This window comes from Athene noctua, chromosome 23 (genome assembly GCF_965140245.1).
Source record: "Athene noctua chromosome 23, bAthNoc1.hap1.1, whole genome shotgun sequence".
In the NCBI taxonomy this organism is placed as follows: Eukaryota; Metazoa; Chordata; class Aves; order Strigiformes; family Strigidae; genus Athene; species Athene noctua.
Genome location: NC_134059.1, coordinates 1,126,778 through 1,198,314, shown reverse-complemented (window position 1 = coordinate 1,198,314; position 71,537 = coordinate 1,126,778). Strand labels below are relative to the sequence as shown.

The 71,537-nt window shown below is 48.2% G+C and overlaps 1 protein-coding gene across 1 annotated transcript; it reads right to left on the bottom strand.

Annotated features, from left to right (window-relative positions):
- Positions 1-21,835: 21,835 nt before the first annotated feature.
- On the bottom strand, positions 21,836-45,095 carry LOC141969725 (glutamate-rich protein 3-like). The gene is made up of 12 exons (XM_074925803.1): positions 44,963-45,095; positions 42,748-42,868; positions 39,344-39,385; positions 33,376-33,469; positions 32,499-32,624; positions 31,800-31,931; positions 30,461-30,613; positions 28,966-29,163; positions 28,177-28,336; positions 25,607-25,813; positions 23,002-23,142; positions 21,836-21,993 (listed from the first exon to the last, which is right to left on the bottom strand). Exons 6-12 carry the CDS (start codon positions 31,890-31,892, stop codon positions 21,836-21,838), a joined length of 1,110 nt encoding a protein of 369 aa, XP_074781904.1. The 5' UTR covers positions 31,893-31,931; positions 32,499-32,624; positions 33,376-33,469; positions 39,344-39,385; positions 42,748-42,868; positions 44,963-45,095.
- Positions 45,096-71,537: the final 26,442 nt, after the last annotated feature.

Genomic DNA, 71,537 nt, shown 5'->3' with positions numbered 1-71,537 from the left:
CATGCAAGGAAAAGGAGATCATGGACTAAAGGTGCCAGGAGAAGGGAAGGATGTTTTCTATGCGGTAAGCCTGGTCATTTTAAGCAACAATGTCCTCAAGCAAAGAAAACTACCGCAATTACAGCGCCATTTGCTGGTACCCGTAACCGATGTGATGGATTTGGACATAGGGCCTACGAGTGCCGATCAAGATTGAAGAAAGATGGGTCTCCTTTGCTGGGAAACTCCTCACAGAGCGCCTTATCGGGGGGCGCCAAGATGCTCAAATACCCCAAGTGGCGGCTGTCTTGACGAGCTCTCAGCAGCCGCTTGAGCAAGTGCAGGCCTCGATTTGGCCGTGTGAATCGACATCACAATAGTAGACGATTCAGTGCGTGTAGTTCCCTCTGCAGTTACAGGACCATTGGGACACGGACTTAGCACATTGTTAATAGGACGATCGTCGACTTCAAAACAAGGAATTATCATTATTCCTGGATTAATTGGCTCTGATTATACTGGACAGATTGGGATAATGGTGAGAATTCTGAACCCTCCAGCCACACGGCGTAGAGGAGACCGTATTGCTCAATTAATTCCTTTGCGAGCGCATGTTATTAAGAGTCAAGATCCTGAAAGGGGCAATCGAGGATTTGGGTCTACTGGACCAGTGTCTGTTGCCTTTTCACAAATAATCACCGACAATAAGCCTATGCAAACAGTCACATTGCTCGGGAATGATGGAGTTACGATCCGCTCTGTAAATGTTACGCTAGATACTGGAGCTGATGTTACTATTATCCCATATGCTGCATGGCCATCTTCGTGGCCTTTGGTCATGACGACTAACTCTGTTACAGGAATTGGAGGAGCATCCCCTACGCATCAAAGTGCACATTTTGTCACTAGCATAGATGACAAGGAAGGTCTCAGAGCACAAGTAAAACCATACATACTGCATACGACACTTTGGCTGTTAGGACGAGATGTCCTGTCTCCGTGGGGATGTGTGTTGCAGACGCCTTTTTAAGGGCAGCCATTGTAGCAAGCGACCCCCGTCACGTTTTGAAATTAAGCTGGTTAACCGATAAGCCTGTGTGGGTGGAGCAATGGGCGCTATCAACAGAGAAGCTCGCTCATCTAAAGGATCTCATGCAAGAGCAATTGAATGCTGGACACCTTCTCCTGCCCACCAGTCCTTGGAATACACCTCCCGTGTTTGCCATCACAAAGAAATCTGGAAAATGGAGACCTGCGAGCAGTTAATGCAGTGATGCAAGATACGAGAGCACTTCAACTGGGATTACCCAGTCCATCCATGCTCCCTCAAGGCTGGGACATTGTGATCATTGATTTGAAAGATTGTTTTTTCACCATACCTTTACATCCAGAAGATTAAGAAAAATTGGCCTTTTCTGTTCCTTACACAAAGAGAGCAAAACCTTCTGAAAGATATCATTGGGTAGTGTTACCACAAGGAATGAAGAATTCTCCCACAATGTGCCAATGGTATGTGGACTTAGCTCTACGACCTGTTGGAGAACATCACACCGACTGTATTTTGTATCACTATATGGATGATTTATTGCTTTGTCAACAAACACCCATTTCTGAAGAATTGATTCAGGAGCTGGCTGAGGCTTTAAATATAATGGGACTTGTTGTGGCCCCTGAAAAGGCGCAACGGACTGAACCATGGAAGTAACTAGGGATGACTTCAACTGACTCTGCTGTTAGGCCACAGAAGTTGTCGATAGTACAGAAAGTTGAGACATTAAATGATGTACAGAAATTGGTAGGAGATATCCAGTGGATTCTCAATATTTGCGGCATTATCAACACAGATGTACAGCTTTATTTGAGTTGCTGCAAGGAGATTGTAGTCCTCAAGAACCCAGGACTTTAACAGTGTCAGCTAAACACGCCCTGGATAACATTCTTCTGAAACTGAGCGCTAATTCTGCAGCCCGTCTTGACCCTGTTCAAGCATTGCAATTGTTTGTGTATAAGACAGCATCAGAGGTATCAGAATCGATACATATGCAAAGAAACAAGCATGATTATTCTTTTCAAAAAATTCAAGTGCAATTGTGTTGCCCTCAATCTGGGCTATGGGAGAGACCTATGCAACTCTTAACTTGGGGAAGGGGTTATGCTTGTGTCTCCATGCGGGAGAGCTGAGCACGCACACGACCAATGTGACCAAGCAATGCCCGTTTATTACAACTAAGAAAGCCCTTTTACAATGTTCTCCCGCACACGTGAGTAACATGCAGTACAAGTCCTCAAGATCGGACAGTTAATTTAGCCCGCGCTTTAAACCTTCTTACGATTGGATAAAAAGTGCCACATCAGCCTTGCCAGGCTCCCTGCCTTGTGGAACTTCTTCTTCTGTCCCAACCCCTGCCGGGGGTTGTTTGTCTCGTCGAGTTTCTCCCCCCTCATTCAGGGTTACGTCCTTATCGCATTCTTGCTCGGGCTGAGGCTCTTATCAGTCTTGTTCTCACGCAGGATTGCTCACATGGCCATTCTCTCGCAGAAAGCCCTCTAGAATCCCAACATCTCCACAGGTAATGATTCACCCAAGTGAGTTCCCGCGAAGTGGGTGAAACCGTGGATCACAAAGAAGGATAACACCAACCCCGTGTCCCGAGGCACTTCAGAGGCATCAACATCGACTGAACTTAGCCCTGACACCGTTGCTAACGGCACTACATCCAGCAAACAGTGAAGCTCTTTGTCTTCTACCGAATCTGCAGTCATTTTATATGGCTGTTCAAACACGGCCGCTCACCCCGAAACAGCTTGACCAACATCACAAGGCTTGTGTAGAACATGGTCTGAATTGTCGACCCTGGGTTTTTATACATTGCGCATGGTGTGATAGGGGAACTTGGAGAGTTATGCGTGCACAGGATCGGGAAAGTGTGTATAAATGTCACTTGTGTGCTGACCGGATTATCTTTTATACTAGAGCAGATTGGTTGTCTGATTTTATAGGTAGGTTCATATATCGGCCACTAGCTGTGGGTACAGGAGGACAGATTAGAATTCTTAGAGAGCAACAGCAGTTTTTTAGGGCCCTAGACCTAATTGAAGGTCTTGGGCAAAGGGTTTTAGAGAAATTAGCTTTGAACTTCGTAAACGCTTAGCTTTGCAGTGAATTAGGCAGAATAACAAGAGAGTAGACAGAAGTTGTGGCACTGGAATAAACATTCCTCGAAGCTGACAGGTGAACAAGGACGACTGGCAAAAAGAGGCCAAACCGTGGCGATACATCAAACGTGGGAAATGGGGGCGATGTCTATCTTATTTTGTTTTGTAACAGTTTGTGAAGGAATTTTTGACATTATGCCTAGAACAAATGTTTGGGTAACATGGGCAAATACATCTGGGATAAGGATTTTTGTTTGAGTCTGCTGATCAGGGATACCAATTAAACTCAGACACCAGAGTGAAAAGAGCAGGCATATTTTACTAGAAATAACTAAATAATATTACAAAAGAATACAGAAAACATACAGTGAGAAAAGACACAATAGTGCACTTAAATAGGAAAATACAGGGTAATGCATCAAATCATTACTACCTGAGAGAGAGAGAATAGTGATTAAGAAAGAGACATGACCACTCACATACTTTACCATCACCCAGCCCTGCAGGCGCTGGGCAGCCCCGGTTACAGCGAGGGTTTGGAGAACATTTCCCTCCAAGTGGGAAATCCTACGCGGTGCCTGCACCCGTAGCTGAGGCTTCCAGAGTCGCTGTGAGCGGGTCCAGCCTTATAGACCCCAAAATCAGCAAGCCAGAATAGCTGGCACCTTTGTTTTAAACGGAAATACCTGGCTTCAATCTCACATTAGGTTCCCCCCAGAGCCTGGCCAGGGCTCAAGGAAGAAGCTCAGGGAGTTTCTCTGTTTATCTGATGGGATTATGCACAAGATCTCACATCAGGTCTCGGGGACAGACACCTGCCTCCGTGACTCGGTTGTTCTATTCCCATACAAAGGAAGGGAAAGGTACATTCAAGGTAGCTACATCCTCCATGCATATTTCATTAAGGATTACGTTCCGAGTTAGCAGTTTCAGTTCAGGGCCTGTTGCTCAGGCTTCAACACTTCCACCTTTTACATCAGGATAGGTGGTTTATTATAACTTAGTATAATACCTGTTAGCACAATGGTTATCAGTTATAAAATATACAGGATTCATCTATAGGTCAACTCTGGCTTGGGCCTATTGTCCAAGCCTTAGCACTTCAATGATCCTTTTCGAACCTGTTTAATTGGCACTCCGTTGCGGGAAAATGAAACTCATTTTGGTGGATATTGGAAACAACAGAGTGTGAATCTGACGAGCAATCAAAGCGATGACGGTTGTTTCATCACAAATATCATCTATGATTGGCCGTCTGTGCCTAACACAGCTTGGCAAAAGACAGTCATTGAGAATTTAAATCAAACCATTTCTTTCCCTTTGCAAGAATTGGATTTGTTGGCCAGTGTTGCACCTGTTGAGTATGTTAATGTTACTAGGCTGCAGTACTGTGATAACGTGGTTCCTCAAATCCAAACAGTGACTGGCACAGGAGTGGTTTGGTTTGGTGACCTGTGGCGTATTAGGTTAGCACAGGATGGACGCAAAAATTTATTTGTTGGTGTGATGGTTTGACTTTGGCTAAAGGCCAGGTACCCACCAAGTCGCTCTATCACTTTCCCCCCCCTTTTCCTCTTGTTTTTTAAACAGGGCAAAGAAGGGAAAGAAAATAAGACAGACCAACCCTTGTGGGTGAAACAAAAGCAGTTTTAACATAAGCAAAGCGCAGCAAAGGTCCGCACGCGGAGGCAAAAGCAAACAGATTTATTCTCTACTTCCCATGGACAGGCGCTGTGGGGCCTTCTCAGGATCGGGGCTCCCATATGCGGGGTGGTTGCCTCGGAGGACCAAGGGTGACCCCACCCCCTTCCTCCTTTCTCCCAGATTTATACTGAGCAGACGTCACAGGGTCTGGAATGTCCCTTGGGTCAGCTGGGGTCAGCTGTCCTGGCTGTGTCCCCTCCAGAGATCTTGCCCACCCCGTCCCACTGGGGAAATGTCGGAAGGAGCCTTGGTGCTGTGTAAGCACTGCTCAGCAGCAGCCACCACACCAGGGTGCTGCCAACACCCTGCAGCTCCCAGCATAACCCACAGCACCGTGGGGCTGCTGTAGGGGAAAACCCATTCCAGCTCAGCCAGACCCAGTACAGTCTCCACCCCTTATTTCATACCATTTACGTTATGCCCAGGTCCCACGTAATATTCATTTATCCATTCCATAAGCTTTCTTCACTCCTTCAGATGTTCAGTGACTTGGCTCCCATCTGTCAAGACAGATGCTCAGGACAGAAGTATGCTTGATGTTGGACTCCAGCACCGGCTAGGTTTGGGTCGTCATTGCACGTATCTGGTTCACTCTTCGTCGTTCCTACTTCCTCCATCACGTCCTGCAACATACAACTCATTCCACAGATTACTTTCCCCCCAAGGTTAAATGTCCTTGAGGCACACACTGAGTAGCCCCACCCTCCCGCATTACCCACCAAGTACATCCAGGTCCCTGAGCAAAGACAATCCCACGAGTGGGCTTGCCTTTTCCCAAGGGAGGAGCAATCCGCACTGCCTTCCCCAGCCATTTCCCTGTGTGTGCTACAGGGACCTTATCTCCTCCCACAGGATGAAGGGGGTTTGTTTGGGCAGGACCAGGACGGTTAACAGATCCTCTGGTGTTAATTAGCCAAGTGGCTTCTGCTAAATTGATAACCCCGTGCTTCCAACATGCTCTCATCATAGTCTTCAACAGTCCATTACATCTTTCAATCTTTCCAGACGCTTGTGGGTAATAAGGGATGTGACACACCCACTCAATGCCGTGTTTCTTTGCCCAGGAGTTTATAAGATTATTTCGAAAATGGGTCCTGTTCTCTGATTTGATTCTTTCAGGAGTACCATGCCGACATAAAATTTGCCTTTCAAGACCCAAGATGGTATTTCGGGCAGTGGCATGATTTACAGGGTACGTTTCAATCCAACCTGTAGTTGCTTCTACCATGGTGAGTATGTAGCGCTTGCCTTGGCGTGTTCGTGGCAGTGGTCCAATAGAGTCAATCTGCCAGGCCTCACCGTATTGAAAACTCAGCCATCGCCCTCTGTTCCAGGGAGACTTTACTCGTGTGGCTCGCTTGATTGCAGCACATGTTTCACATTCGTGAGTGACCTGTGAGATGGCCTCCATGGTCAGGTCCACCCCTCCATCACGAGCCCATCTGTACGTTGCATCTCTCCCGAGATGCCCTGATGTTTCATGGGCCCATCGAGCTACAAACAGCTCACCCTTACGCTCCCAGTCCAGGTCCAGCCGAGCTACTTCAATTTTGGCAGCTTTGTCTGCTTGCTCATTGTTTTGCTGTTCTTTGGTGGCACGCCTTTTGGGCACATGAGCATCTACATGACGTACCTTTAGAGCCACGTTTTCCACTCGGGCAGCGATGTCCTGCCACAATGCAGCAGCCCAGATGGGTTTACCTCTGCGCTGCCAATTGCTCTTCTTCCACTCCTGTAGCCACCCCCACAGGGCGTTAGCCACCATCCAGAAGTCCGTGTAGAGATATAGTACTGGCCACTTCTCCCGTTCAGCGATCTTTAGGGCTAGCTGGATCGCTTTTACTTCTGCAAACTGACTTGACTCTCCTTCTCCTTCAGTGGCCTCAACGACTTGTCTTGTGGGACTCCACACAGCAGCTTTCCACTTCCGATGGCTTCCTACCACACGACAGGATCCATCAGTAAAGAGAGCATAACGCCTCTCATCTTCTGGTAAATCGTTATATGGCGGTGCCTCTTGGGCACGAGCCACCTCCTCAGGCAATGCTCCAAAATCTCTACCTTCTGGCCAGTCCATGATCTCTTCCAGGATCCCTGGATGGTTGGGTTTCCCCAGTCGAGCCCGTTGCGTGATTAATGCTACCCATTTACTCCAGGTAGCACTGGTTGCATGGTGTGTGGAAGGGATGTTTCCTTTGAACATCCAATGTAATACAGGCAGCCGTGGCGCCAAGAGGAGCTGTGCTTCTGTACCAACAACTTCTGAAGCAGCTCGAATCCCCTCATGTGCTGCCAGTATCTCCTTTTCAGTTGGAGTGTAGTGGGCTTCTGATCCTCGATATCCCCGGCTCCAAAATCCTAATGGTCGACCTCGAGTTTCACCTGGTATCTTCTGCCAGAGGATCCATGTGAGTCCGTGCTCCCCAGTTGATGTGTGAAGTATATTTTGCACAGCTGGTCCTGTCTGAACAGGCCCAAGAGCTACCGCTCGAGCTATCTCGTTTGATGTGCTCAAAGGCTTGTTGCTGCTCAGGACCCCACTCAAAATTGTTCTTTTTTCGGGTCAGTTGATAGAGAGGGCTCACAAGCTGACTGTAACCTGGAATATGCATCCTCCAAAATCCCACAAGTCCTAGGAAAGCTCGTGTTTCCTTCTTGTTGGTCGGTGGAGACATAGTTGCTATCTTGTTGAAAACATCCAACGGCACATGACGGCGTCCATCTTGCCATTTTATTCCCAAGAACTGAATTTCTCATGCTGGTCCCTTGACCTTGCTTTTCTTTATGGCAAACCCAGCTCTCAGAAGAATCTCAATTACTCTTTGTCCTTTCTTGAACACTTCTTCTGCCTCATTGCCCCACACAATGATGTCATCAATGTATTGTAGATGTTCAGGGGCATCACCCTTTTCCAGTGCAGTTTGAATTAGTCCGTGACAAATAGTGGGGCTGTGCTTCCACCCCTGGGGCAGTCGATTCCAGGTATACTGGACACCCCTCCGCGTGAAAGCAAACTGTGGCCTGCACTCTTCTGCCAAAGGAATTGAAAAGAATGCATTGGCAATGTCGATTGTGGCGTACCACTTGGCTGCCTTTGACTCCAGTTCATACTGGAGCTCTAACATATCTGGTACAGCAGCACTCAGTGGTGGCGTCACTTCATTCAGGCCACGATAGTTTACTGTTAACCTCCACCCTCCGTCAGACTTTCTCACTGGCCATGTTGGGCTATTAAAAGGCGAACGTGTCTTACTGATGACACCTTGGTTCTCCAGTTGACGAATCAATTCTTGGATGGGAGCCAGAGAGTCTCGGATTGTACGATACTGCCGTCGGTGCACGGTCCTCATAGCAATTGGCACCTGTTGTTCTTCAACTTGCAACAGTCCCACAACAAAAGGATCTTCTGAGAGGCCAGGCAGATTAGATAACTGTTTTACCTTCTCTGTGTTCACACTGGCCACACCAAAAGCCCATCGGTATCCTTTTGGGTCTTTGAAGTATCCCCTCTTGAGATAGTCAATGCTCAAGATGCAAGGGGCTTCTGGGCCAGTTACAATGGGATGTTTTTCCCACTTGTCCCCAGTCAAGCTAACCTCGGCCTCCAGTACTGATAGTTCTTGACAGCCCCCTGTCACTCCTGAGATCCAGATAGGTTCTGCCCCTCTATAACTTGACGGCATTAGTGTACATTGTGTCTCGGTGTCAATTAAAGCCTGGTACTTCTGTGGATTTGATGTGCCAGGGCATCGAATCCACACTGTCCAATACACCCGATCATCCCTTTCCTCCTCCTGGCTGGAGGCAGGGGCCCTCTATTCCCGGTCTTGGTCACAGTCTTCACTGTCTGACTCTTGCCGTGCCAGGCCGGAGGTTCCTTCTTCAGGATCAAGGGAGGTGATCTCAGTCTTTCTGTATCTGGGAGATCGCTGGTTACTTCCTTGTGGTTTTACACCAGCTACATTAACAACCTGCTTGGATGTCTTCTTGTTGGCAGGGGTCTTTCCTCGCAATTCATGTACACGTGCTTCCAACTTAAAGGTGGGTGACCATCCCACCTCCTCACGTCCTCCCCCTGGTCGCGCAAGAAGAACCAGAGTTCGCCACGTGTCATGCGCCTTGGCTTTCCTTTCCCCCTGACTGGGACAGAAGAGAAATGATTTCTTGGGGAGCTGCTAACATCCAGGGCACTCGCCCGTAGAGATGAGGAGGTACCAAGACTCTCTTCAAAGTTCTGAAGCCAGGAAGAGATTGCCTCCACAGTTGGCGTACATCTTAGTCCTTCTCCTGCATCCATTTCGGGGTAGTGCATCGCGGCCAAGCCGGCAGAATACGAGGATGGCGCACCTTTAATCACCTTCCTCCACATGGCCCGTGTGCATGGGACATCCTCTGGATTTTTAGGGGCTCCATCGTTATCTGGATCACCACAGATGACTTCCATCACTGCTAATTCTCTCAGGTACTGGACACCTTCATCTGCAGTAGCCCACTTCCCTGGGGTGTGGTCCATAAGATCTTCCTTGAAAGGATACCTTGCTTTAACACTTGAAAGGAGCCGTCTCCACAGACTGCAAATTGTTGTCTCCTTTCCAATTCCCCTTTCAATTCCTCGATTTCTAGCAAGGGAACCCAGCTGTTGGGCTTCCTTACCTTCCAGCTGTTGAGCATCTGCCCCATTATCCCAGCATCGCAGCAGCCAGGCAGCGATCCGCTCACCCGGCTGGCGGCAGTAGTCTTGCCGCAGATCTCGCAGTTCTGATGACGTCAGGGACCGGGTAGTTTCTGCCTCCTGTTTAGTTCTGTTATTCCCTCTTCTGATTCCTTTGCTGAAGGACCAGCTTCTTCCTCTTCTTTCTCCTCCCTTATTAATCGAGGGTATGGGCCTGTTGTTCTCCTTGTCCATTGTTTCTTTTTTACTACTGGGGCAATCTCTGCTGTTGTTGTTATTGTTTGAGTTCCCCTGTCAACCACAGTCCTTTGGGAGTGCTGAACTGCAGCTCGGTAAGCACAGGTACAGCGCTAGAAGTTGGTGATACTCATTGGGATAGGCAAGGCACCCCTCTATCAGGTGATGGGTCAATTTTGTGGGGTTGCTTGCCTGTTCAGGGGTGAGATCCCAGGCTACAGGAGGTGATAACCGTCCTAGGAATCTGCCCAACTCCTTCCACTCCCCCTGCCACCCAGGAACAGGCCGCCTCAGAGCACATTTTGGCACCGATTCACTCAAAATTTGCCTTCTCTTACACCAAAAGCATACCGAGCTCCACACAACCCACAACAGGCGAACATCATTAATAAAGAGTATCCATGAGCTAACATAAGGATGACTAAGTACCTCGGGAGCCTGTGAAATAAAACCACTCATGATGTTCCCGATTCCTTGCAGCATGTTCCCGAGCTTAACAAAATAAAGATAAGCAGCGCAAAAAACAAGCCCGTGACCAGCACAAGAGCTTGTTGCTTAATAACTACTATAGCTACAGCACATTTAATATAAAACTGCCGTTGTTTTGCCCCACGTTGGGCGCCAGAATAGACTGTGATGGTTTGACTCTGGCTAAATGCCAGGTATCCACCAAGTCGCTCTATCACTTCCCCCCCCTTCCCTTTGTTTTCTCAACAGGGTAAAGAGGGGAAAGAAGATAAACGAACCCTTGTGGGTGAAACAAAAGCAGTTTTAATATAAGCAAAGCAAAGCAAAAGTCCGCGCACGGAAGCGAAAGCAAAGAGATTTATTCTCTACTTCCCATGGACAGGCGCTGTGGGGCCTTCTCAGGAAGCGGGGCTCCAATACGCGTAGTAGTTGCCTCGGAGGACCAAGGGTGACCCCACCCCCTTCCTCCTTTCTCCCAGCTTTATACTGAGCAGACGTCATATGGTATGGAATATCCCTTTGGTCGGTTTGGGTCAGCTGTCCTGGCTGTGTCCCCTCCCAAGATCTTGCCCACCCCGTCCCACTGGGGAAAATATCAGAAAGAACCTTGGTGCTGTGTGAGCACTGCTCAGCAGCAGCCACCACACCAGGGTGCTGCCAACACCCTGCAGCTCCCAGCATAAACCACAGCACCGTGAGGGCTGCTATAGGGGAAAACCGATTCCAGTTCAGCCAGACCCAATACAGGGGCGCAGCTCAGGGGCTCCCCAGTGCTGCCCTTCGGAGCTGCTCCACGGCCAGGAGTGGTGTCGGGGGGCTGGGGGGCTGCGCTGGGGAACCCTCGCTGACCTTCATGCCCTGAGGTGAACTTCGGCCCAGAATGGGTGAATTCCTGGGTTTGCTGCTGGTCAGAGGCGGACAAGTGCGCTCCTGGTCTGTGTTTAACCTTATCAATTTATTCTAAAGGAACAGTTGGCCCCTGGGGCTCTGTGGTAAGCGGGACAGTTTTCCAGCAGCTGCTGGTGTCTGTCCCAGCTCTTGGGGGTGCCGAGGTGGACGGTCCGGCTCTCCAGGGCCGAGGGACGGCGGCTGCTGCCAGGCTGGGATCTCGAAGCTTCGTCGAGGCGCCTGCAGAGAGAGGAGAGTGATGAGGTTTTCAAACCCTTGCTCTGCACTAAGAGCGGTGGGCTGTGCTGCTGACAGGGTGTGCCGTAGCGGGCACTGGGGGCAGAGCCTGCAGACAGGATTTTTTGGATGTGTGACACTGGGTGACCCAAGGACAGCAATTACCTGGCACGCCCAGTGGTTGAACCGCCCCTGTTCTTTCAGCAGAGGCTGGCACCGCCTGGCGGCCTCCTTCCCCAAACACCTCCTTCTCCACAGAACCACGGCCATTCCCTTTAGGAAGAAAGAAAGGAGGTCAGATTAAGCAGAAGTAACCGTTCCTCATCAGGACCATGGTGCCTTCCGAGGGCAGTCCTTCTCAAAAGACATTCACAGTGCCAAGAAACAAGGCCTGGACGTTTGGGGGTGCACCTGGTCACCAAAAAAGGTGTCATTCATGGAGAAAACTTTCAGCGCTAGACCCTTTCCAGCTGACCAGTAGACAGCAAATCCTGACCTGCCCGGAGACTAGGAGACTGCACGTGGTCTTGTTCACACGCCACTTAGTGCATTTTTGGCAACCTGCAAGGTGATGGCAGGTTACGTCCTTCAGAGAGGACAGGAAGATGCTGTCGCCCGTCGCGCTGGGGAAAGAGCTTTTCTGAGCAGCACTTCCCACCGTCCCCCAAAACTAGAGGAAAACCACCAGCCAGTTTTCCAAAGCACAGCTAGAAGCAGAGAGATAAAGGCCCCGAGACGGAATTCACAGCCCTTCCTTTTCGCTGTCTTCAGGTCAGGTGTCCGGCCTGAGGCTGGGTGTCCAGCTTTCACCCGTCCCTGACACCGAGGCGTCACCGAGAGGCCTCAGACATCAAGGAGAACGACGGGGCTGGACTCTGAAGCTGGGGCTGCTCCCATCCTGGCCAGGGCAGGCCTGCAGCCCCGGCACTGTCTGCTGCTCTCAGCCAGCCCCAGCTGCCGGCGCATCCTCTGCGCTCTCCCCGCCGGCCACTGGCAGGGTGCTGCCCCCTCAGCACTGAGCAGCCACCAGCTCCTCAGCAAGTCCCTCCCGCACTCAAGGCGTGAGCACCACCAGCTCCGGCCAGCTGGACACCACCGTCTGCCCAGAACAGCTCTGGCCCCAGTAAGGCTGTAACTGGGGCAGCAGCGGTTCCTGGGGCTCGGCTGGAACCCCAACTGCCAGCAGAGACTCGACCCTCTCTGCAGCTTGACAGCGCCCGCAAGGCCCGAAACTGAGCATGGCCGCAGGGAGGCTCTGGGCGGCCCCTTCCTACTGTGCAGGCTACGCCTTGTCCCTCCACGCGTCTAAAACCTCAGCTTGCCAAGGCTTCTGCTTAACAGGGACAGACACCCACCCTGGGCTGGCACGGCCCGTTCCAGCTCCTTCAGGATTTCCTGGAGGACTTCTGAGTACCGCTGCGAGGGTTGTCCCACTTCAGCATTATCCTTTGCTCTTTGAGGACCTGAACAGAAAGTCCAGAGTTAAATTTCTCACCAATACAATCCTGGAAACGAGTGCTACGTCTACCAAGTCAGTCAAGGCTGACTACTCACGCCTGCGACGCCAGCGAAGCTCCAGCGCAGGATCTGCACGACGAGCTGGCAGAGCCCTCCCTGTACCCACATCTGCAACCAAACACCCACAAGAATTCCCATCAGGCACCGTCATGACCGAGCAGCAGAACATAAAAGTGGATCACGCACGGACACTGCACACACAGTGCAGGCCCACGTTCTCACAGCCACCAGAGACGCCTCGCTCACATCGGGGCTTTGAGCCGGCGGCTCTCCAAGGACGTTCAAAGCCGTGACGTACCCGTGCGATTTCCCTGAGCTTCTGCCCTGGATCGCAGCTGGGAAGCTGCAGAGCCATCGCCTCCAGACACCTCTGTGAACAGACAGAACAGAGAAGCTCCCAGGACCTATTTCTATACACCTCTGCAGGGCTGAACGGCCGCGAAGGCAGTTCCCACACGGGAGTGCTCCGTGGCACTCGTCTCCCCCCTCCATCAGGAGCGCTGTGCAGACAGGTACTGGGTGCCTGGAGCAGGCGGATGGAAAACCAAACATGCACAGAGGCGTTGGGAGCAAGGACCCCCTGGAGTGCACACCAGCTCTGAGCTCCTTGGCAAGGCAGAGTGCTCACAGCATCCAGTCCCTCTCTGCTCCTCTTCCGCACGGCTGAGCGTGGGCCGAGAGAGTGTTAAGTGAAATTTCACACAAACGGAGTATTAAAACCCGAGTGCTCACTCATTCAAGGGACGTACCTGTGGGATGGCCCTGATCCTCCCTGACTAGAGCCGGCTGAGCCGTCGAGTGGCCACTGGCTCCGGGCACAGCTGTAAGCAAGCACGTTCCCATTAGAGGTTGTGAGCTCCTTTCCCAGTGACCTGCAGCGACTGCAGGGGGTCAGGTAATGCCCTGGGGCCCAGACATGGGGGGAGATTTCCAGAGGTGCAGAGGGGCCGGGGTGACCTGGGAGCTGCACCCGGAGGCTTTCAAAATACGGTTTCCAGGCCCTGTGCAAGAGCCCTCAAGCACCGGACGGACAAACGTACGGCCCCTGGGGATTTCTCCCTGGCACGTGGTTTCTGGGCGGAAAAGGCGCCCCCGTGAAAACGTTATTGTTCCCGTGTCTGGTGGAGAAGAGCCCAGAGGCTGCCCCAGTGCTGCCCCGTCTGTGCCCCGGGCTGTGGGCTGGGGCTGTGTGTCCCATGGCGACCTGGGCTCTGCCTCCCGCTGCACGTGGAGCTGGACACAGCTGGCCCGGCCCAGCCCGGCCCCGCGGCTCTCCCGGCTCTGCCCCGCCACCACCCCAGCCCCGCTGTCAGCCCGAGGTGCAGTGGGTGCTGCCCCACGCTGCCAGGGCTGGGCGCTGGCCCTCACCTGCCCACCTACCTAATGCCCGCGCTCGCCACGGAGCGGCCCCGGCCCCCTGGGCTCGCAGGGCCACCAGAAGCAGGAGGAGGATGAGCGTGGGAGTCATGGTCCCCTTCACCTGCACCTGCACCCGCACCACGTCACTGCCGCTGCTACCGCTGCTGCCGCTGCTGGCACGTCTGATGTGGTGCCCGGGCACAGCACTGCACACCCCGGCGTGGCACCGCAGGGCTCTGTGACGTCACAGTGCGGCCTCTCCCCCGCAGCCACGGCCCTGGGGCAGGGGCACGTTGGAGAGGAGACGCTCTGGCAAGAGCATCTTTTTTTCCCAGCTGAGGGCAACAGGCGGCAAGCGTGATGGAGGGCTGCTGCACCGCGGCTGTCAGCTCTGAGCTGTGCAGCTTGTTCCCCACAAAACTGCTGCGCAACTTACTCAGAGCAAGTTATAGTATTACTCAGAGTGTTTTTAAATATTGCTGAGAAACCTGCTTGCCCAGACTCTGCTGTGGCATTTCACCAAGGACTACTGTGTCCATCAAAACAAAGCAGTTCACTGTGAAAATCGGGTCAGTCACACTCCATTTTTACCACCGAGCCCACAAAACGCTGCTGCGAGCCCCCCGCCCGCGAGCCCCCCTGTGCCTCCCCACGGCAGGGCAAGAGGCATCTGTTTAGCCTGTGCTGAATGTCCTGGGGTGCGCTTTCAGCCCTGCGAGCGTCCGCAGCACCATCAGCAGCATCCAGGGACAAGCTACTGAGAATACCCGACAGTTGAGGGAGCAAAAAAAAGCCTTTGTGGTGAGCCAACAACGAGTTTTGCAACACTGCTGGACAGTTTGCTTTTCTCACAGATATTCAGTGGAATATTAGCCCCCGCCCCCCTTGGTTTTTTGTGCGCACATCTTGTTTTTCCTAAGTGCCACCTACCTTTCTTCACTTTGAAGTTAATTACTAACTAGCAATGTTAGGAGAGCAAAAATTACCATGAGTAGCATTTTCAAAACCGTAAAATTATCCATTTGAATGGGTTTGCATCTTACCAGAACTCCACCTGCTCAGTCTACAGGCATGCCCCTGTTTTGAAAGCACACAGCTGGTACGTCTTCGATAGCCACACCACCAGTAGCACAGCAGGGCTCTGAAGCAGAAATTGCCAAATTCAGCTCAATTCCGTGTCTGGTTCCAGTCCTCCGACCAGTTTAGAAATCACTTGCCTTACAGGAGCCAGACGTGAACAGCGCAGTGTCCCAGGCACAAGTCGGGCTCTCGTCACCCTGCAGCTGCGCTGTGCCAAGCAGCTGCCCGTGGCATTGCCAGCGTGTCAAAAAGTGAGGAAAAAGGTGAATCCGTGAGCGGGGGGAAACTGTCTGGTATGGCAGGGGGGTGAGCTCTCGGGATGGAGTATGGGTGGTTTCCGCCTGTACCCATCCTGTAAATGTGGCTGTCAGAAGGAAGCACGAGAGAAAACAGATTCTTTCACCAATACAGTATGAGCTCAGAAAGTGTTCTTGGGAAATTTGATCTTTTTTTTTTTTTTCCCTCTCTCTCTCTATAAAACCAGAGTATTCAAAGTGTGATTTTTAGAATAATGCAAGAACTTGTATGAGTCGACACGTTCCTAAGCCAAGGATTCTATTCCCTAATTGCTAAATTCCTATGCACAAGTGCCATTTATAAGTACTTTAAATAAGGAATTGTCAGCTTTCCAGTTCCCTCCAACCACTACTGTGCCGTTCCTCTGGGCCTTGCCCGGTGCTCCAGGTGTCCTGCCGCCCGAGCGCCTCGGCAGATCGGCTGCCTCGTGGTTCCCCACTCGCCTTCTCTCCCCCAAGGCCGAGCGGCACTAGTGAAGCTGTCTGCTGCCGCTGCCAACCCACCCGCCCCTCCAGCCCGCTCCCAGCGCCGGGGTTCTCTAAAGGTGCTTCTACCCCCAAGGAAAGAGCCCTGGGCCCTGGGAGAGAAGGGCCGAGGCTCAGCCGCCGCCCCAGGGACACGGGACGGGGCCGCTCGGGGCTCCTGGGGGGCTGCGGCTCCCGGGCACGGCACGGAGCCTGGCTGGAGCCAGGACCCCGCTCCCGGTTTGCAGAGTGAGAGGACTGTCTGAGCGTGCGTGGAGAGGCCGTGCAGACGGCTCCAGCTCTGGCCCGCGCCGGGCAAATCACCCATCCCACCTCAAGCGTCTTCTCTCTGCGCTCAGTGAAGCCGCTCAGATGAGGCAGTGTGGCTCGGGACCTGCCCAAGCGCAGCTTCAGGTTTAATCCTGACACTCCCGGGGACCCCCTGCCAAGGAGAGCCCTGTGCTCCCCCCTCCGCCACTGGTCACCCGTGGCCCCTGAACTGCATCGCCTACGTGCGCTGGCCAGCGGCTTCGGCACAGTCATGCCCACAAGCCAGAGGCATTTGCTTTGCAGGGGATCTGCGTGACACGGCTTCAGCAGCACAAATATTCCGTTAGAAAGCAGAGATCAACTCCAGACTGAAAACAAATGCAACTGCCTTTAGCACAGGAGGGAACAAACATCGATTACTTGATTGAAGGTCCTCTCCCAGGTAGACTGATCCTCAGTGATTTAGTGTCAAATCCACCCCAAATCCCGCTCGTTTCAGCCCCGTTTCCCAGCCTGCACACACCGTGACGGCCCTGCCGTGCCGGGGCAGAGCATCCTGCAGCCACCCAGCAACACCTGCCAGGCGCCGGGGGCTGGCGGGGTCTCGGGGAGCCCCCGGGGCTGCGCGAGAGCTGGGGGGGCTCCGGCAGCAGAGATCTGCAGCCAGCACTGGGCTGGGACCGCTCTGCTCTGACCACCCCTCCTGCAGAGCCCGCACGGACTCTGTGGGCCCGGGGAGCTACTCCTGCCTGAGCCCAGCAGAAGCAAAAGGCCGGGCTTGAACCATTTCTAAACGGGAGCTGGAGTGGTTCGGATTTAACAGCTCTCAATGTTTCCAAGTCCCGGGAAGGCCCTGGAGTGTGGCCAGCGACACGCCCGGGTCCCCGAGGAGAGCACAGCCCTCCCACACACGCCCGAGGGTCGCTTGCCTGCAGCGTGGGGTGGAGGCAGCCCCCAGCCTAAAGACCCCTGGGCAAGGCCACCGCCGCCCCCGGGACCGGCCGTCCCCCAGCTCTGCTGAGCTGCCCTGCGCTGCAGCGAAGACACAGCCCCGGCTCTCAGCAGGCGAGACGCAGATGACGGACAGAACAACACAGCACACAGGCATGGATGGACACGAACGTCAACACCACCACAAACACACACAGCACATCTCCCCTCAGCCCCACACCCAACAGACGGCAGAAGCACGTGGTGCCCAGGGAAGGAAGGAAGGTTCAGCCGGTCCAATACTTCTGTGTTTTAGGAAAGCGAGCCTGACAGCTGTGGAATAATCCTTGCAATTATGGTCTTCATGAGCACGAGGGAGTGATGGTTCCTGGGTTGGCTCATTTCAGTTGTCTGCTCCACACCGAGAAGCTGCTCCCGACCGGCACAAATATGCAGCATTTTGTGTAAATGTTGCAGGACTGAGCACTGAAGCAGCAGCAGAAGCTTAGAGGACAGTTTCTTCCCCATCCTGGGCCTGCACTGAGGGCAGACAACTGCATCTGGGCTTCTATCATCCTACAAACCAACGAGAAAAACATTAGCTTCACAAAAAACACCCTAAGCTTCGAGCTACTGATACACCACTGTAAGAGATTTACTAGGAGCAGCTGCCAGAGCAAGCAGAGGAGCCGGTGCTGCCCTTGACCTGGGGCTGCACTGCTGGGTGGCGGGAGCTGCTCCGCAAGGGGCGAGGGGCTGGGGGGCCGCCAGCTTAGCACCACAACTAAGGGATTTGCAAGGAGATTTCGGGAACAGGGAAGGGGGCAGAAGCGGCCACCCAAAAGGATTGGAACCGTCCCCTACGCCAGCGGCCAGCAGCAGATACTTAAGGGTAGCGTAAGGAATGGAACCAAGTGCTGCACCCGCTGCTCCTGCAGGGACCAGCCTGGGGACTCGACCGGGCGCAGGTCAGGGGCCGACCCACGCAGGACTCACCTCACGGGGCTGCTGCTCCTCTGGCCCCGACAGCAGCTCCCAGGGCGTCTGGGTCGCCTCCGAAGGGACTGTCCTTCCTCTGCTCGTGTCCTCAGCAGCTCTCCCTGCGCTACCCCCCCTCTCCCCTGTTGTCACAGAGTTCTGGCTGCTCCCCCTCAGCTTTCACCCCGCCTGCTCTGTCCCCTCCTGCAGCCTGTCCTGGCCCCCACAGCCCCATCCCAGGAGCTGTCAGGTGTTGCTGGGTGCCCGGGCACAGCTCCTTGGCTCCTGCAGACCCTCTCCACCTCGGCTCTGAGCTCAGGGATGTTTCTGCATTCAGCTCCTCTCCAAAGGACGTGGGAACAAAAGATGTGCTGTGCCCCCCTGCCCCCCGCCTTGCCCTGGTCCTCGGCCCCTCCCCTCACACCCCTCCTGGCTGGCCCCTCGCCCGCAAGCTCCATCGGTTGCCCCTTCCCCGTCCCCCCAGACCCCTAGAGCCCCTCCCTCAGCTGCCACCCCGGCCCCGCTCTATCTCCCCCCACTGCTCCCATCACCCTCCCTGTGCCCTGTCGACCCCCGGTTCTAACCCCAGCAACCGCCCCGCCCCAGGCCACCTCTGCTCCCCACTCCCCAGTGATCCCTCCCTGCCAAGCTCCCTTGACCCCGCTGCTCCACCCATGGCCTCGCCTCCACCTCCCGACTCTGCTCTGGCCACCCCCGCATCGTCCTACCGTGCAAAATACATCTTCTGCAGGTGCTCCTCTCCCTCAGACAGAGCACCAACACATCTTTCCCTTCCAATCCTCCCTCGTCCATGTCCTCCTCTTCTTCCTAAAAAGGACTCGCTACATCCATCCCTTCAAATTCTCCCTCATCCCCGTCCTCCTCTCCCCCAAACAGAGCACCAAGCACATCTTCCCCTTCAAATCCTACCTCGTCCATCTCCTCCTCTTCTTCAGAAAAAGGACTCCTCACATCTGTCCCTTCAAATTCTCCCGCATCCCCGTCCTCCTCCCCCTCAGACATATCACTTGCCATGTCGTCCTCCCCTGAAGTATCTCCCTCCTCCATGTCCTCCTCTCCGTCAGACTCCTCTTCTTCTGATTCCTCCTCATCACTCTCAGGCGGTTCCTCAGCCCCACCCCATCCCTCGGGCTGCATTCTGCTTTCCTCCTCATCAAGCAATTCCCCTGCTCCTGGCAGCTCCTCTTCCCCAGTTCCCCGCTCCTCGAGTTCTGCCTCGCTCTCCATCCCCTCCACCAGAACTCCCTGTTCCCCAGGTGTCATCTCAATGCCAAAGGCCCTTCCTTTCCCTATCCCCTGTCCTTTGGGATCTCCCTCTGCCATGGCACTCTCTTCAGGTGCAGATTCCTCTACCACAGGCTGACCCTCTGCCTGCAGCACAGCCACTGCTTCGTCCTCGGGCAGCAAGTCTCCCAACCGTTCCACTTCTTCTCCTGCCTCTTTGGTGAAAACTTCTTCCTCTTCAACAAAATGTGCCTCCTCAATTGCTTTTGTCTCCCCTAGCATCGTCCTTTCTCCTCCCGCTTTTTCTGCTGCTTCCTGCACATCAAGTGTTCTTCTTCCTTCTGCCACAAAAGTTCCGTCTGGTGCTATTAAATATAAACAAAACAATAGTTTTACTGAGAATTGTGTTAGTGTTAAGGCTGTTTACAGGGCTATTGTTAAAGATGCTATCTCTCCCAAGCAATGAGGGGACCATCGGCATGGCGACAAGACGACAGCTGGCTCTGCTGCTTCTCATCATGCACCTTTGCTCTGACTACGTTTCTAGTGCTGCTGTTCGGGCATCTGGCATAACCAATTTAAGCCAAAATGCCGATGCCCGACCATCTTTCAACTCTGACAGCTCTGCTTGCCCTCTGTACTCTCCCTCCTTCCCTCACCTGCCTAGCAGGGAGCCCAGGTGTGTCTACGAAGTAGCTATAAGCTTGGCAGTAATGTTCAAAAGTTAAGAAATAGGTGGTAAATTGCTCACGTAAAATACGCACACACAGGAAAAAGAATACTCAGCTCTTTGTGTAATTGCTTCCCATGGATTCTGTAATTACATCAGGGGAATAACACAAGGTCGATTCCTGCCCGCTGGGAATTTCACGGCAGTGCCCTCACGGAATTCTGTGCTGTGGGGTCTGTCCCGAGGCAGCCCCCCCGGCAGCCTGTGCTGCTGCACCAGTGCTCTGTACAAACACGGCACGTTCCGGTTCTTGAAGAAAAGAGAAGTTTTGTGCCACCACAAGGAACAAGAGCAACGTCTTTCCCAAGCTACCTTTCCCAAACTGTGCAAAGGCTGTCTTGCCCCAAATCATCTCCCACTCCTTTTGACTTGTTTTACCCTCCTGCACTGCTGCTGCACCCCACAGTTACTGCTTTCTGCTGCTTGCTGGCGCAACCCACTGTGCAACCAGAGCCCCTTTCTGGACGGCAGACAGAGAAGGCTCCAGGCCTCGAGGACGCTATTTGCCTGGCCCATCTCTGCCAGCCGAGTGGAGCTCGTGTCCGGCTTGCCACAACCCTCCCCCTGGCCCCGCTGCTCCCCGCGCCCACCCCTCCCTTCCTGCCCTTCAGAGCCGGGCCCGACTCGCTCCCAGGTCTCCGCAGAGGGAACTGGAAGGTGCACAAGGAGCCCAGGTGGCTGCAGACAGTGCAGGAACCAGGAGCAGGCAGGACAGGCTGGGAAGACAGTTTCCAGAAAGAGAAGGGAGGATGGGGAAGGAGAGGAGAGAGCTCAGCAGGTTGCTTCCTCCCACCAGACCCCACATCGCTAAACACTGGAACACACTTCAAAATTATAATTAAAAACTCTACATTTTGCAATACAAGAAATCATGCCTTCGTCCAAGACGCATCTTGCACCAGGTTTGTTGCTTATGTTCACTACTAGCTTTCTGTACCTTATATTTTAAATTTTTTCTTATTTATACATATTATATATATATATATCTACATATATATAAAAAGGCAGTTAACAATCACTACCATACTTTTACACCACTCACACTGAAAACCCTACCTCCTGAATCTGGGAGAGCTCAGGTCTACTACCAACATCAGTAACATGAAATCATTTTAAAACTTTCTAAGGGAAGTTTTGGTACAAAATGAAAACATCCCAAACTGTCATCCCAGCTCAGAGTAAATATTCCTCTCTCCACAAAAGTACAGTGTCCAAACTGTCCAGCTGCTTATACCGGACTGAGTCTAATGTAATGGATTTTGCTGGTCCCTGCAAAATAGATGCTTTGTTCACTTTGCCTGAAAGAAACCAAATGCTGTGTGGTGCATGGCATAGTCTGCCTGTTTACCTGCTTCGTTAGCAGAAAGAGCAGTTTATTTACTCTGGCTGCTGATTACAACGTATTCCCTTCTGTAAAGTGAGGTCTTGCCTTAGGCAGAATGATAACAGCAACCGTGAGGTTGTTTCAGCATTAAAGTATTCCAGATGAGGCACCGTGGAACCTGAGAAGGTAACAACTAGGAGATTCGGGTCTTTCCAAAGACCACCTGCCCCCCGGGAAGCAAACAGGTTTCAACCCCGATCCAGAGGGACAACTGCCACAGAAGTCGGGCTGCCCAGGAACTACATCTTCGCTACCCTGCTCTCTGCATCAGAAACACGGATCCGTGTGAAGACCAACACATGAAGACCACCAGGCTTTGAAACTAAATGGTACCGACTGTTGTCTGCAGTCAGCTGATGGGACTGAGGCAGAAAGAGTTTCACCTGACGAAGAATTACTGAGGAAAAAGACAATTGCTGACAGACCAGAGACAAGAAGGAACCTCCAGCCTCCTGCATACACTCTCCAGATGAAAGACAACTCACCTTACAAGACTGTGCTCTTAGGCTACATAGAGGAAGGAGGTCAAAAGGCTCCCAGCTGACCAGAAAAACAAACTTGCAACACCCTGGATTAATGTGTCAACGTACAAGACCGTGTGCAACTTGCAATTTAAAAACAGTAGAGTTGGCCTGTTCCTGCCAGCTGTTAGAGCCTTAGAGGATGGCAGAAGGAAATGGAAGAGCAGCAGTGCAGACTGAAGTCAGTTTTAACCTGTGGGTTTCTTCGCTTTTCAGACTCACTGCCGCTGGGGAGCGGAAGCTTAAGGTGACCTTCCGGTACGGCTGATGGCCGCAGCAGGATGGCTGGCTGGAACACCCCCCGGGTGACAGGCAAGGCTCTTCTGTCGGGCAGACCACGCTCCCAGCAATGAATGGCTCAGGCTGCAGGGACCAGAAACGTTCTTGGAGGGAACCAAGACCAAGCTGAAGGTTCCTCACTGCCAATTAGGCCAACTGCTCACCAGGAGATGAGCTTGGGAGACAAACGGGGCGCAGCACGGAGATGGAGGCTGCAGCTCAGCTGCCCTCCATCTGTCAGTCCCACCCTGCCTGTCCTGGACATTCACCTCCCCAGGAGCCCCTGCGCTACCTGGAAGCAAAGGGAAACTCGCTAGACTCCTGCTTTCCACAGCTCTTTTCTTGACTGGCACCCAGTTTTTCATGGCCTGGATTCTTTTCCTAGGACCATTACAGCTGCCAACAAAGCAGTTGTTTACTGTAATACAGGTTAACTACACATGACTGCAGAAGCCAGATAGTCACCACCCAATTTTGTACAAGTTAGGAGAGAAAAGAGCAGACATAGGGTTTGATAGACTAGCAAGGAAAGGGAAAGGGCAAGCACTTCTATAAAAAGACTTCAGATGAATCAGATTTCATCCCTGCTCAACAGCCAACCTCACCTTCACTGGCATCATACTCCCCACTTTCTAGGACCTCTTCTTCCACATCTGGACAGGAGTCATCAGGTTCAGAATACACGTGACGACCACATCCAGGTGCCGTTGCTGTTTCCACCTGGACTGGACTGCAATCTTCAAGAACTATCACAAAGTTACAAAAGAGGAAGCCGGAAAGAGAAGCCATTAAAAAGCAAAAGGCGTGAGGCACAAATGACTGGGCAGCCACCACCTGGCAATGACTCTGGCACCTCCAGCCTGCCCCGGATTCGCGCCTCTGTTGTGACAGGAGGTGTGTTCACAGTCCCAGAAAACACCACCGCTCTCAGACACTGACGAGAGTACAAACAGACAGAACCACTCCAACGTGCAGATTACACACTGCACCAGGGGAACCGTCAGCGATTCTCCCCAGTTCATTCACAGGCTTATGGTCCACAGGGATTTGAATGCCAAGGTCCCTCTTACACGCTCTTTATTTATGTCCGACTCATAATATTGTATGCAAAAGTCACATCTGTGGCACCTCAGTTATCTGGATTTTATTCTGGACTCTGTATGCTGGCTGAACTGACCCAAGGGGCCCAACGGGTTCAGACACTCTTGAACAAGCGTCATCATATGCTGAACTAAGATGAGACAAAATCTGTCCACAACACGCACTCATAAAGATCCAGATCCCATTGCTATTAGCGCGTTATTTCTGCCAAAGCAGCACTCATAGCTTACAAGAGGATTAGTGTACTGATTGCTAAAACACAGAAACGTAGCATCCATGCCCAAAAGCTTGCTATCCAAAATCTTGGTCTACCAACACTAAGACACATACTTAAGCTTAAGCGAGTATTTCTTTGAAAAAATTACAGGCCCAAGGCGCGGCAGATGACCTCAAAGCACAATAAATGTACAGAGCATGTGGAATTTCAGGACACACGCAGATGAAAGCTGAAGCCAACAACAGTGAAATGGGGTCATGTTGTCTTGGAGAATTTGTAAATAGAAAGAATGGAAAAGACCTGCTTGAGGATGTGCAAAAACGCATAGCTAAACGCATAGCTAAAAAAAATGGTGTTGAATTAAAGAAAAACTTTTAAAATAATGAATATCCAGAAACATCTTCCACTGTGGAGAGCTATTAGGCACTTTACCGGTCTCCTAAAAAAATGGAAGTAGTAGTTGCTACTAACGCTGCTTGGAATATTTCCACCTATACTACTTTCAGGGAGTCCTTCATTCAAGCAGAAAGCTCTTCTTGCCCTCAAAATTACCAATGAATTCTTATGTTTCATGAATTTATTATTACTACTCCGTTGGGAGAAACCCACATCTATTTTATCCCTTCTCTCCACCTCTTCTGTTCAGTGGTGGGGAAAAAAGTAGTAAGATTTCATTTCAAAGGGGAAAATATCAAAAATTAACAAATAGGAAAGAGAATGAATGATCATCACACACTGCTAGAGCTTGAGAGGCAGCTGAGTAAAGTCACAGAGAAGTTCATAATGCCATGCACTAACAAGCAGAAAATTGTACTGATTATTCCTGAATCACACGCTATTTCTCATTATCACGAGAGAACAAAAGTTAAGATTTTTTTTGATCACTGCAATGATTTTATAAGCAAGGAAGTTTCAAACCTAATTGGAATTTCTGGTGGAATTTATACTTTCTGTAAAAAGACTGGATCTTCCTTGCAGCTGCAACCTTTTCACAACGAGCTGTATTGCTTAATATTGCCATTGCTTAATTCACCTAGAAATCCAAATGTGAAAGTTTCCGTTTAACTCGAGAAATGGTTTGCACATTAGGACTGTCAAATGTAAGGAATGTAAAGTAACTGATTTTGAAAGAGCAGGAAATGGAGAAATCCTGGTACATTATGACAAGCAAGAGGCACAGAAGTCAGCTCAGGATCTCACAAAGCCATAGAGGAGAAAAGTTAAGAAGAACTAAAACACTGCCCCAAGGAAGAGGCAACGACGTGGTGAATGGAATGCTGCTGTTCATCTAAGAAACGAGAACTTGCCTGCGAGTTTTCCATGGGATTACTGATGAAGATAATCCCAGGCAGGCAGCAGGGAGAGCCGAGCTGACGGCATCTCCTCCCTTGGCCAGCACGGGCCAGCAGTGCGGCAGGGGACGCCGCCGAGGTTCTGGCTGCTCGGGGCCATTAAAGACAGCACTGCTAAACCACCAGGAGGCACGCTGGGTGTGCCGGGGGCTTCTCAGGTGAAAGCACCTATCCTCCGAAGGTGTGAGTGGTCTCGGACGTCAGTGACCGCTGACATTAAGTGCTGATCTGCCCAAGTATTTAGAGCTAATTTGCCGACTGGCTACAGCTCCACTTCTGCACCGGTGCACTTCAGCAAAGTCTGCTGTGAGCTGGCACACCCTTACACTGCCTGTGGGTTTTGCTGCATTTCAGTGACGGATGGTTGAATTAATAACAGATAAAACAGCTATCTTTTCCCAATTCAGTAGGAATTGCATGCTTTTTCATGTGTTTTCCCCTTAACATGTACCGGGCACGCGCAAAATGTAAAACGTGCATAAAAAATATAAAACATTCATCGGGTCAACTTCTTTAAGCCTCAGTATGAAAAAATCTAACCTTGTTCATCGTCCCAGAAGTCACTGTCAGAGTATTTATCATCTTCATCCTTCTCACTGTCAGAGACCTCCAATGCCTTCTCTGATAAGGTTTCACTCTCCTTTTCAGTGTCCAAGTCAGGTTTTTCATCACCTGAGGGTGACTCTGATGTTCCACTCATTTGATCGTCAATCTGTCTCTCTTCTGCTTCAATATCATCATCGTACTCTAAAATACAAGAATCATACTGTGAGACGGAATTCACAACTAATAAAGTTCTTTTTAAGCAGGCAGAGGTTAACTTCATCAATCTCCTTTTGCCTGTACATTTGCTCTGTCTTTTTAATGCCATGAGAGAATCTAGGACCACAGATGGAAGAGTAACAGCACATTATCATAAAAAAGCATCGTATTCTTCATAAACAGCATAGCAAAAAGCACTAAAGCTACTGAATGATGCATCAAGTGTGGTCAACACATTAAAAACAACAAACAAAACCATTAGCCACTGAAAGGACTAGAAAAACTGAGAACTGGGCAAACTCAGAAAGAAAATGCCACACAGTCTCTTGTTACAGGAGAAAAAACTGTTGCCATGAAGAAAAAATGCCCGCAACAGAGAAAACTGGAGAAAGATAATCTACTGCTGCACAAAGTAAGACAAATGTGGATTGACATGGCTAATCAGCAAAGCAGTGGCTTACAAACTGAATGAATTAAATCAATACAGGCAAAGGGTGCTGCGCAGGAACACTCTGCCACCGCACTGCTCCCGTACCTCCTTCAGCTCCCACGTGAAATCCTCATACAAATGAGGCTTACAACAGATTTACCATTTCCACACCAACATGGTCTGGATTCCGTCCCAGGCCACGAGCCTGACAAGCTGTAGTAGCTCACAGACAGCTCTGCTCACATCTGTAGTACAGACTGGCCCCACGCGTACGCATTAAAGAATCCTCCCCTGCCCAGCCGAGCTGCCGCGGTTGGAACCCCAGGCACCAGCGCACGGTGATGTCAGTGATTTCCCCGTGACATTCAGTAATTCCACTGCCACCACCAGCTCACTGCGCGCGCAGCAGAGAGGCAACAAACCCAAACGGTGCAGGAGAGCTGCCACCGCTGACACACCAGCTGTCCCTCATGGCCATCACTTCTCACCTTTCAGATTTTATTGCCCGCCTCTTTTTCTTTCGATCGGTGCTTTTAAAACACTGAAGTGACAGATGCCAGGGACAGAAATAACGCGTATCTGATGCAGAACCAATTAGGCAGATAAACAGTTACCCAGACAATGAGAATTAAGGGAATAAGGAGATTTTTTTTTTCTGTGGGGTAATACCCCACCTCCTCCCTACACAACAGCCCCGTCTCTCTCCAACCCCAGAGTGCCAAGCTGGGCACCCCTGTGACAAGCCACTCCGTTTGGGCACTCACAGCCACAGCAGAACAGAGAGCAGAGCCTCCCATCTCCACAAACTTAACTCCGCCCTTGCCTTACAGGAGTGGGCATCGTGCACAGGAGGTTTAGGATTCCTGGCACGTGCCCACCGGGTGCAGGGCAGCAGCACGTCAGAGCCCCCGCAGTGGGACACCCCTGGCAGGGGCAGCCGAGGCTCCAGATGAGCACAGCTCAGCACCAGCGGCTCTGGGCCCGCACGGACGCGGCTGGGCTCAGGCAACACCGGGCACCGGAAAGATGCTGCTTCTGGAGCCGTTCCAGCTGCTCTGCAAGGGCACCGCTTGGCATCCAGGCGGGACGGCACCGAGGCGGCCACCCCCCTCCATGCCGGGGGGACGGGGTTGTACCCCCTTTACACTGGTCACTCCCGCAGGCCTGTGAGCAGGGCTGGGGACAAGAGGGGCAGGCACAGAGGACACAGCGGGGAGCCAGCCCAGCAGCCCATGAGCTGATCCGCGGGCACGCCGCGGTGCTCCTACAGCCTCGGGGACGGGCGGGAGCGCAGGGAGCTCTGCACCATCTTCCCACGCCCGCTGAAAACGCCAGCACAGGGGGTCTGTGAGCTGGAATGAGGGGTGTCATCGGTGGAATCACTCCTCCTCACAAGTGACAATCTCCCAGCCATCGCCTCTTCCCAGGATCCCAGAACACAATTCACCTTTTACTGGTGCTATGGGATTGCACTCACGTCAGAGAGATGGGAATTGAGCTCCCATTATGCACTTTTCCTTCTGGAGTAATAAGCAACATGATGTGATGGAGCAAGTCAGAAAGAGACAACCCCCATTTAAGGACAGTTTGCTACCACTACTACTACTACTACTACTACTACTTTATTAACCACACGTCTCTATACGAAATTCACCTAAGCTACAGTATTTTGTTAAATTAGTTCTCTAAGTTCCTTCTACCATAATTTGCAGAAGTCATTCTAACCTCACAATCATGAAACAGTAGATCCACATTTAGTCTGGAGGCAGATGGTATAAAAGATGGTATAAAAATCCCTGGATCCATGTATCTTGACTGAGCTCAGCTGAAGTCATTTTGATGCCACACCAACATTTTAGCCAAAAGAAAAAAAGACGTTGCCAGAATCGATATGAATTCTTTGACTCTGCACCCTTACCTCCTTCCAGTAGTCTGCCTTTGTACATACACAGGTTCTCCCCTCCACAGTGCTGCCTGTCCCCAGCAGCCTTGCCAGGTAAACAGAGATTTTTCCCCACCAAGGCCACGGTGACACGCGCGCCGCTGCGTACCAGGGACCTGGAGACGACGCCAGAATTCTGTAGCAGGAAATACACAAAAAATGCAGTCAGCTTCCAACTCTAACAGAAGGTGAACACAAAGAGCATGTATATGTGCCGTACACTTGAGGCTGCCAGTCTTTTAAGACAGGCCTTGAGCTGCTTAAATTGGGAACTGATTTGTAATATGCAGAAGGGCAGGAAAAGATTTCAAACTGAAAATCCACTGCATCGAATTGCCCAAAATTGCAGGGACCATGACCCATATCGTGCCTCCCAATCCAGGGTTCCTACCATTTCCTTCACAGGAGTTAAAACTGGCTGGAGGTCTAGTGTAACAGATGAAGGTTCGTACGCTCAAGGCATTTCAGACATGGTCAGAGACAGGATCAGACTGACTACACCAGAAGGTGTTAAGTAAGAGATCCCATGGTTTTTCTGATCAAGCACTTTTTTTCCCCCAGCTGATGAAAAACACCAAATGTTTTAGTATATACAGAGATGGGTGGCAGTTACAGATTTTAATAGTTAGGAATTTTATTTCTTTCAAAAATTCAGTGAATCTTTATGCAAACTAGGTCGACACATCTTTCAGCATTAGGCAAATACACCAACAAGGAAGATTATATACCTGTACATAAACAGAGATGTAGACAGAGCTAACTTACCTTCCTCGGAGGGTGCTCTGCCTCAGTGGGCACACTGACGGGACACAATTTTCTCCCTCTGGTTACCTCACTTCTCACTGTGTTTCCACGTTTTTGCTGGGGTGGAGGTGGTGCCGGTATCAGGCCGGTGTTAACGACGGGAGATAAACTGGTCATGTATTTTACCGCATTTGGACCTTTTACTTCGCTCCTTTCCTCCTGTGAAAACATATAACCAGGTTAAATAGGTTATGCAAAACCAGCGACCGAGCGTATTGAACCAACCATGGTTTGATGGCTCTTTACACCTCGTAAGACACATGCTTCTAGAACAGTTCCATAACTGAGTGCTTGCAATTTTGTTCAGGAAAAGATTTCTGTGCTAAAACCCTTTCTTTTAATTTGCAAAGCAACAGGCAGATTGCTTGGGAGCGTCACCCCCATAGCTATATACAGCACTGTGAGCCGGGTACTGCTTGTAGTGCAGAGTTCTGATCCCCAGCAGACAGAACCCCACGGCACTGCTGCGCTCCCTCCGCTGGCAAGCAAGTTCCAAAGCAGCCAAGGTCTCCCAATAGTAACGTCATTTGGCATCAGTTACACAAGATGTGGTTCAAAACGCTTCTCTCCCATTTGTAGTGGAGGTCTCGTCCTCCTTCAGATGAAATGCAAACAGAGGCCCAGGGCCCTGAAAAGCAAAAGGCAACTCTAGAGAATAAATTCCACAAACATCGTGTGCTCTGGGTCTGAGCTCTGCGTCATGTCTGCATAACCTGTGACTGACCCGGCTGTTTTGTCAGCAGGGAGCATGAAGCAGAAAGTGCCGGCAAATTCTTGGAGAAAGGATGGTGCCCATCACAGTAAGAGCAAATGCAGGAGGGAGCTATTCGTCCAGTGTCTGCCAGGCAGCGGTCACAGCCCCATTCCGAAATCCTCCAGCCCCATGGAACTCCTAACACAAAACCAATTACACCATGTTTTCCTGGAAAAAAAGTCCAAATCTCACCTGAAAGTAACTGTGTATGTATCAAGATCATGTCTGGCTACTCCAAAAAGCTCTCATTCTCTGAACCTGCCAGTGTGACTTAGCAGGAGGAATGGTAACTAGAAAAAATAAAGGAGGTTTTTTGTTACTTTGCAGCTGTAGATGAAGGTGAAAACTTGTAAGGCTCTGTGGAAATATTCCTGAGTTCTTGGTGTTAACCAGGTGGCTGCCTCCCTCTCGACATAACAGATAGTCTATGTGGAGGGAGAAAATTATGCATGCAGAGGTTTTATACTATAAAAGATAAGCCACCACATTTTTCCTCACTGTGATCAAGAACTGGGCATTAGACCAGTAAGTCAATGTCTTGAAAATTAAGGGGAGGTTAACAAGGAGAGTTTAAATAAAAGCTGATCACCATTTGGAAGGCATGTTGCCTGCACTAACCAGGTCTGGGAACTACAGTACTAAAGCAGTATTATAAAGCTGTCCCTAAAATGACTTTATTTTCAGAATGAAATATGGCCTCACCCTGCTGGCAGGCTGTAGACTGAGTTGAGGTGCCAGGCACTTCTTTTTAGATGTTGAAGTATTTACAGCCCCCACTGCAGCACAGATGGGAAGTGGTGGGAAATGGAGTGAGTGCTGCAGATCCCCTGGAGCTGCATGTGGTCGCCTGGAAGTCTAGAACAGAATAGAGAAAACAGCTACAAAATCTCAGCGTATAGTTTCCAGTGCAGAACAGCATCATGAGGGGGGGGGAAAAAAAAAAAAGCACCGATTGAGATATTTGGAAGTGATGAGTGATTCTCAGGTACCTTCAGGAAATTACATTTTCTAGTCTGCCTCCATAGAGCCAGGCCCCTTTAGGCATCTTTCGTTAAGCATCCAAATACTGGAGCATCCAGAATAAATCTTGACCATAAATCCAGGTTTTGCTACTGTCTCTTCACAGTGCAGCCTTGAAGCAAACACGTGAGCTCACAGACACTCACAGGAACGCAGCCACGTGCTGCCTTTTGGTGCCTTCAGCACACGCACACTGAGAGAACGCACCACCAAAGCAGGCCTATTTTTGTGCAATACTCTGCATTTTTGTGACTTTTTTAGTTCAGCTTTTCTTTGTATACCCCTCAGAATACCAAGTTAAAAACCTGTTTATCCGAGTTAACTTGCTGCCTTAGAACAGGCAGACTCCTTGGATCAGTGTTGATGTGACGATGTCCACCACCACACACAACTACAGGCCCAAGTGTCCTCTTTCTGGAGAGGAGGTTATTCAGGACTGAAAATCTCACTGCAGTCTGCACCCATGATCATCACTGAAATCGAGAACCGGTGAAAACTGAACCATATATTTGGCCTTTGACCTTAGACGTTAGTATCCTTATATTTCAAGAGTATATTAACATTCCTTCTCTGCCTGTTAACAGAGAGGAAGAGGTTTCTGAGCCAGAGCTCCAAAGCACAGCCTTCTGCATGAGCTTTCATCTTTCTTCACCCCTTCACCTCTGTTTTCTAAAAGACCTCCATTGCTCTCAGGATTTTAGAATGCGTGTGAACGCACCTACAGCCGCAGCACCCATTAACAATACTTAACGTACTGACACCGGCCTAGCTTTGGGCGACAAGGCAGAGAAAAGGGAAGGATTAAAGCAGGTTTATCACAAAGATTTTTTTTTTTCCACATTCTGATGTGCCATTCCTGCAGCATCGGCTTCTGCAGACTTCTCTCTAATGAGACAACCCTGCAAACAGGAGGTCGGCCCCAGGGGATGGAGGATGGGGCAGTCAGACCTCACAGGCCTACGTGCACGCCTGCGCTCTGTGTGCTCACGCCAGCGCCTTCGGGGTGGCTGCTAAAACTCACCTGTTGTTGGGAGCAACCAGTTGCTTCTCTGCCAAGGGGAGGGAAGAGCCCACGATGATTTCTTGGACCGGGTGGGGGATGAGGGGAGTGCATAAAGCTGGCATTTCCCACCGGTCTTCTGGATGGTCCCGCCTAAAAGAAGAGAAATTTATGTCTCTGAGGTACTAAATTGTGGGAAAGAAGCACATCAGCATCGGCCTGCCAGCTCTAACAGCAATGTCTGAGCTTGCCTGCCAGCTGTCTTTCACTGGACAGCTGTGACACTGGGACGCCTGGTTAAGGAAGGAAAGGAAATCACGGGGAGAAGGAGAGAGACAAGGGACAAGACTTGTTCCCACCTCTGACTCATTTCCCTGCAGTCCTCTCCAGCTGCTGATCCTCCTAAATTCAATCATCTGCCTGTTTCTCCGTATCTCCTGATTCTTGGCTTGGCTGAAGGTCTCTTAAATCTGAGTGCATCTGACACTTCCTTGCTCTGGCTGCTGCCCCTCCCTCCCTTTTCTTTTCAAAAGCCCCACACTGGGCTGACGACCCTTCTGCAGACAGACAGCTCTGTCTCTCATCCTCCCTTGCTCAGTCATCTGTCTTTCTTCTTTTCTTTCAGATTAGCTACTCAGCCAAATTCACTGAACGTGTGAGCTGAGGATTAAATTACTCTGCTAATTGCAGCCAGGTTCCTGTGTCCTGGTCAATGCATACCTCTATGCCAAGGGCCTTACGAAACACGGTGCCAGCCAGGCCCTCCCGTGTGTATCTCAGGTGTTCCTCCTCTATAGTATTCAGCTGGCATTCCTTCTCAGGTAGGATTCTTCCACTCCCCGAGATCTGCCATAAACAAATAGAATGTAACTAAGAAGGACAAGACAGGACAGGGTGTGTTTTTAAACAGAGCCCAATTCCCCAGAAAGGCTACTTTCTCTTCCCAGTCAGTTACCACCGCTGCTTCTGCCACGGTGCTGGAACTCACCTTCCGAGCACAGAATTGTCGTTTCTTTGACCCCGGGGACCCCATCAGCCAACTGAAGAGGGCAGGAGAGCCCCAGTCACATTTCCTAAAAGCTGTGGGCTCAGCCTTGCTCTTCAGGGGCCGCTGCCCAAGTCAGCGGAGGGCAATTAAATACTTGCCTTCCTACTGCGTAGGGGTTGCATCTGCCTGTGCTAAGCAGAGTCACACCCAGGAGTGCATAAGTATTTTTCAAAATGTCCAGCACATTCACCTTGACCAAATCCTTCAGTTTTCCATTGAAGTCTTTTAAAAAAATAACACTGAACCTATTTAAACAGCTATTAGAGTCAAAGATGCTTAGATGTCACATTTTAAAAACCTAAGAGAAACAGTAACCTAAGAGAATCAATGCTGCTGCGGGATATGGTGTAGGGGAGAACTTTGGGATCGTGTGGCTTTGATCTGGCACAGCAGAATTGCACGTGTTTGGCTGGTCAAATTCTTACCAATGACAACGCATACTTCTAAGAAATGAACAACAGGACTATCAGTGATTTGACTTGTGCAATATTAAGAGAAACAATTCATTCTTTTCTTTTTTTCTCAGAAAAGGAAATTTTTCAATCTCACCAGTCCTGATCTCTGATGATGTTGTCTTATCCAGGTATTGCTGACGTACTTAGTCAAGTGTTTGTCCTTCAGTCTGTCGTAGGTTTTCAGTAATCTGAAATAAAAGCAATACAGATGCATATAAGTCCCTTGACAGCCAAATCATTACAGCTTCATTTACAAAGACCTGCCCAATCGTTTGCTGCACAAAATGCTGTCTCATTGAATCATGCCCAACATTTTGCCAGGTAAATGCCCATCAGATTATGTAAAAGCAACATCTTACGGCCTCCGGAGGATTCCCGTCAGAAACAAGGGACGTCTACAGCAGACAGAGCAGCTCAGCACCGAACGGCGTAGCACCACCAAGGCACAGGCTCCAGCAGAGCCCAGCCCTGGAGGTCTCCTCCAAGACCAACCCCCGCAACAGCCTCCTCGGATAACGGACTCTTCCGAGATTTTAGAGCGCGCTTCCGAGGCTTGAGAGAGACCGACCAGACAGCACTGCCCCCACTCTGAAGGGCTGTTCGGTCCAGCAGACTCCCGGGACTGCCCTGCTGTAGAGGCCAGAAGGGTTGGGCCGGGCTCCTCTCTGCTGGGCTATTCCCCTTCCCAGAGCCCTGGCACAGGGGTGCCAAGTCCTCCTCTGTATCCAGAGCAACAAAAATGAATGCAAGGCCTCCTCAAGTCTCTTCCAGTTCCCATGTCAATATGCTCAAGGTTCTCTAATGCGTACCTTGAACAATCCAAAGTGAGCAAATTCACCTCTCTCCTATTTATTGGTGAGAAGCTGTAAGACCAACAAAGGAAGAACCAGACCACGCAGCCCATCCAAGCAGGACCCTCCCCTGCTCTACCCAAGGCACGTCCTGCATCCCTGGGAAGCCAACAGAGCTGAACCATCACAGCTACCAAAGAGCAGAGGTTCCAAAAACTGAACCTCAGGTATGAGCTGAACGAACACAAAAGCTGAAGCATCCATAATTAGCAGACACAGTTTTAAGTAGTTCTTAATACAACCTTATTTGACTTCACCCTCTGGAAGACAGGAGAAATAACCAAGGAAGTGACAGTAGGCTTCAGTTTTTAATACTCTAAGTCCGCTCACATTTGTGAGCGCATAAATTTATTGCATAATACGTTCAGTCTGACCTTTGGGCTCTCTAGGCAGGTTGTGTTTTAATTACACAACAAGAGATTGAACTCCTTTGCTTCCTTTGGCTTTACATTTAAATTCCACTGTACCTGTATTACACACCTTTCAATAGGATAATTCAAGATAAATGTCTGTTGCTATGCTGAATTACCACACACAAAGGTGTGCTCAACAAAAGAACAAACAATTTCAAAAAAAGAAACCAAAAAACCCAAAGAGATCATGGATTTACAGGAATTTTATCTGCGCTTTCCCAAGAATCTCACAGGTAGCCTACCAACAATAAATTAAACTTTAAACAAACAAGTTAGTTCACCCTGTTATGCACATTGATGAAACACCGGTACTACAGTAACTGTTCTACATTACTTTTTGAATCCACTGCTTGCATTCGCTTTGAAACCACCAGATTACATTGGTTCTGCTGAGGATTGACTCATGCTATCACCTGGCAGCTGCATACAGCAGCAGAGGAGAAAGTCAATCCAATTCCTTTTCATTGACTTCCTTCCATCTAATATTTCAGGGACCATAAAAGCAGCTAAAATGCAACTCCCACCTGAGCAGAGGGATGTAGTAACTTCAGTTTCAAAGAAGTCTGTACCTGTATTTTCTCACTTAAATGATGAACGGGCTGGTCCTCAAAAATGCTGAATTCAATTCAAGGTTCAAAAAGGTACTGGAGGGAAGGAGGAAATGTTTGGGGCCTCAACCAAGACCCATCAAACCGCTGGAAAGAAGGCAGCTGGATGCCCTGGGCTTCGGCAGAGGCACGGTGCGGCGGGCAGCCCGAGCTCTCTGCCAGGGAAGGCCCCTCTCGCCCAGGAGAGCGGCACAGGGCCACCGCACGGAACACGCCGGGCGCTGGCACCCGCGCAGCACGGATCTGGGCTCATTGCTGGCTCCACAGAGCAACGCAGCCTGGGGCTTGTGCAGCGCCTCCCCAAGAGCAAGTTATCGCAGAAACGTCACGGATTTCCTAACTCCGTGACTGTCAGAAACAAGCTCTTGAGCAAAGCCGACCCCTGGTCTCATTTAGTCCTCTGCTCCTGCACATGTTGTCAGCAAAGGGAAAACAGAAGTTCATGTCTGAGAAGCTTTCTTCCAGAGATTTAAATATTTAAGAGCTACATACGAATGTCACCCCTAAATCCTCTACAAGAAATATAAGTGCAGAACTGACAAAAATGTGTGTTAGGAAAACAGACAGCAAAGGAGGAGAATCAGTCTTAAACAGTACTGTACAAAATGTTTGTTACAGCGGTATCATAGTAAGCCCAAAAAGTCTTTTTTAAAATTTTTATTTCTGGGACTCCTTTTTCTCTGCTATTTATCCTGTTTTGTCTTCTCTCTCCAAATTCTCGGTATTTACTGGAATTGCTGAACAATTTTCCTAGCACAGAAGCTAGACCGACTGATCTGTAGCCTCCAGGACGAGAGTCGAAGCTCTTCTCAAAACTAGTATCACATTTGTTTCTCTGGTATCACAGACAGTAACTTCACATCACTGATAGTTCAGTAATTTAATTAAGGTGATTTAAAATGCTTGGATGTACACTGTTTGTTCCTAAGTTTTTTTCTTTTTTTTAAATTTGCTCAAAATCCTCCTTCACCTGCACCTAAATTTGAGTCCAGTTCCCCAAATTCATACCAAATCAAGACTGACTCAAATGAGGCAATCTCCTCAAAATTCTTCAGCGGGGATGTTCCAGATGTAGCACTTTTACTACAGAGTTGCTGAGAAGCGGTGACATCCCCTTTTAACAATACCTTTTCAATGGGCATCCACTTTTTAAAAAATAAATGTTCTTTACCTTGCTTACTATCGTAGATGAGAATATACTTTATATTAAAGATTAGATTTTTGGAGTTTCAAAGGAAAAGGTCACCATCAAAATTATCTCTGCTGCTCACCTGTCTAGAATGTTGAAGTGAGGGACCATATACCATGGGAAAAAGGAATATTCCCCAATTTACATATCCCTTGCATTAACTGGCCATTCTACTGAAACAGAGCAAATTGGGATTACAAAAACAAACACAAACCAGAGCTGAGCTGATGACCAGGATTTTAGGCAATTAAGGAACTGTCCACTTGGAACTCCGTATTCAGCAGGATTTGCATTGTAGTATCACTGCCACTATTATTTATTACCAGTATCTGGTTTTTCTCACCTTGCAGTGCACAACACACTGTACTCAGGGCCAGGGCTGTGTATCACAATGATTTTTAAGACTGCTCTTGCTCATTTGAAAGGATATCAAGACAAAGTCACAGCAGGCATCCCGTGTCAGTTTTGTAAAGCAAATCTCTGCAGTTAATAATTACAGGGCAATTAAATCAGTGACTGCTCCCCAGAGGCATAATCTAAGAGAGCCCCAAAGCTGTAGCTCCGCACTGGTGGAGTCACGGGGAACCGGAGCCCCAGTGTCGTACGCCCCAGCTGGAGCTTTCTGCCCCTCAGCCAGACAGCCCTGCCCTGGGGGAGACCACTCCTCACCCCAGCAACCTGCTGGATCTCACACCGTGTCTGCTGGGACACGAACAAGAAAGGCTCGTCCGGCTTTCAGGCAGGACAAGTCTCACCACAGGCTGTCAACCACAAACAGCAAGTTCAAAGTCCCCCAAGGCAGGGGCACTGGCCCAGCACGTTCCGCTGGGGAGCAAAGACTCCTCTGAGGAGACTTTCCAGGCACCCGGCACCTGCTTGCCATTCCCTCCCTAAGAAACTCCTCAGCCACCATCACCTAGGTCCCACTTGCACAATAAAATGCTGTCAGAGTCTCCAGAGAGGGAAGCCGATGCTGGCAAAGTGGTTCTCTGCAGAACTGGGATTTGGCGTTAAATCCTGATGGTAAGGACTTTGTGAGTCCCCGCTGGGAATGGCCTAACAGGCCCATGTGGGCTTAGGACTTAGAAGATGGTGCAAGTCCATCATAGAGAACGGGATTTTGCCATCTACATGCTAGTACAGGCATCCAGAAGGTAACTGCTGCCTTTATGACACTATACAGCAAAAATCTTTATTTTGTTTGGTGCCTCCAAGCTTACGCTAAGCGGATAGGGCCAGCGGGTTCCTCTCTCTCCCAGGCCAACTATTCAGAAGATGAAAAGCCCGGAAAACAATCCCCTGTCTCCACAAAAGGAGGCTGGTGCTGTGTGAGGAGCCAGGGCTCTGTCACATGTACACTGACCCTCCTGCTCCGAGGGGGAGCCGCTGCCCACGGCTGGGCCACCCGCCGCCCCGCACTGCGCCTCAGGGACTTCACCTCGAGGAACTGCCCTGGCTTCCACAGTTATTAACCTCGACTACTACTGCCGGGCTTGTCAGAAACCACGCCGGGACACGGCTACTGAACAAACTGACCCGAGACAGCAGGCGACATTTTGATGGGGCTTTGGAGCCCAACAATAATTAACTGGTCTCTTCCAAGGCCACCAAACCCTGAAGCACACGTACCGTTTTACTCAAGTCATAGCCACGGGAGGGAGAGGCCACAGTCTCTCCAAATCACCTCGTATCTTTGCTGAAAAATCTGCAGGACCCCTTCAGCCCTGACCATCTGACCTCAGAGAGACCACTGCTCACCTTGCCCCACGGATGCACGGCTCACATCCACCTGGGTTTTGTCTCACAGGCTTCACACTACTTCTTTACTCTTTGTCTCACCTGACTTGAACCTTTGTCTAACCTCACTGTTTGGCTGCGCTGACACTCACAACCTGCAGCTCTGAAGCTGGACAACAACAAGGGGAAGGCCTGAGGCCACGGCCCCGCTCCCAGCACACGCCGTCACCACGGCGCAAGGGCCCGGGATGCGCAGAGGAGCCGGGTTCAAGGCGCCGACCTGCGCCCGACGGCTCCCCCCAACCAAACCTCGCAGCCAGAACCACCGCTCTGCCCGCACCGAGCGCCGGGAAACACCTTCAGGGCTTCCAGCTGTTTGCAGTGCTCAATTCCGCATCGTTATTCTTACAGAATCGAAAGGCCGGGGCCGGGAAACGAGCATGACTGCCCAGTTAACCCAGTTCACGCGCAAGGGGTGACCCTGACTGCACCACGGCCCCCGTGTCCCCCCTGCTGCCACTGCCCAGGACTGCGCGGGAGGGACAGTGACCAGACTGGCCCCCAGACACCCCTGCTCTCCAGAGCCTGCCCGGGCCAGCCCTGGGCCCTCCACAGTCCCCCCGGAGCGATTCTGGGCCTTCTGGAGCCCTCCTGAGCGCCCCGCCTGGAGCCCCCCAAGCCCATCCCCAGGTCCCCGGAACCCCCCCAGCCCCACTCACCACGGTGGCGAGTGGCTCAGGTCGAAGGGCCAGCGCTCCGGGCACAGCGAGAGGCAGCTCTGCCGAGGAGCCTGTTGGGTCTGGGTCTGGCTCCGGCCGCGCCTGGGAGCTGCTGGTGGCACTGGCTGCCATGTCCCGCCGCTGCTCGCCATGGCCTTGATCTTGCTCGCAGCCGCCTCCTCCTCCTCCCTGATCGCCTCCACTGATCACCACACCCTCCTCCTCCTCACTAAAAGCCTCCTCCTCTCTAATCAACACCTCCTCACTATTCGCCTCCTCCTCCTTTGCTCTCTCCCCTGCCAGCCCCTCCAGCACCATTTACATCAGGAGAAATCCAGACACAAAAGGAGCAAATGGTGGCAGCAGGATCAGCTTGGTGTTACTTTACCAACACAAGGCTGAGCAACTCGGCCAGCGCTGCCCTGCAGCTGCCCCAGCAGTGGGGGTACCTCTCCCCCAGCTCTCGAGTTGCCTTTCAGCTCAGCTGGAGCATCCCACCGACGGACACGCTGGCACCAGAGCTTTGCTACTGCAGGGGGACTCACCTGAGGATGGCGTCCTGCCAAAACTCTTTTCTCTGTTGGGATCTGCAGAGACAGGAGAACCAGTATCACACCCTGCTGCCACCAACCAGGGGTCAGGCTGTTTCCCCCACACACAGTGGGAAAACCCAGACCTCTGGGGTCAGGTTCGCTTCTCAAGGTGCAAAGCAGTTTTCTAGCAGAAGCAGAAGGCATCAGGCTGATGCCCCTGCTTCCCCTCCCTCCTGAGGGCCCCTCTCTGCAGCTGTGCTCCAGTCCCAGCAGCTGGAGCACACGGACAGCAGGGCTGTTCCTCCACAGAGCAGCCGGGAGCGGGGCCGGGAGGCAGGGACCAGGGCCTCAGGCCACTCTGACACCGGCACGACCTGGCCAAAAAGCAGCTCTCCCCTTGTTCTTGGGCCTTAAGCCAAAAAGAGCCTCCCACTGCACCCAGGAGCTTAGGGACTGACAGTGGCTGAGCAGGGGGAGGGGGAAAAAGCAAGTCTTTCTGCTCTCCTGGACAGATGGAGAACGGAGAAGGTCAAAGCCAAGGAGGCTCTGCTCCTCACCGAGCCGTGTCTCTCCAGGAGCCCCTTGTGATCCTGAACTCTGCAGCCTTTGGGACCCCCTGGGCTGAGGAGCACTGTCGCAGACACGGGGCTTCTCCAGAGCGGGGAGCGACAGCCCAGCTCTGCCAGAACTGCACCTGGGGCTTCCTGGGACCAAACGGGATCGACTGCCTACACACAGCCCCCCCTCAGCCCACGCCCTGCCTCACCCTTTGACAGTGCACAGCTTGTGCAAAGGCTGTGTCCAGAGGGCAGAGGGCCAGCTCAGAAAATCAGCCGAGCTGCAAAACGCTGCACAAGCAAAGCGGTGCCTTTGCTGCCCCCCCACCCCGTGACACGAGCCTGAGGAGCCAGCTGGGCTCTGAGGGAGAGCTCTGGCCCAGACAGCCCAACGCCTGCCTGACACGTCACCGCCACTCACATGAAAGTGACCACGCAGAAGCTGCTGGGCCAGATGAGGATGAGGGTGCTGCAGCAGTCCAGGCCCAGGACTTGCATATTTCCACATCAGGAGAAAACCGTATGGGCCAAAAACCTTTTAGTGAAGTAAAGGGTGGAAAAAAGTCACTTCCTATGATAGCCAATATCCTGATAGAGACACAGATTTTGATTCCAGAAAGAAGCTTCATTCTGCACCCAGGTAAGAGTCAGCTGAAACTGGTACCTGCTGGCCTTCTTCCTTTCTTTGTTGACTGAAAAATCACAATGATGAACTAGGCAGCCTGCTGAGTTCCTAACCACACCAATCCTAACCAAGTCTGGCACTCCCAAATATGGAGAGACCTGTAAACATTCACAGTAAAAGCTGTGGAGAAAGTCACAAATCACGTCCCATTCTGCAAGTCAAATTCTTGACTATTTTCTCACTACTGCTGATTTAACTGTAAATTGCTTCAAAATAACACCTAAAATTCTTAACTTTTCATACTAGTAAGCTCTTGGTGCCATCAGAGAAGCACTGTGCTGAGAAGGCACTAGGAACATATGGCAATATTACATATATACATTTTGTCTTATCTTAGATCACGTTATTTTGCAATTTGAAACCTTAGTGGAAGGATTTTTGCTTTCATCCTGATCAGACATTTAAGCGCCAGCCCCCTGCTCCAGCTGCAGCAGAAGGATTCAAGCTGTTTCAGCACCAAAGTAAAATTTCACTTCCCATTTAGCTGTTGTTTTTTTCCCTTCCTCTTAATTTTATATTTAAACAAACAGTTGAAGTTTTTGCTTACTTGAGGAAAAACAGGGCTATCCTCCTCCTGTTATGACAAGCTACTGATCTGAAGGGCAGAAAGCTGAGACCCCCACAGAGTTATTTAGAAGAGCGGGAAGAATTTGAGTCATAAGTTGGGACTTCTTTGGTCAAAACCGAGGAGGGAGAAGACAAATTACAGGGAGCTCAAGGGAAGCACAAGAGGGCATCTGGGAGCCAACAGCGTGATGGGGGCATGAGACAGCACTGCAGGGTCGTGTGTCAGGCACAGTGTTTTCAGGAGCTACAGAGGGGAGTTAATGCCCCTGACGACAGCACAGCTCGTCTGACGTGGTGGCCCTGCTGGTCCTTCACATACTGGACAGATGAACCGTCCCTGGGAGGACTGGCGAGGAGAGATGCGGGGATCGCTGGGACATGGCAGGCGGACGTGAGGGCTGACGTCAGGAGTGCCGGATTTGCTCGGGCCAGGAAAGCAAGTGGGAGAAGAGTGGGGTGACTCCTGTAAATGCAGGAGAGGGAAATAACACTTAGGGAGAACAGTTACTAAGATTGAAGGGTGTGAGCACCAGAAAAAATGTGTACTGCCTGGTCCTGAGTAACTTTAAGCTGCAAACTGGAAGAAAACTTCTTAATGCTTAGAAGATTTGGGTGCTGCAACAGCCTTCCAAGGGAAATAAAGAAAGGAGGTGATACAAGGAAATGACCACCTGCTTTGGCAACTTATTTACTTATAGCAACTTGTAATGATTTCTGAATATTGCTTAATAATCCTGCTTGCCCTGACAGTTCTGTGAAAGCTTACCAAGGGCTACTGTGTTCAGCAAAAATAAGAGACATGTCCTTTGAAAGCAGACGCCCTCTAACAAGTTTGTTTTTGTAGTGGATAGAGTAGATGTAGTAGCCATGTATGGGTGGTAGAACTAGTATACTGGTGGTTTTAGATAAGACAGAGGTGGCAAACCTTCTGGAACCACTCTTCTTGTTCAAGAAACTGGCTAAGAGAATCTCTGAGGAAAAGTACAAGGTGAGAAAGACTATGAGCCTTCCGCCAACAGACCCCCAGAGACGCCCCCCAGGAGGCAATGGGCAGGTGCAAAGAGAAACTGCTGACACCAGCCTCTAGAACTAACCCAGCCTCACTTATGCATATGGATATTTGTGCTATGTAATCCAATTAATATGTATATGCACAGTCTATAAGCTTTGGTAAAATGTGCTGTCGGAGTGCAACCTTCTGGAGAAAAAACTCCTCGCACCCTGGAGTAAACATACCTGCTGTATAACTCTATTCGAGTTGTAGAGTCTGTTTCCGTGAATCGGAGGAAGCAACCAGCCAACCCCTCATTGCTTACTATGGAGTTCAGTCAGCTTTTGATGGACCTGGAGATCTCTTCCAATCTCTCCTTCCTCCAAATTAACTGCCTCTCCAGGCACTGTCTTTCCAGATACATGTTCACTCTTCACTTTTTAATTGCTCTGATGTCTTCTTGCTTGAAACACTGAACTGTTGCTGCTCAAAAAGCGCTATGCTGGCAGGACCGTTTCACTTGTGAATTGTGCTTAGGTACCAATTCAGATGATGTGGTTTCATATAGCAAGGATTACATTTTTAAATCACTTAACAAGCACAGGAAGGACTTTACCATGTTTGATCTCCTCTCCCGTTACCGCTGTCGTTGATGCAGATCCCGTGTGTGCAGTGTCCTGCTGTGGAGAGCCTGGGCCGAGGATCCCCATTACATGGTACTGGTCTGAGGGGGTCACCTGGGATGTTAAAACAATTGTGCTCAGTATCAACAGGTTAGAAAAAAGTTTAAAGGCTTCTGAAGTCAATGTTTACACACCCTAGGGTCCCACCGTGGTAAATTAAGATTGCTGTCTTTGGGTTGTGTCAGCAGCGCAGGATTTGGCCATTCCCTCTATAAGAAAAGCCAGTAACCGTCCATCTAAAACTGCCATGTAATTCAGGGTAGGACTAAATGTTGTCAACATAAACCTTTTATGAAGAACTACCTCTAGAAGTGTTACTTCTTGCTGCAAATTAGAATAAACAATAGCTCTTACTATTGTGAAAAAAAAACAAGAACTTGTTCACAAGAGCAGAAGCCAAAGCATCTGGGTAGAGCAGACATGTTCTCGCTACCAGCATTGCCCAGGAAAGCCCACCAAGAAATCCCAGCAGGCTGCAGAAAATGCCCTGTCCCAGAGCGGATACACTGGAGTTAGCCTGCAGTCTTTCAATACCCAAGGATATTCCTTCAAATTTGCAGCACCAACTTCACAATCTACAGAATACTCACTACACTTCAGCCTCAAAGTCAGTTGTTACTGCAGTGCCATGAGGCCAAAACTGTTGGTCCTCAACAGCGATGAGAAAAAGGATCATTCCCACACCACTTCCCAAAATTCTGCTACTCTGAAATTTGCCTACACTGCTACAGCTACTGCTTCACTCCAACGTCCCTTAAGAAAAAAATTCTGTCATTCTTCTAGCACTTGCTCTAGACGCATACCCAAACAATACTTTCTTATTCCCTATGGATCAAGCTTTTATATTAACTTGTCTTTTTTACAATCTGTAGTCAGGTTCCTGATAAGCAGTAAAGCACCTTGTCTTGCAGGAACTCCCCTCTTCTCCCCACTCTACCCCCATTAAAAAACACACCCACTCCACCCCATGGACAGACCTTGAATCTAAACTAAAAAACAGGGCTTTGTTTGAAAACTGTCACTTAAACGGCTATCCAAAGCTGAAGTACTTCCAACGGTCTTATCTTTTCAGCATGAGGTGTCTCTGAAAAGCTTAAAGATTATGAACAATCACCTTATCCATATTTTGCCCACAGTTTAATTGCCCGGAGCGTGAGCAGGAAGTTCTCTTCCTCTGGCACTAGATGTAGCATTTCATCGGTAACTCTAAGAAAAAAGTTGAAGCACAGCAGTTCCTGGTAACAGGTACAGGTCTGTTTCATGCTATGCTGGATCAATAGCTTACAGTTTGTCATTCAAATCTTTGAAAACAAGTTTGGATTACTCACTTTATAGTACATTAAAAATTACAGATTACACATAACATTCAGTATCCCTCCAGGTAACTGGTGCCCCCAACACCTTTGTCATAGTTTATAGACATGATATAGCCTGTTGCTATTTTCTGCCTTTCTCCACAGCTCTCTCTTCCGCTCCCTGTCCTCTTTTTTCTGTCACCAGGTGCTGCTTCCTGGCCTTATTTTCCCTCTCTCTCCTGCAGCCTGTCCCCTCTCTCCCCCCTGTCTCCCCTGCTCAGCTGCCTGGGCCCTCTCTCTGGGACTCGGTTCTGCCCCCCATCCACTTTTGCTCTTCCTCCATCTCCATCCCGGAGGCCATCGCTGTTGTCTCCTTCTCGGACCCTTGTCCTGACCCACACCCTGTTTCTCAGTCTCCTGGGACTGTTTCCATCTTCTCTTGCTCCGTGCCCTGCTCTCTGTCCCTGCCTCTCCCTTGCTCTCCCCTCCGTCCCTCTCTCCTGCTCCCTGTCCCATGTCTCTGTCCCTCCACTCTGCTGGTGCCTTTGCTGTCTCTCGCCCCCCGGCCCGCTCACTCGCCCTGCCTGTGTCTGTCCGTCCCTCTGTCCTCCTTCCTGCCCTTCTCCTCTCGCTGTCCCTCCGTCCTGAGGCTCACCACTCTCTTTCTTCCTGCACCCGCTGTCCCCTTCCCCTCCACCCTCCTCCCGCTCTGCCCCTCTGCCCGGCTCCTCACCAGCATTTCTCCTTCCCCCACTCCCTGCCCAGCTCCCCCCCCTCTCCTCGTCCCACTGCCCGTTTCCCATCCCTCTGCCCACCGCCCGTCCCTCTCCAGCAGCCCAACGCCCTGTCCCACCTCTCTCCGCCGCTCTGTCCCTCCCTCCTCTTCTCTTTCTCCTTCTTCTTCTTCTCCTGCAACTCTTCCCCCGCCTCTCCCCTGCTCCACCGGCCGGAGCAGCCCGGGGAGGCGGCCATGGGGCTGGGGGGCGGGGCCGGGCCGGGGGACGGTGTCCGCGCAGGGTCAGACCGCGGGAACGGGTGCCCCGGGGCATGCTGGGAGCTGCAGTCCCGGGCACGGGGCTCACCGGCGGCCATGTTGGTTCCCGGGGCATGCTGGGAGCTGCAGTCCCGGGCACGGGGCTCACCGGCGGCCATGTTGGTCTCGGGAGCTGCAGCCTTTGCTCCAGCTGCGGCCCGGCTGCGGTCAGTACTGGGGTCACCCCTGGGGCCCTTGGGCAGGTGTTGGGGTTTCTCCTGCCCGCTGGATGCCTGGGGGGCGGGGGGGCGGGCGTGTGTGCTCCTGGTCAGCTGGAGCTGGGCCCGGCCGGGGCAGGCCCAGGAGTAAAGTCAGAGCTGGGGAGGGGAGGGGGAAGGACACAGACCCCCCTGGGCACAGGCACCGGGCAGCCCTACCCCCAGAGCCCCCGGGAGCCCCCCCAGCATGTTGAGCTGTATTGAGGGAATCCAGCCTCCTCAGCCAGATGACAGAGACTGGGAGAATGACCTCCCCGCAATCCAGGAGACAGTCAGTGACCTGCTGCATCATGTAGACACACACAAGTCTATGGGACCAGATGGGATACACTCGAGGGTGCTGAAGGAGCTGGCTGGGTGCTCGCCAAGCCACTTTCCATCGTTTCCCAGCAGTCCTGGCTGACCGGGGAGGTCCCAACAGATTGGAGACTGGCCAATGTGACGCCCATCCATAAGAAGGGTCAGAAGGATGATCCAGTAAATTACAGGGCTGTCAGCTTGACTTTGGTGCCTGGGAAGCTGATGGAGCAGCTCGTCCTGAGTACCATCGTACAGCACATGCAGGACAACCAGATGCTCAGGCCCAGTCAGCATGGGTTTAGGAAAGGCAGGTCCTGCCTGACAAACCTGATCTCCTTCTACAACAGGGCCACCTGCTTATTGATGAGGGAAAGGCTGTGGATGCTGTCTGCCTCGACTTTAGCAAGGCCTTTGACACCGTTTCCCACAGCATTCTCCTGGCAAAACTGACTGCTCGAGACTTGGATGATTGCACGGTTTGCTGGGTAAAAATTGGCTGGATGGCCGGGCCCAAAGAGTTGTGGTGAACGGAGTTAAATCCAGCTGGCGGCCGGTCACGAGTGGTGTCCCCCAGGGCTCGGTTTTGGGGCCACTCCTGTTTAACATCTTTATTGATGATCTGGACGAGGGGATCGAGTGCACCCTCAGTCAGTTTGCAGATGACACCCAGTTGGGTGGGAGTGTTGATCTGCTCGAGGGTAGGGAGGCTCTGCAGAGAGACCTGGCCAGGCTGGAGCCATGGGCTGAGCCCAACTGGGGGAGTTTCACTGAGGGCAAATGCCAGGGGCTGCCCTTGGGCCACAACAACCCCAAGCAGGGCTACAGGCTTGGGGAGGAGTGGCTGGAGAGCTGCCGGTCAGAGAGGGACCTGGGGGGGATTGATAATGAGCCAGCAGTGTGCCCAGGGGGCCAAGAAGGCCAATGGCATCCTGGCTTGTGTCAGCACTGGCGTGGCCAGCAGGGACAGGGAAGGGATCTGAGCCCTGGGCTCGGCACTGGTGAGGCCGCCCCTCGCTGAGTGGGTTCAGTTTTGGGCCCCTCACCCCAAAAAGGCCATTGAATGACTCAAGTGTGTCCAGAGAAGGGCAACGGAGCTGGGGCAGGGTCTGGAGCACAGGTCTGCTGGGGAGCGGCTGGGGGAACTGGGGGGGTTCAGTCTGGAGAAGAGGAGGCTGAGGGGAGACCTCCTGGCCCTCTGCAACTCCCTGCCAGGAGGGGGCAGAGAGGGGGGATGAGTCTCTGGAGCCAAGGCCCCAGCGCCAGGCCCCGAGGGAATGGCCTCAAGCTGCCCAGGGCAGGGTCAGGCTGGCTCTGAGGAAGGATTTCTGTGCAGAAGGGGCTGTTGGGCGTTGGAATGGGCTGCCCAGGGCAGGGGGGGAGTCCCCGGGATCCCTGGAGGGGTTGAAGAGTCGGGCTGAGCCAGCGCTGAGGGATCTGGGGGAGTTGGGAACTGTCAGTGCTGGGTTGGACTAGATGATCTTCAAGGTGTTTTCCAAACTAGACAATTCTGTGATTTTGTGAGTTCCTATAGTAATAGGAGTAGTGTGTTTTTCTGTTAACTCTTACAGGGCTTTTGTTGTCCTTCAGTGTTCCTTGCCCTGTGTGCAAAAAAGCCAATCTCACACACAGAGCTGAGATATCAGTTTAAGCCATTTCTGTGCAAAGATGGGGGGCCAGGTGATAATTCCACAAATCTAGCATGCTACACAAAGGGACTACAGCCTATTCATCTTGTTACATGGTTAGTAAAAACCTATCTAAGATTACACTCATGGGTCTGTAATTACCATTCTATATGCTATTCGTTAGTTATATTTAAATTACTCTCGGTTTCTGTGTAAATTAGCACACATGCTCCTTAAAGGCATGGGGGGGCCAATTCTTTTTGGTCTTGAATTGAGTCAGTGGTCACAGTCTCCCCCTGCCCCCCTCCACCTCACTGCCTTTCCCTTTCCCTTCAGTTATTGCTGATTCTTGCTGAATTCATACTTCTCAGACAATCATCCAAGCATCTGGTGCCTTCTGGGACAGAATGTTCCCCGCTTACCACTCTTTTAGCTGCTCTTCAAAGGTATACTTGTTAGGCAGCCATTCTTTATGCAAAGTTGGAGTAACTCACTCCCTTATCTCCTGGTTCCTTCTTTTCACTGGGTCTTAAATCAGAACCTGCCCCTGGCATTCTTCTATTTACAAGTTCAGTATGAGCAGAGAAGAAAATTTCCTGGAGACATCAGGGAGGCCGGGCTGTGAGCTCTGCTGCTCCCCGGCTGCACCCTAGTTTTCAGCCTCAGACTCCGGGTAAACTAGCTCAAAGCCTGTCAGCCAGGTCCTCGCCCAGGGGGTGACAGATGCGGGTGTCATAAACTGCTGTGGCTGCAGAGCTGGGCTGTGCCCCAGTTTATGACTGCCAGCCTTACGCTTTTCCAGGGACAGGGCTAAAGCAGAAGTGGGGCTGTGAGAAGGGCCCAGGACAAGGGCTCTGGCCATGTAACACCAAGAAAGAGATAGCACCCCCAAGCCCAGGACGTAATCTGCCAGCCTGGTGCCACAAGAGCATCCTGTGGGAAGGAGCAGAGGTTCTACCAAAGGGGACTGGTTCAAGGTAACAGGCTAATTTACAGCAGTGGCATTTCCAGCCAGCTTGGGAGAGAGGCCCTGTGGGAGCTGGGGCTGGAGCTGTATGTACCCAGCTCCTGGGACGCAGGACACATTTTCATATCCAAGAAAAAACCCCGAGGGGTACCAGCGCCCAGGGCCAGCTGGCCCTGGATGGCCCCTCACGAGGGGAACAGGCCATGCCCACAGGAGCCTCAGGGCTCAGGGCAGCCCCGGCACCACGACCCAGGAGTCCTGGTTGCCACATGGTCCCCTGAGCCCGCTGGGACCCTCAGGCAGGGCTCTCACAGCAGCCCCCAGCCCTGTCCAGCCACCCCCCAGCCCAGCAGCTGCAGCTTTGGAGAGTGGACAGCCCCACTGTGTCACCGCAGTCGGGAACAAACCTCTCAACACCAGCGCAGCGTTCAGAAGCAGGCATTCCTTTATTTGGCGCTGGGTGCGTGGCGGGTCACGCACACACTGAAACAAAAGGTTATCCTTGATGCATCCATGGCAGCACAGCACAGTGCAGGGTGCACCCCACTGTGGGGCAGCAGGGATGCTGTAGATTACAAAGACGCTGCATCCAGACTTTGCTGCACTGACACTGCAGATTTTAGAGGAGGTTTCCTTCACCGGTATAAGAACTTGCCACATCATGCCTTAGATCTTGGAGAGAGTGACACAAAACCAATTTAGACTCCTAAATGAAAGTTATGGCTTTAAACCTAAGTATAAATTACATCACCACATTTTACCTTCAATTCTTTTTGCAGCTTTATTAATTCCTCATTTTCATCGCCGTTTTTTTCCTTGGTGTTGCTCATCTTTTGCTGTCAGTCACTATTGCTCTGGTTATTCAGCTGTCTGTATTTCTGCTTCCATGGTTCTAGTCTGTACACAAAATGAGGGTATATAACATACAGTTTTAAATGCATACTTGAGCACATTTACATTCTTCTGCTGAAGTTACTTGGATTTATCAGCTATGACCACCAAGGGACAACAGAAGCCTTGAACTGTTACAAGTTTGGTATGTCCTATGTAAAATTAATGCCTAAATAACACTTAACGAATCAAACCAGAGATTTAAAGCAGCCATCACAATCCATCCAAAACAATTTTGCCTCCTTGCTCCCTTTCCATGGAGAGATTACCCCAAACTAATCTGTTGGTCTCTTCTAATTTGGCTTCAAGCAAATTTAATTTGAGTCTGTTCTTGTTCTTCTAATGCCATCCGCAGATCTTCAATTCTTTTTCCCTTTGCACACTGCCGTGGTTTGGGCCAGGACAGAGTCACCTGTCCCTGGGCTGAGCAGGAGCCCAGCTGGAGGGTGGTGGCTGGAGGTTTCCCCCAGCGATGCCGTGCCCAGGGGGTGCCGCCGGGCCGGGCTCTCTCTGCCGCCGCCGGTTTCGGGGCAGTCGGGTGCTGGGGGGGTCGCCACGCTCGGTAAGACCCTGCTGCATTTAATCCAAAAAAATGCGGGTTTTTTGACTCACTATTGTTACTGTTGTTTTCTTGTTATATTTAGTAAATTTCTTTCTTTTTATTCAACCTACGAATTTTCTTCTTTTTGCCCCTCCCCTGTTTCCCCGGGGAGGGGGGAGGTGAACGGCTGCCACGTGGCGACTGGCTGCGGGCTGAGCTCAAACCTCCACACACACACATCGGAAAATAAATTTACAGATGAGCCCCCAATCTAGTTCCACCGTTCTCTCCCAAAGTGCCCTCATCCCAAGTCATTTCCCCCATTGCCTGAGATCTAAAGCTCTATTAGAAAGAAATAGAGTATCTCTGTGAAACTTTCCAAATCCAGACATCTGAAGTGATTCTCGTCAACTTGATTTAGGTGAGATTTCAGTGTTAATGTCAGCCGAAGGCTTGTAACAGAGGAAAAACCAGCTATTGTTCAACTGCTGAGTGTTTCTCAAACCTGCAGAAACTGTTACTGTGCCAGCTGATGTTTCAGTGTTGGCGTTTTAACGTGGCCAACTGAAGTGGCAAATAAATACCAATATCGAGTAAGTTAACACCGATACAGCAAATCCAGTCTTTCTTTGGGGCTTATGTTTCTTATTCTAAGACTGTTTCTTTGCTTTCAAATATTCCTGCTAATAATGATTCAATAAAAATTAGTTCCTGACGATAACATTTTAATGTCCAGGTTGGAGTTTCTCAGAATTTTAAAATATAAATATGCAAGACTCTCCAAATCAGTTAGCATCACAACTCATTATGGTGCCATTCCACACCCAAAAAGTGGCACAATAAGGGCTTTTCCTGATCTTTACATGCTTTCTCATACTGTTTGGAGATTTCTACCAGCTTCTCATTATTCAGCTGCTCTGGAATACCACACTGAAAACAAATTAAAGAAAACATGTCAAAAACATGTTGAAAGAATTATACATGCTACATATTAGTAGCTTTTCATTCTGAGCCTCAATCAGTATTAAATAAAGTATTTAAAGACAAACAGTTGAGAATAAATTAAGTTTTTCATCTAGTGAAAAGAGCATTCAAGTTGACTAAAAAAGTGTCTAGAAGACATTACTCTAACATATATCTAAGTGTCACTAACCAGAATCAGGGTATCTGCAGGTATTAAGTATCTATTTACTAGGCAGATTACTCTATTGAAAACAATTTGCCAGTGTCCTGCAGCGAGAAGCTCTTTAAACATCTTTCATTCATCTATTAAGACTAATTTCAGGTGGCTACTCTTGTTTTTACCCCTCCTTCTGTAAGCTTTCTCCTGTTGGTTGGAAAATTTGCCTCATTACTGGGTTAGTTAAAAAAATTAAAAGCAAGTAAAATTTTAAAAAATATAATGCCTTTTTAAATCGCAGGATTGTGCATGGTTTGATCTCTAATTCTTTACTAAACTGTTTTTTAATTTTCTGAACTTCCTTCACTTTGTTCCTCAGGGATTTCTCCTCAGATTGCATTCTACACACCTGTAACAATGCACAAAGACAGCAAGCAAAGCTAACATTTAGCTATAAGCCTTTTACAGTCTCTGCAAGTTATCCAAGTAAAAAAAAAAATACTTTAATCAAGAATCAAATTTTTGCAAGAATCTTTGCTAGATTTCAGGAGCTAGAAGTGCACTGTACTGTACATCCTTCCTAGGGATCAATTTTCACCATAGAATAGAGAATTAAATTCGGCAGGAAAAAAAGAAAAACAACAAACCACACCGCCAAAACCAAACCACCAGGAAATAGCCTCATCAAACTACAAATTCAGTTGTGCTTTAAAAAAAAAAAAAAAAAAAAAAGGTTTTCCTGACATGCAATTTCATTCACTCCTTGCTACTTCACAAATGATTATACACGGCATGTTGAGTAGGAAAAAGGTCCTGAAACGTTAGGCTGCTGGGGAAGGCATTAATACTTTTTTCAAGCTTAACTTTCAAGCCCAGACTCCATCTTAAGGTGTTACAGACTTTGAACAGGCTGTCAGGAACAGTGTGATGGGGTACGTGAATTTGGCAAAGCACATCGATCAGCAGACCGAGTTCATTTAACTTCTGGGACAGACACAGATCTGCAAATGAGAACGTGTGGAGAAAGCAGTTCCTAGACAGTTATATCCAGCTGTGACTATATAGCGTACTGGTTTTTAGACAACAAACTTCTTACATTATTTCACTCTTATTTAGATCCCCAAGCTAGGGCATAAATAGTAGGAAGGCTTATGTCAGTATTAAAACCAGACAATTTCTGTCAAATGGTGCACAGTTCTGATAGCACAGCAATATTCTGCTGATGAAAAAATGTTACACTAGAAGTACGTCGACAGTTGAGTTCATAAGGAGCAATAAAAGGCTAAAAACTTGACTCTTACTATGACACTAGTGAAAAGAGGGTTTTAAACTTATTGCAAAGTTTGTTTCTTTGATAAACCAAGCTCGAAGGAGTAAAGTTAAATTGCTAAAATATATGATAGCATGCTTAAAGGAGACTAGAGCAAAAGAGCAAAACAAGGAAAAGACCAAAACAAGGCAAGTTTAAGATAACTTTGGTAGATGGACAAGCCTATACATCGTTTCTGCCCAAAACTTAGTGTTAGCATTGCATACTTCAAACACTAGCTTTTAAACACTGGAGGCAGGACCTAAGAGCCACACCCAGTTTGCAATTCGTAAAGGGACTTACTTGGACTGTTGAGAGGTCTTGAGTGTGTTAATACACTCGCCTAGAATGAGAAGAGAGGGTTTATCTTTCCACTCTCTTTCAATCTATGACCTTCGCTGTGGGGCTTGGCATATCTTTCTGAACCAGCAAGATCACACATTGACAGTCTGAAAGCAGATAAGGAAAATTCCCTTTATTTAACTTAGAACATGCACAAATTATTCACTTCTAAAATCGATCGCTTTTTTTAGAGGAAGAATTTCTTAATCTTCATCTGCACAAACTTCCATCCTTCTCACTGTGGTTTTCCCGACCAAATTTTACATTACTTCCCGACAAACCTTTTCCCAACACACCTCCTATTTCCCCTCCCCCTGCCACCTCTTCCTTCTGAGGGCTCAGAGGAGTTCAGGTGTACAGCAGCTAACAGAACCCTGTGCTGCACAGAGGGGACGAGGCACACAACAGCTCTGCAGCCTGATGGCTGGAGGCAGAGGGCCAAGACCTGTGTGACGGTAGGAGCTGGGGAAACCACCACACACGCATGAGTTTCTACCAGGAAGCACTGGGTGTGTAGTGCAGTACCAGTACACCAACACAGACCATAACTGGCACTTCCCAGTACCAGCACACCAACACAGACCATAACTGGCAGTTCCCAGTACCAGTACACCAACACAGGCCATAACTGGCAGTTCCCAGTACCAGCACACCAACACAGACCATAACTGGCACTTCCCAGTACCAGTACACCAACACAGCTGATAACTGACAATTTCATCACAAAGAAGAGAGGGTCTCTGCTCTGAACTTACTCATTGTCTCGGGTCGCTCATGGCGCTCCTGAATCTTCAATTTTTAGTATCTTGACTGTGAATATGCTGTGACTAAAAGGAAAAGTTTAAATCAGCAGAGAAGTGATAGACACATTCAAAATATTTTTAGCCGCTACAACATCTGTTCAAAACTGCTGAATCTGTCAACTTGTCTAAGCATATACTCTATCAGATACAAACTTCTAAAGAGATGCTTATGTAGCCTTTGTTTTGCTTTTTCCTCAGACATTTAGATGGAATAAAGCGAAATGCTTTTGCTGGAAGGAGAGTATTTGATAAAACTGTTAGCTTTTGAACATCTTCATCTTACGGAAGGATTGAATCCTTCTGACTAAAAGCATTGGGTCACACAGGGCTACAGGATGCCAAACCTAGATACCTAGGCCCTGTTACAGCCTCTTCCCCTCCTAAAAGCCACAATCCATATTTTAGTCCCCCCCTCCTCCCAGACACCATCCTATGCCCAATGTTATTCAGAAAGTTTCTCACCTGCTGCTGGAGCAAGTATTTAGTTTCTTGCTTGTGATACTCTGGTGTTTCAACCCCAGTTTTACAAGTCTCAAAGCTTCTTCAGAATCAGAAATCTGAACCCACCGTAGAACTTTAGGAAGAACAAACATGGCAATCTTGTAAATATCATTATCAAAAAGAAAGAAGGGATTAGGGGATAACATATGCACACCCAGAACAATACCTTTACTTGAGACATAAAAACATTTTACTAAGCATGCTTCAGACAGAAATTATATGACAAAATCAAGATTCTTCCTTCCACGGGAAAGGAAGGGCACATATATCTCATCATTTCATCCTATTAGCACACAGAAACATGCTCCATCCAAATTAAGTGAGCAAGCTTAGGCCGTGCTCTGAAAAGCCAAAGCACAGGGTCTAATATGAGCATGAAAGCCCCATGTTCATACTCATCAAGGGAGAATTCTACCTGGACAGCTTCTCTGATTGGGCAGGGGGGGAAATCACCTGAATATCTTTCAGGGCCATCAAGTTAAAAAAAAAAAAAATCAGTGAAGAAGTCTGTCTGCAGTATGATGACTGTATGTCATCTTGGTATGGGCTCGAGTACAACCCTGCTAATGGAACTTGTAATAGGAACATTATGGCTTCTGTTCAACTAGAGGTCACTAAAATTGTACTAGCAAAAATACCAGCTGTGACCAAGAAAAATAAGAAAATCATTAGCTGGTTTTCCTCAGTAACATCAGGAACAGTCTTATACTTCCAAATGTTATACAAAGAGATTATGCTGAAGCGTAGCTCAAAGCAGACTATTTCCTACTTGACAGAGTTTCTAGTCTTTGAAGAAACGAATTGGGTTTATCCTCTGATTCAGCTTTTTGAATCTATAGTTTGGCATATGAAAGAGAAAAGTAGCAGTCCAAACACCTACAAAAAAGCCTTTAACCTAGAATTGGTGTCTTGATTGTCCAAAGAACCTGTAACAAAGCAAATAGGATTTGGAAGCTGTTTTTTCCATGGCCAGAAACAAACACTGCACTGTTAAGAGTTCTGCTAACTCCCTGCCTCCCCCAACCCACAACAAATTACATCACAGGCTTGATTAGAGTACTGTAAAATGTAATTTGCAGTCAGACTGAACTTTCTCACATATTCTCTGAAGTGTATCTCTAGAGAAAATACTAAAAAAATAGATCTGTTGAGCCAATCACAACTATACGTAAGAATCTGGAGGTTTGGTTTGGTTTTTTTTTAAGAAAATGGAAAAAATCAAAACCCTAAGAAATTTGTCAATTGTTCTCAATATTTCTCCCATTTCAGAGAAATATCAAGGCAGTGGGGTGCACGCAGGCTTTTAAGAGTTACAGTTAAGAATAGAGAGAAAACACTATTAAAGGCACAGACACTTCTGTGTATGCAGGTTGTTGCCTTCCATACTCAAGGCAGACATTTCTAGTGCCACAGTGAATACAGTTCAGAGTTTTCTCATCTAGAAAGAAACATTATTACAGGAAGACTGACTTTTCACATTACATATTTGGCAATTTGCAATGTATTCTAATCACCTTTTACATAAGAACAGCCCTTGATGTCCTGAGCAAGGCGTAGTGTTTTTTTTTTTCTTGTCATTTGATACAGGAATCAATCGATCATAAAAATATTCATTGTAAATCTCACAAAATGAAACCCAAAGAGAAAACTTCACATGATTTTTCACAGTTGTGCTAGATCGTTCTGAGCCTTTTAAGAGTTCTTCCAAATTTGCCAAGTACAAAATATTACAAGTCAGTGTAGACCTTGTAAAATGAACTTCATTAAAAAAATTAATAAGTGAAAAATGGTATTACAGCAGCCTTCTAAAAAGCACTTGCCCCGGACAAAAATCCTTTGGAATTTTTCTCCCCTTTCTTCAATATCTGGAAGTCACTTGCTTATCCTACAGATTTGCCAGCTACCACTTCCTTTCCCACTTGCAAAGTCTCTCAAAGACATGCAGCTTTGTTAGAATTATTCAAGTCTCTTCAATGCCTTTAGAAGACAGAGAATCAAACTGACGAGTACATGACATTCTAACATTTCAAAGCAAACCTAGTATTTGGGTAGGTTTTAAATGCCAGAATTAGGTTTCTCTGATTACATACAGGGTCAGGATACCACTGGAGACCATAGCATAAGTAGTACTACTTGTCCTTGCCATAGCTTCATCTCATTTAATGCCTGTTCAGGTATACTTCTAACCATTTTATCTTTGTGTTTTCTGGCCAGATAACTTACTCACTACCCAATTCACAGGCATATAAAAATGTCAAGCAGTCATTTTATTACAGGCCAGAAGTCAGTTGTTGACCTTAGGAAAGCTTCTTTGCCTGTTTTAATTGCAATTCTTTAATATAAACATACCCTTACAACCAACTGGTGCTTTGCAGTTCGTGCCATCTCGATAGTCTACCTGCAAAACAGAACAGAGACTTTAAGGTTCATCACTGGCAGTACATCACCAGTCACTTGTGTAACAGCTCCCCTGGACAGTACTACAGCGTCGATGCAATATGCCAGTACAAAGATCCTGACTACACATCATGTCTAGTTCAGCGCACCTGCACACTCCTACTGAGAGGACTGTTCTTACCTTAACACTCGCTCCTGACCCCCCCTTACCTCAGGCCCTGTCACAGTACAGATCATTTCAGCTCCCTGAGCCAGAGGGAAACTCACCACAGAAAAATAGAGGGGTGGGACCCCACAGAGTAACAGGGTGATTTAACAGGATGATTTGTGGGAGTCTGCTTGTCGTTTACACATTATTCTTAACCTGGTGAATGTAGAGAGTCTGGAAATTTTTTATTGTTGTTACTTTGCTAATTCAGGATTCCGTATCTTACGGCTTCCTAGGTCAACTCTCAGAAACAGAGGTAAATGCAGAACACTTGTTCACTTAAGAAATGAGGTGAGCAACTTACTACTACGTGATACAGGCTGTATCACAGTTGAAATAAAGCCTAGGTTTTAGAAAGAAAAGGAAAACTTCCTTCTGCTGAAGTCTTTAAAAAGGTAAAACAAATCCCTACAGATAGGGGTTAATACACATACACTCCATTCCCACTCTTAGTTTTGGTTGTTTGGGTTTTTTAGGCACAAAACTGCAAAGACGTGCCACTTGTCTACCAAAACCAGTATGCTTAAGAGAAGAAACATAGATTAAAAAACGTTTTGGGTTGGGCTTTTTTAATGTTTTGTCAAGAGCATATGTCATATAAAGCTGGGATTCCATGAAGTGATTCCTGAAATAGTTCAATACATATGGAATCAAAACTTTCAGGTTTAAGCTTTACACATAGAAAACACCCACCCAAACCTCTCTGCTGAAGGAGGTGCAAACTTTGAAAACTGCTGTTGCAAGAACAATACTTCAGCTTATCAATTTAGTGGCAAAACTATAGGGGACACACACACGGCTGTTTTATCTGAAGCCCTTGAAGACTGCTAGAGCTCGATAGAACATATGCCTGTGCTTTTGAAGTGAAGGCTTGAAGAATTCTGCTGCCACCTGCCTTCCACACTGGAGAATCCTAGTTAACTAACTCGGAGAAAAATCAAGGTAGGAGATACATTCCATCCCACACCAGCCACAACGCTGTATGATAACCCACCATACCACTAGGGAGATGCTTAATTCTTTTCACTAAAAACAAAAAATGCACTGCAGTCCCTTTCTAGTTCCAACTCCTCATATTCCTACGTGAATACTTTTACACAACATATCCAGGGTCCTCGGCAGACTTACATTCATTTCAGAATTAGACACCAGGAAAAAGATATGCTTATACAAAATACAATCCCCGTAACTGTAATTGGACTCGGCAGCTTTAGAATTCCAGGCACTGAAGTGTATTTCTGGACTACTCAACAGCCTTCTGTTTAAGAAAAGCCCAGCAGAAACCTGTTTGCATTCAAATCTTTAGAAGTCCAACAGCTTTATAGCTCTGCTGTTCAAAAAAACCTTTTGCTTCCTTTGAGGTTATTTGCACAGACTGGAAGAGGGGAACAACCTCAAAATCATTAATTTCTTTCAAATATCCTCAAAGAGAGTAAATTGTTTAAAGGAGCAGACCTACCAGCATCCCCACAGAGGGTGAGACTATTTGCATTCCATCCTTATCAAGCACCACTAATCCCAGAGGATAAATAATCAGATGCCCAAGCTATAGGAAAAAGCTCAGTGTTTGCATTCTACCAAGTATTCAGCCACAAGGCAGAAATCCACAGAACAGGGTTCAGCAGCAATACTGCTCACTTTGCTGCTAATCTGAACAGCTACCTGACAGCAAAGACACATCCATCCTTAAATAGAGAGAATTGCTTGCCATTGGAAAATGAACAGCACCGAGCTCTCTAACAATGCGTGTACTCATCAGTACAGAAAGAAGTGCTCCTCTACCTCTTTTGTTCGGTGAAGTAGTGAATCTTTAACAGGGGTTTCTTCTCTCACTTGGTCTCTAGTCAGCCTTATAAAATCTCTACACCGATGGGGTTTGAAATCCATTGCTGTGTATAGCTTCCCTTGAACACTTTTAAACAACAGATCCAGAGTCCTTGGCAGAATCCCAACCTCATCTTCTGTCCCTGAAAGCAAGACACCAAAGAAAGACCTTCATTATTACTGTGAACAAGGTATACAAATAAACATAGACAGGAAGATAAGCAATTCCAATCTGAAGGGATACACAAGAAATGTGGAGGCCACTTACAGCACGAAGCAGTGGGTTTCTGTATTCTCAGGGTAACCGAAATGTCATTAAGAGTGTTTCAAAAGGTATTTGGCTTTCAGCCACAGCTCATGCTCCACCCCTTAGACGGTAAGAGCAGAACTTAAAACAAAAACTGATGGGGTGTTCTGCATAAGCTTAACCTTAAGGAAAAACACAAAACCAAACCAACCACAATCACACACATTCAATAGAGATTTGCAGTTTTCCAGTTGCATTTCACAGGCTGCCTTCACTCTCTCTCTCAAGGAAGCAATCTGGAAATACAACTGATGACTCCTCTCTCAGCTGCAGTCCTGCACTAATTCTACAGACCCTACCAAAAAAGTTCTAGAAGCCTTATGAAGACTCACTCCTTTCCCTGTCCCAGACCCTTTCCTACCAAAGCATCCTACTTTTGCACCTGAAAGGCAAAAAGCAGTCAAATAAAAGCCTCAGTGCACACTTGATCTTTCTGAATCCAAATGCAAGTTTAAAAATGGTTCACTTCACTTTGATTTCTAAGCCAGAGAGGAGAGGAAAGAGGGCAGAACGGAAGAGAAGCAACTACCCCGTCTCAGACTGACAGCATTATCTTCCAGCCTCAATAATTCCTACTGCTCCTGAGGCAGATGGGCTTTCAGCAGTCACAGCACTAGCTGTGCTGCCCAAGTCAGGACCCCTGTCAAACCTAGTTGCACTCAAACACCAACCTAGGAACCAAATAACATATTCAGTTAAAGTACTGCTGGATTTCCTTTGTTTCTCCTCATCTACTCATAATTTTTTGTTTATTGTAAAGCCACTTGTAATTCAATCTAACACGAGCAAAGTAACAGACACTGGCAAACAATGAACAGCCCTAAAAAACTGTTGCATCCTCCCCTGATGTCCCTTGCCATGGACCGAACACAGACTGCCACGGAATGCCAGAGAGGAAAGGCTGTACTGACAATACCGGGAATAACAGCAGAGGAAATCACAGCACCCTGCAGGCAACGTTATGCCCTGACAGTTCTTATCACAAATTGATAGTTAAGTCCTAGAAAAATATAACACCATGAAAAAGTCTCCAGAGTCTGAAAAGACATGAATGAAAAATTCTTGAGAACCCACACAATACAGCCCAAACTAGTCACGCGTGGGGGACTGTACACTTTAGGAATCTGGGGGTTTGTTATTTACCTATTATTTATTAGGACAGAGCATTCCATTATTGCCCCACGTTAATGCTAACTGAAAATACTGGCAGTGGTCTTTAGTCATAATCTACCCAACAGAAGATCCCGTAGAAGACAATGTCACTTCAATAAAGATCAAGTTCACATGGCACAAGGCTCATTGTCCTTCTACTTCTGTGTATAAAAGAAGCATTATAGCCTCTAGAACTGCCATTTCATTATAGGAGAAACTGTTTCACGTATATCAAATCACCTTATTTGTTAAAACGCTTCCAAAAATAATTAAAGAATGACATCTTCTGACCAGAAAGGATATTGAGCTTTAACAGCACAGAAACAGTACAGCAGGAGACAAGGTCTCCTAGGATAGTACTGATAAACTCAGAAACTTGAGACAAGACAGAAATACTTGGAAGTATTCAAATGTCTCAAAATATTTATGCTCTGCCTGTAATAACTGAAACTGACTCAAATACTATTCCTTATTTGAAGACAAGGCATATAAGATGTGTATGACCTTTATAATAATGATAAAAAACCCCAAAATATTAGTCTGAACTTAACACTTTTCACATTCTGATACATAGAACACATTTTCTTAATTCCCCCCTCCTCCCTCTAGATACTTGGAGGAAAAAAAGAAGTCGCACACACCTGGCTGAAATTATGACAGCCTTACAAAGCAATACCACCGTGTGTTTATGTAACCTCTGGCAGTGAGTGTCACTTGGCAGTTCAGTGATATTGGTTATGGAAGGAGACTTTCAAAGGTTATTTATTATTATTCAAGAGAAGCCAATGTATAGGGCCTACAATTTACATAAAGGAAAGAGTTATAATATTTCTGCTAGAAGTAACCCTCTCAAAAAAAAAAAAAAAAAAAAAAGGAACTTCATTCAAGAATGCATTTCTACTTATACCTTGGAATGTGTAGGTTTTCCCAGCATTTCTAATGCCATATGCAAAAATAAGATGATTATATCCATCTAGGAAATCTTGCACCGGTTGCTTCATGGTACTTTCAAAGAATTCTTCTGGAGTTGTTTCAGGTCCAAACACCTGGGCATTACCAAGAAACATCTTTATTTTTCAGCAATCATTAGAGACTTCTAAAGAATCCTTTAAATTCTTCATGTTTATCTTAAAGACAGTTGTTGACAGTTTAAAAATCTAGTTTGCTTGCTACTAAATAATATAAGTTAAACAATTTTTCCAGGAAAAAAATAAAAACTTTTAAAGACAATTCATTTACTCGTGAAAAAGTGAACCTCTGCATCATCCGTTCAGCAGTTTTTTCACTGGGTCGGCTCAAAGAATTCTTGGGAAGCTTCAGTGTGACGCTTGTTGAATCCTTAAGTAAAACACATTTCTATTAAAAGGAAGCAGAAACAATGCAGGTATGAAAAGAGTATGAAAAGCTCAGCAGAAAAAAAAAACCAAAACCCAACAAAAACTCCAAGCATACGTTTAAGGTATTTTTAAACTCTATAAATATCACACCTGCAATTCATTTTCTCTTTTTGACGATGTAAATGGCCTAACATGCAGGCAAACTTGTATGTGTCCCTTAGGCTCCAAACTGCTCCTCTTAAATCAAAAAAAAAAAAAAAAAGGAAGTTAGAAATTTGACTAGATTCTTTATTAGATAGCTAGCATGTTAAGGCAGTTTTATTTTCACCAGGCTATTCTGAACAGACTTATTGGATGACAAGGGAAGCAAAAGTAATTTACTACATCAGTTTTCACAAGTGCCTAGGCCCCTGCAGAAGGTTGCTGTGATAATTATCTCACAGCGTGTGTATATATACACACACACACACAGTAAGGCAATTAGAGATCAAGAATGAAACCCACAAAAACTTTCTGTGATTAAGCTGCTCCAAGCTGGCAATTAGCCTCACTCACAGGAGGACCAATGCACGCAATGAAGTGTCACTGCAGTGCCCCACAACTCTGTCTAATCCTATCTATCTCCTCCAACCCAAAACCATACTAAAGATGCTTTTCATCTCCTCTGTAAAAGTCTTATTGATGAAAAGACTAAGCTTATTAAAAATACCCAAACAATGCAAACATTAAAGCTTTCTTACCTGGCTTGTGTTCAGGCTTGAATAAACCAAAGACAAAGGAGGAGAGATCTCATTTAAGATCTTCTGCACTTCCTGGTGCTGTTCTTCGAAGTGGCTCAACAGCAGCAACATAGGATGGTCTGAAAAAGTCCTCCCTATCCAAATTCGGTTCCATCCTGTGAGATAAAATAAAAACCTTTCTTTGCTTTCTGATCGCGTAACATAAAGCTTCTGAAGTCTCTTCTATAAGACAAGTCCATCTGAAGCTGATAGCTGCAGTTTCTTTAAGAAGAAAGCTTTCTTCATCCTATTCAAAATTAAGGAGAAATCTTTCTTCATCCTATTCCAAATTTACAGAGCAAGTTTCTGATAGCTGGGGAAAGGGTCTGCAGTGGGGTTCACATCACGATGAAACAAGACCAGCCACTCTTCCTCCAGTGCAAAGCGACTGTTTACCAAGGAAAAAGCTTTGCACATAGACCACAACCTTTTAAAACCCATGTCTGACACGGAAGATATAATTTAAAAAAAAAACCCAAACCACCAAACAATCATACTGTTCTGCATCCCTTTCTCCATCATCCCATTATAGTGGCCATTTAGAATAAAAGTTCATTGCAAGAGTAACCCAAACTTCTTGGTTATCTCTGCAGGACCTGGTAAGTAATTGTTATTATAACACGATGTAGCTTAATACACGACAGAGTTCACAAAGATTCTGAAGGCTAGCAGATAGCTTTAGGTATGAAGGGAACACTAGAAAAGTAGAAAACCTCATGCCAGAGCGCAAGTTGAAGAACTGCTTTTTAGTCATTTTTTCAGTCGTTTTACAGATCAGCAATTCATTTATTAATCCAAAATTTAACGATTTTTGTTCCTCTCAGAATCTGGGCAGTGAGAATTTGCTAAAGAAAATGAAAGTAAATTGATCCAGTGTTGAAAGTAAACAGGTAGATTACAAAATACTCTTTCAAAAGTGCATTTTATTTCAAAATACGAGTATATGATTATTCTTCAATTACTCCTGTTATTTAAGAATCTGCGCATGCTCCAGGAAAAACCAAGGTGAGGAGGACTGTGAGCCTTCCTCCCAAAGCCCCCCGGGGCCCCCCAGGAGGCGATGGGCAGGGGCAGAGAGACAGAAACTGCTGACACCAGCCTCCAGAACCCGCACGTGTCCGTTTGTGTTCTGTAGCCCAGCGGATATGGATCTCCGCACTCGGGGAGGGTGGGTGAAATGTGCGGGGGGTGCAGGCTGTGGGGAGAGATCCCCTTGCGCCCCGGCCGCAGTAAAACCTCCCCGCGGGGGGACTCGGGGCCAGTTGCAGAGGCTGTCTCCGCACGCAGCAGCACACGCAGCCCGCAGCGCTGCCAGCAGCACAGGCCTTGGGAAGGCTCCACACCTCACAGCTGGCAGCTGATACAAGCCGTAACGCACCAGTGCTGACTTTTAACGAAATGCAAAGGAGAAATGTTCCCTCCTGGCGGGGCGCCGCAGCGCTCCCCGCTCTCACGGACGCTGCCGCGCGGCCCCGCCACGGCCCCGGCCGCGACCCGCCACCTGCAGCCCCGCAGCAGCCCCGGGAACTTTTCACACAGACAGACAGACAGACAGACACCCCCACACCCCCCAAGCCTTACCGCCATAACGCCGGGAGTAAACGCGGCCGCAGCGAGCAGAGGCGGGGGAAGAGGCCTCGGCACCGCCGGCAGCCCCGCCGCCGCCAGGCCGCAGCCGCCGCCTCCTGCCCGCCACCCCCCGGGCCCCCGCACCGGGTGGGGACGGGACACGCGCGGGCACGGACAGACGCGGGGACGCGCCGCACCCGCCGCGACACGCGTGTGCACCCGCGCGGGCACCGGCCCGGAGACAGGCGGGACCCGCGGGACGGCGGGGACACAGCGCGGAGAGACGCGGACACACGCCCGGCCACACCGTGCCAGACGGACGGGCCGACAGACGGACGGACCGACAGACGGGCGGACGGGCCGGGGCGGCGCCGCTCCGGACGGATCATCCCCCCGCGCCGGGCGGAAACACCGACACCCCCCCGATGGGGGCGGCGGCGGCGCCGCGTGTTCCCGGCCCATCCCCGTCCGCCGCCGGCGGGCACCGAGCGGAGCCGGCGCTGGAGGAGCCCGGGCGGGTAAGGCGGCCGGGCCGGGCGGGGGGCAGTGAGTCTCTCGGCACAGAGAGAAGCTGCGGTTCGCTTTATTCCCTGGCTGCGCACCCTTACGGTGCGTGTGACTGGGGGTTTCCTCCCCCCTCTGCTGCCCAGCTGCGGTTTCTGTCCAGCACATACTGACCGGGGGGGTTAGACTCTGGGGGGCGGGGGGGTGACGGGGGGTAAACAGCCTCTGCAACTGGCCCCGAGTCCCCCCGCGGGGAGGTTTTACTGCGGCCGGGGCGCAAGGGGATCTCTCCCCACAGCCTGCACCCCCCGCACATTTCACCCACCCTCCCCGAGTGCGGAGATCCATATCCGCTGGGCTACAGAACACAAACGCACACGTGCGGGTTCTGGAGGCTGGTGTCGGCAGTTTCTGTCTCTCTGCCCCTGCCCATCGCCTCCTGGGGGGCCCCGGGGGGCTTTGGGAGGAAGGCTCACAGTCCTCCTCACCTTGGTTTTTCCTGGAGCATGCGCAGATTCTTAAATAACAGGAGTAATTGAAGAATAATTATATACTCGTATTTTGAAATAAAATGCACTTTTGAAAGAGTATTTTGTAATCTACCTGTTTACTTTCAACACTGGATCAATTTACTTTCATTTTCTTTAGCAAATTCTCACTGCCCAGATTCTGAGAGGAACAAAAATCGTTAAATTTTGGATTAATAAATGAATTGCTGATCTGTAAAACGACTGAAAAAATGACTAAAAAGCAGTTCTTCAACTTGCGCTCTGGCATGAGGTTTTCTACTTTTCTAGTGTTCCCTTCATACCTAAAGCTATCTGCTAGCCTTCAGAATCTTTGTGAAATCTGTCGTGTATTAAGCTACATCGTGATATAATAACAATTACTTACCAGGTCCTGCAGAGATAACCAAGAAGTTTGGGTTACTCTTGCAATGAACTTTTATTCTAAATGGCCACTATAATGGGATGATGGAGAAAGGGATGCAGAACAGTATGATTGTTTGGTGGTTTGGGTTCTTTTTTAAATTATATCTTCCGTGTCAGACATGGGTTTTAAAAGGTTGTGGTCTATGTGCAAAGCTTTTTCCTTGGTAAACAGTCGCTTTGCACTGGAGGAAGAGTGGCTGGTCTTGTTTCATCGTGATGTGAACCCCACTGCAGACCCTTTCCCCAGCTATCAGAAACTTGCTCTGTAAATTTGGAATAGGATGAAGAAAGATTTCTCCTTAATTTTGAATAGGATGAAGAAAGCTTTCTTCTTAAAGAAACTGCAGCTATCAGCTTCAGATGGACTTGTCTTATAGAAGAGACTTCAGAAGCTTTATGTTACGTGATCAGAAAGCAAAGATAGGTTTTTATTTTATCTCACAGGATGGAACCGAATTTGGATAGGGAGGACTTTTTCAGACCATCCTATGTTGCTGCTGTTGAGCCACTTCGAAGAACAGCACCAGGAAGTGCAGAAGATCTTAAATGAGATCTCTCCTCCTTTGTCTTTGGTTTATTCAAGCCTGAACACAAGCCAGGTAAGAAAGCTTTAATGTTTGCATTGTTTGGGTATTTTTAATAAGCTTAGTCTTTTCATCAATAAGACTTTTACAGAGGAGATGAAAAGCATCTTTAGTATGGTTTTAGGTTGGAGGAGATAGATAGGATTAGACAGAGTTGTGGGGCACTGCAGTGACACTTCATTGCGTGCATTGGTCCTTCTGTGAGTGAGGCTAATTGCCAGCTTGGAGCAGCTTAATCACAGAAAGTTTTTGTGGGTTTCATTCTTGATCTCTAATTGCCTTACTGTGTGTGTGTGTGTATATATACACACGCTGTGAGATACCTCTTAATTATCACAGCAACCTTCTGCAGGGGCCTAGGCACTTGTGAAAACTGATGTAGTAAATTACTTTTGCTTCCCTTGTCATCCAATAAGTCTGTTCAGAATAGCCTGGTGAAAATAAAACTGCCTTAACATGCTAGCTATCTAATAAAGAATCTAGTCAAATTTCTAACTTCCTTTTTTTTTTTTTTTTGATTTAAGAAGAGCAGTTTGGAGCCTAAGGGACACATACAAGTTTGCCTGCATGTTAGGCCATTTACATCGTCGAAAAGAGAAAATGAATTGCAGGTGTGATATTTATAGAGTTTAAAAATACCTTAAACGTATGCTTGGAGTTTTTGTTGGGTTTTGTTTTTTTTTTTTTCTGCTGAGCTTTTCATACTCTTTTCATACCTGCGTTGTTTCTGCTTCCTTTTAATAGAAATGTGTTTTACTTAAGGATTCAACAAGCGTCACACTGAAGCTTCCCAAGAATTCTTTGAGCCGACCCAGTGAAAAAACTGCTGAACGGATGATGCAGAGGTTCACTTTTTCACGAGTAAATGAATTGTCTTTAAAAGTTTTTATTTTTTTCCTGGAAAAATTGTTTAACTTATATTATTTAGTAGCAAGCAAACTAGATTTTTAAACTGTCAACAACTGTCTTTAAGATAAACATGAAGAATTTAAAGGATTCTTTAGAAGTCTCTAATGATTGCTGAAAAATAAAGATGTTTCTTGGTAATGCCCAGGTGTTTGGACCTGAAACAACTCCAGAAGAATTCTTTGAAAGTACCATGAAGCAACCGGTGCAAGATTTCCTAGATGGATATAATCATCTTATTTTTGCATATGGCATTAGAAATGCTGGGAAAACCTACACATTCCAAGGTATAAGTAGAAATGCATTCTTGAATGAAGTTCCTTTTTTTTTTTTTTTTTTTTTGAGAGGGTTACTTCTAGCAGAAATATTATAACTCTTTCCTTTATGTAAATTGTAGGCCCTATACATTGGCTTCTCTTGAATAATAATAAATAACCTTTGAAAGTCTCCTTCCATAACCAATATCACTGAACTGCCAAGTGACACTCACTGCCAGAGGTTACATAAACACACGGTGGTATTGCTTTGTAAGGCTGTCATAATTTCAGCCAGGTGTGTGCGACTTCTTTTTTTCCTCCAAGTATCTAGAGGGAGGAGGGGGGAATTAAGAAAATGTGTTCTATGTATCAGAATGTGAAAAGTGTTAAGTTCAGACTAATATTTTGGGGTTTTTTATCATTATTATAAAGGTCATACACATCTTATATGCCTTGTCTTCAAATAAGGAATAGTATTTGAGTCAGTTTCAGTTATTACAGGCAGAGCATAAATATTTTGAGACATTTGAATACTTCCAAGTATTTCTGTCTTGTCTCAAGTTTCTGAGTTTATCAGTACTATCCTAGGAGACCTTGTCTCCTGCTGTACTGTTTCTGTGCTGTTAAAGCTCAATATCCTTTCTGGTCAGAAGATGTCATTCTTTAATTATTTTTGGAAGCGTTTTAACAAATAAGGTGATTTGATATACGTGAAACAGTTTCTCCTATAATGAAATGGCAGTTCTAGAGGCTATAATGCTTCTTTTATACACAGAAGTAGAAGGACAATGAGCCTTGTGCCATGTGAACTTGATCTTTATTGAAGTGACATTGTCTTCTACGGGATCTTCTGTTGGGTAGATTATGACTAAAGACCACTGCCAGTATTTTCAGTTAGCATTAACGTGGGGCAATAATGGAATGCTCTGTCCTAATAAATAATAGGTAAATAACAAACCCCCAGATTCCTAAAGTGTACAGTCCCCCACGCGTGACTAGTTTGGGCTGTATTGTGTGGGTTCTCAAGAATTTTTCATTCATGTCTTTTCAGACTCTGGAGACTTTTTCATGGTGTTATATTTTTCTAGGACTTAACTATCAATTTGTGATAAGAACTGTCAGGGCATAACGTTGCCTGCAGGGTGCTGTGATTTCCTCTGCTGTTATTCCCGGTATTGTCAGTACAGCCTTTCCTCTCTGGCATTCCGTGGCAGTCTGTGTTCGGTCCATGGCAAGGGACATCAGGGGAGGATGCAACAGTTTTTTAGGGCTGTTCATTGTTTGCCAGTGTCTGTTACTTTGCTCGTGTTAGATTGAATTACAAGTGGCTTTACAATAAACAAAAAATTATGAGTAGATGAGGAGAAACAAAGGAAATCCAGCAGTACTTTAACTGAATATGTTATTTGGTTCCTAGGTTGGTGTTTGAGTGCAACTAGGTTTGACAGGGTCCTGACTTGGGCAGCACAGCTAGTGCTGTGACTGCTGAAAGCCCATCTGCCTCAGGAGCAGTAGGAATTATTGAGGCTGGAAGATAATGCTGTCAGTCTGAGACGGGGTAGTTGCTTCTCTTCCGTTCTGCCCTCTTTCCTCTCCTCTCTGGCTTAGAAATCAAAGTGAAGTGAACCATTTTTAAACTTGCATTTGGATTCAGAAAGATCAAGTGTGCACTGAGGCTTTTATTTGACTGCTTTTTGCCTTTCAGGTGCAAAAGTAGGATGCTTTGGTAGGAAAGGGTCTGGGACAGGGAAAGGAGTGAGTCTTCATAAGGCTTCTAGAACTTTTTTGGTAGGGTCTGTAGAATTAGTGCAGGACTGCAGCTGAGAGAGGAGTCATCAGTTGTATTTCCAGATTGCTTCCTTGAGAGAGAGAGTGAAGGCAGCCTGTGAAATGCAACTGGAAAACTGCAAATCTCTATTGAATGTGTGTGATTGTGGTTGGTTTGGTTTTGTGTTTTTCCTTAAGGTTAAGCTTATGCAGAACACCCCATCAGTTTTTGTTTTAAGTTCTGCTCTTACCGTCTAAGGGGTGGAGCATGAGCTGTGGCTGAAAGCCAAATACCTTTTGAAACACTCTTAATGACATTTCGGTTACCCTGAGAATACAGAAACCCACTGCTTCGTGCTGTAAGTGGCCTCCACATTTCTTGTGTATCCCTTCAGATTGGAATTGCTTATCTTCCTGTCTATGTTTATTTGTATACCTTGTTCACAGTAATAATGAAGGTCTTTCTTTGGTGTCTTGCTTTCAGGGACAGAAGATGAGGTTGGGATTCTGCCAAGGACTCTGGATCTGTTGTTTAAAAGTGTTCAAGAGAAGCTATACACAGCAATGGATTTCAAACCCCATCGGTGTAGAGATTTTGTAAGGCTGACGAGAGACCAAGTGAGAGAAGAAACCCCTGTTAAAGATTCACTACTTCACCGAACAAAAGAGGCAGAGGAGCACTTCTTTCTGTACTGATGAGTACACGCATTGTTAGAGAGCTCGGTGCTGTTCATTTTCCAATGGCAAGCAATTCTCTCTATTTAAGGATGGATGTGTCTTTGCTGTCAGGTAGCTGTTCAGATTAGCAGCAAAGTGAGCAGTATTGCTGCTGAACCCTGTTCTGTGGATTTCTGCCTTGTGGCTGAATACTTGGTAGAATGCAAACACTGAGCTTTTTCCTATAGCTTGGGCATCTGATTATTTATCCTCTGGGATTAGTGGTGCTTGATAAGGATGGAATGCAAATAGTCTCACCCTCTGTGGGGATGCTGGTAGGTCTGCTCCTTTAAACAATTTACTCTCTTTGAGGATATTTGAAAGAAATTAATGATTTTGAGGTTGTTCCCCTCTTCCAGTCTGTGCAAATAACCTCAAAGGAAGCAAAAGGTTTTTTTGAACAGCAGAGCTATAAAGCTGTTGGACTTCTAAAGATTTGAATGCAAACAGGTTTCTGCTGGACTTTTCTTAAACAGAAGGCTGTTGAGTAGTCCAGAAATACACTTCAGTGCCTGGAATTCTAAAGCTGCCGAGTCCAATTACAGTTACGGGGATTGTATTTTGTATAAGCATATCTTTTTCCTGGTGTCTAATTCTGAAATGAATGTAAGTCTGCCGAGGACCCTGGATATGTTGTGTAAAAGTATTCACGTAGGAATATGAGGAGTTGGAACTAGAAAGGGACTGCAGTGCATTTTTTGTTTTTAGTGAAAAGAATTAAGCATCTCCCTAGTGGTATGGTGGGTTATCATACAGCGTTGTGGCTGGTGTGGGATGGAATGTATCTCCTACCTTGATTTTTCTCCGAGTTAGTTAACTAGGATTCTCCAGTGTGGAAGGCAGGTGGCAGCAGAATTCTTCAAGCCTTCACTTCAAAAGCACAGGCATATGTTCTATCGAGCTCTAGCAGTCTTCAAGGGCTTCAGATAAAACAGCCGTGTGTGTGTCCCCTGTAGTTTTGCCACTAAATTGATAAGCTGAAGTATTGTTCTTGCAACAGCAGTTTTCAAAGTTTGCACCTCCTTCAGCAGAGAGGTTTGGGTGGGTGTTTTCTATGTGTAAAGCTTAAACCTGAAAGTTTTGATTCCATATGTATTGAACTATTTCAGGAATCACTTCATGGAATCCCAGCTTTATATGACATATGCTCTTGACAAAACATTAAAAAAGCCCAACCCAAAACGTTTTTTAATCTATGTTTCTTCTCTTAAGCATACTGGTTTTGGTAGACAAGTGGCACGTCTTTGCAGTTTTGTGCCTAAAAAACCCAAACAACCAAAACTAAGAGTGGGAACGGAGTGTATGTGTATTAACCCCTATCTGTAGGGATTTGTTTTACCTTTTTAAAGACTTCAGCAGAAGGAAGTTTTCCTTTTCTTTCTAAAACCTAGGCTTTATTTCAACTGTGATACAGCCTGTATCACGTAGTAGTAAGTTGCTCACCTCATTTCTTAAGTGAACAAGTGTTCTGCATTTACCTCTGCTTCTGAGAGTTGACCTAGGAAGCCGTAAGATACGGAATCCTGAATTAGCAAAGTAACAACAATAAAAAATTTCCAGACTCTCTACATTCACCAGGTTAAGAATAATGTGTAAACGACAAGCAGACTCCCACAAATCATCCTGTTAAATCACCCTGTTACTCTGTGGGGTCCCACCCCTCTATTTTTCTGTGGTGAGTTTCCCTCTGGCTCAGGGAGCTGAAATGATCTGTACTGTGACAGGGCCTGAGGTAAGGGGGGGTCAGGAGCGAGTGTTAAGGTAAGAACAGTCCTCTCAGTAGGAGTGTGCAGGTGCGCTGAACTAGACATGATGTGTAGTCAGGATCTTTGTACTGGCATATTGCATCGACGCTGTAGTACTGTCCAGGGGAGCTGTTACACAAGTGACTGGTGATGTACTGCCAGTGACGAACCTTAAAGTCTCTGTTCTGTTTTGCAGGTAGACTATCGAGATGGCACGAACTGCAAAGCACCAGTTGGTTGTAAGGGTATGTTTATATTAAAGAATTGCAATTAAAACAGGCAAAGAAGCTTTCCTAAGGTCAACAACTGACTTCTGGCCTGTAATAAAATGACTGCTTGACATTTTTATATGCCTGTGAATTGGGTAGTGAGTAAGTTATCTGGCCAGAAAACACAAAGATAAAATGGTTAGAAGTATACCTGAACAGGCATTAAATGAGATGAAGCTATGGCAAGGACAAGTAGTACTACTTATGCTATGGTCTCCAGTGGTATCCTGACCCTGTATGTAATCAGAGAAACCTAATTCTGGCATTTAAAACCTACCCAAATACTAGGTTTGCTTTGAAATGTTAGAATGTCATGTACTCGTCAGTTTGATTCTCTGTCTTCTAAAGGCATTGAAGAGACTTGAATAATTCTAACAAAGCTGCATGTCTTTGAGAGACTTTGCAAGTGGGAAAGGAAGTGGTAGCTGGCAAATCTGTAGGATAAGCAAGTGACTTCCAGATATTGAAGAAAGGGGAGAAAAATTCCAAAGGATTTTTGTCCGGGGCAAGTGCTTTTTAGAAGG

Excerpts from the sequence above, each read along its gene's own strand:
- LOC141969725 (XM_074925803.1), bottom strand. The coding sequence starts at position 31,892 with ATGCACTCCCCTCATCCCCCACCCGGTCCAAGAAATCATCGTGGGCTC. Across the intron at positions 30,614-31,799 it reads CTGGTTGCTCCCAACAACAG|ACTTCCAGGCGACCACATGC; the intron begins GTGAGTTTTAGC and ends ATTCTGTTCTAG. Across the intron at positions 21,994-23,001 it reads GGAGTATGATGCCAGTGAAG|TAATTCTTCGTCAGGTGAAA; the intron begins GTGAGGTTGGCT and ends CTTTTTCCTCAG.